This window comes from Rana temporaria, chromosome 12 (assembly GCF_905171775.1).
Source record: "Rana temporaria chromosome 12, aRanTem1.1, whole genome shotgun sequence".
Classification (NCBI taxonomy): domain Eukaryota; kingdom Metazoa; phylum Chordata; class Amphibia; order Anura; family Ranidae; genus Rana; species Rana temporaria.
The window spans coordinates 5,644,701-5,716,789 of record NC_053500.1 but is presented as its reverse complement, the minus strand read 5'-3'; positions in this window follow the sequence as shown (position 1 = coordinate 5,716,789).

Sequence of the window (72,089 nt, the reverse complement as noted above, 5' to 3'; positions counted from 1 at the left end):
GGTGTCATAGGGCCCCATTGGTGGTGTCATAGGGCCCCATTGGTGCTGTCATTGGGCTAATAACAAACCTTGCAAAAGAATAACAATGTGTGTTCTGAAATCTGATTGGTGGTCACTACCCCTTGTACATCACCACCGCACTCACTATGTACAGGGGGGGGGGGGTGAAATCAGCAGGCAGAAAGTAAAGTGAAACTTGCTGAGTAAGGGCCCGGGGCCGTGTGCTGAGTTGTCGCCGTTCTATCTATGAGCCACACATTTCTTATCATCTGGGCCCATCCGTCAGATCTTCTCCTGGCCGATTCCTGTCCTAGCTGCTGAGAACTTCATCCTCAATCATCGCTGTGCCGTCTGAGAACTTCTTCATGGCCCCCACGGGACAAGCAGGGGGCCATAGAGAAAGTGAAAGCCCTGCTGCCTTTATAACCCACCCCATGGCCCCTAGAACAAGCAGGGGGCCACAGAAAAAGTGAAAGCCCTTCCTTCATAACCCACCCCATGGCCCCCACCGGACAAGCAGGGGGCCACAGAGAAAGTGCAAGCTTTGCCTTCATAACCCACCCCATGGCCCCTCCCTCGGACAAGCAGGGGGCCACAGAGAAAGTGAAAGCTTTGCCTTCATAACCCACCCCATGGCCCCTCCCTCGGACAAGCAGGGGGCCACAGAGAAAGTGCAAGCTTTGCCTTCATAACCCACCCCATGGCCCCTCCCTCGGACAAGCAGGGGGCCACAGAGAAAGTGAAAGCCCTAGGGGGGCCCTATGATGGTGGAGCTGTGTGATTTGAGGGCTCTGTGATGGGGGGTTGTGTGACTGGGGGGGCCTATGATAGAGGGGCCGTGTAACTTTACATTTTAGACTGGGGGGGCCTCCAGACTGCGCTTAGTGCAGCAAATGAAATAAAAAAGTTGAGAACACTTTTCCGGAACGATCGCCCCCTAGAAGATGATGGCGGCGGGGCCCCACCACCCGTTCTAAGCGGAGTTTGACTTTAACACCGACATGCGGAAGGGAATTTGCACAGAGGGGTTGGCGTCATTCCACCGTTGGCTCTATGAGAGGACGGCGAGATGTTTGGCATTTTTATAATCACTGCGCTACAATCCTGAGAGCGGGGTCACCGTTCACACCTCCGGGTGAGATCTGACAGGACGGCGGAGCGGAGGGGCCCCATACCGGACATACCCCTAGAGGGAAACCATATAGGAGGAGGAGGGGCCCATACCGGACATACCCCTAGAGGGAAACCATATAGGAGGAGATGGGGCCCCATACCGGACATACCCCTAGAGGGAAACCATATAGGAGGAGGAGGGGCCCCATACTGGACATACCCCTAGAGGGAAACCATATAGGAGGAGGAGGGGCCCCATACCGGACATACCCCTAGAGGGAAACCATATAGGAGGAGGAGGGGCCCCATACTGGACACACCCCTAGAGGGAAACCGTATAGGAGGAGGAGGGGCCCCATACCGGACATACCCCTAGAGGGAAACCATATAGGAGGAGGAGGGGCCCATACCGGACATACCCCTAGAGGGAAACCATATAGGAGGAGATGGGGCCCCATACCGGACATACCCCTAGAGGGAAACCATATAGGAGGAGGAGGGGCCCCATACTGGACATACCCCTAGAGGGAAACCATATAGGAGGAGGAGGGGCCCCATACCGGACATACCCCTAGAGGGAAACCGTATAGGAGGAGGAGGGGCCCCATACCGGACATACCCCTAGAGGGAAACCATATAGGAGGAGGAGGGGCCCCATACTGGACACACCCCTAGAGGGAAACCGTATAGGAGGAGGAGGGGCCCCATACCGGACATACCCCTAGAGGGAAACCGTATAGGAGGCGGAGGGGCCCCATACCGGACATACCCCTAGAGGGAAACCATATAGGAGGAGGAGGGGCCCCATACCGGACATACCCCTAGAGGGAAACCATATAGGAGGAGGAGGGGCCCCATACCGGACATACCCCTAGAGGGAAACCATATAGGAGGAGGAGGGGCCCCATACCGGACATACCCCTAGAGGGAAACCGTATAGGAGGAGGAGGGGCCCCATACCGGACACACCCCTAGAGGGAAACCATATAGGAGGAGGAGGGGCCCCATACCGGACATACCCCTAGAGGGAAACTATATAGGAGGAGGAGGGGCCCCATACCGGACATACCCCTAGAGGGAAACTATATAGGAGGAGGAGGGGCCCCATACCGGACATACCCCTAGAGGGAAGCCGTATAGGAGGAGGAGGGGCCCCATACCGGACATACCCCTAGAGGGAAACCATATAGGAGGAGGAGGGGCCCCATACCGGACATACCCCTAGAGGGAAACCATATAGGAGGAGGAGGGGCCCCATACCAGACATACCCCTAGAAGGAAACCATATAGGAGGAGGAGGGGCCCCATACCGGACATACCCCTAGAGGGAAACCATATAGGAGGAGGAGGGGCCCCATACCGGACATACCCCTAGAGGGAAACCATATAGGAGGAGGAGGGGCCCCATACCGGACATACCCCTAGAGGGAAACCGTATAGGAGGAGGAGGACCCCAAACAGTGAAGGACCCCCACCTTTGTCCATCAATGGTGCTGTTCATACACCAGTGCTAATGCTGCAATGCATGGGAAAAAACCTGAAGAAGGGAGTCCCTTTCCCCCGAAATGCATTAGCTGTATTTGATATGCCTTACAAGATTTTCAACCAATTTTATCCAAAGTGTTTCAGGGAAAGGACTCCCCCTTCTTCAAGGCTTGGACAAGGATTATGATGGTGATACCATCCGGATGAAAAGCTACTGTGATGTCATCAGGATGAAAAGCTACTGTGATGTCATCCGGATGAAAAGCTACTGTGATGTCATCAGGATGAAAGGCTACTGTGATGTCATCAGGATGAAAGGCTACTGTGATGTCATCGGGATGAAAGGCTACTGTGATGTCATCAGGATGAAAAGCTACTGTGATGTCATCAGGATGAAAGGCTACAGAGAGCCCGAAATTGAGGCTGCAGGAAAACGGCCAAGTCCCCTCTTCTGCACAATGCATATGGCGGCACACACGGCATGCAAAGTGAGGCTTGCAGCAGATGTTTTTAAAGATTTTCCCTGCCCGGCAACCAGCGGCCTGTCTGCAGAGGTGACACACACGCACCATTGTCCCCCCTGATTTACATACGCTGAACTTTGCATACGTCAATGAAGCAAGTGGGCTTATTTCCTGTGTTCAAAAAGTTGACATTGAGTCAAAAGGATGTGGGGGGGGGGCGGGGAGCACTGGGAAAAACAAATTGCAGAGATACAATTCTTCAGTGACGGCTGCATTCGTTTTCCTTTTTTTGTTTGTTTGTTTTTTAGTTTAAAGGTGTTCTCCACCCGAAATAATATTTTTTGTTATGGGCGGAGCTTGGTGGGCTGAGGGAAAAAAAACTCCCTGCATCCTTTCCAAAAAAATGCACCGGTGATGGAGGACTTTGTGATTGGGGGGCTCTGTGATAGGTCGATGGTATGACTGGGGGGGGGGGCTCTGCGATGAAGGGGGGCTCTGCGATGGGGGGGGGGAGACTGTGTGACTGGGGAGGCTCTGTGATGGGGGAGGCCCTGTGATGGTGGGATCATGTGACTCGGGGGGCTCTGTGATGGGGGGACGGTATGAATGGGGGGCTCTGTGATGGGGGGACGGTATGACTGGGGGGCTCTGTGGTGGGGGGACGGTATGACTGGGGGGCTCTGTGATGGGGGGACGGTATGACTGGGAGGCTCTGTGATGGGGGGACCGTGTGACAGGGGGCTCTGTGATGGGGGGACGGTATGACTGGGGGGCTCTGTGATGGGGGGATGGCGTGACTGGGCGGCTCTGTAATGGGGGACTGTGTGACTGGGGTGATGGCTGTAATCGGGAACTGTGCGTTGGTGGGGAGGGGCTATGTGATGGGGAGACTCTGATGTGATGGGGGGCTGTCATGTAGAGGGGGCCTCTTATGTAGAGGAGACTCTGAGATGAAGGGGTGACTTTGACTTGAACGGGGGCTCTGATGTAATGGGGGACCTCTGATCTGATGGGGGACCTCTGATGTAATGGGGGGCTCTAATGTGATGGGAGACCTTTAATATAATGGGGGACCTCTGATATGATGGGGGGACCTCTGATGTGATGGGGGGGACCTCTGATGTGATGGGGGGGACCTCTGATGTGATGGGGGGGACCTCTGATGTTATTGGGGGGACCTCTGATGTAATGGTGGGACCCTGATGTGATGGGGGGACCTCTGATGTAATGGGGGGCTCTAATGTCATAGGAGACCTTTAATGTAATGGGGGACCTCTGATGTGATGGGGGACCTCTGATATGATGGGGGGACCTCTAATGTGATGTGGGGGACCTCTGATGTGATGGGGGGACCTCTGATGTGATGGGGGGACCTCTGATGTGATGGGGGACCTCTGATGTGATGGGGGACCTCTGATGTGATGGGGGACCTCTGATCTGATGGGGGACCTCTGATGTAATGGGGGGCTCTAATGTGATGGGAGACCTTTAATATAATGGGGGACCTCTGATATGATGGGGGGGACCTCTGATGTGATGGGGGGGACCTCTGATGTGATGGGGGGACCTCTGATGTAATGAGGGGACCTCTGATGTAATGGGGGACCTCTGATATGATGGGGGACCTCTGATGTGATGGGGGACCTCTGATATGATGGGGGGACCTCTGATGTGATGGGGGGACCTCTGATGTGATGGGGGGACCTCTGATGTGATGGGGGACCTCTGATGTGATGGGGGACCTCTGATGTAATGAGGGGACCTCTGATATGATGGGGGATCTCTGATGTGATGGGGGGACCTCTGATGTAATGGGGATCTCTGATGTAATGGGGGGACCTCTGATGTAATGAGGGGACCTCTGATGTAATGGGGGACCTCTGATGTGATGGGGGACCTCTGATGTAATGGGGGATCTCTGATGTAATGGGGGACCTCTTATGTAATGGGGGACCTCTGATATGATGGGGGATCTCTGATGTAATGAGGGGACCTCTGATGTAATGGGGGACCTCTGATGTAATGGGGGGACCTCTGATGTAATGGGGGGACCTCTGATGTAATGGGGGACCTCTGATGTAATGGGGGACCTCTGATGTAATGGGGGGACCTCTGATGTAATGAGGGGACCTCTGATGTAATGGGGGATCTCTGATGTAATGGGGGACCTCTTATGTAATGGGGGACCTCTGATATGATGGGGGATCTCTGATGTAATGGGGGGACCTCTGATGTAATGAGGGGACCTCTGATGTAATGGGGGATCTCTGATGTAATGGGGGACCTCTTATGTAATGGGGGACCTCTGATATGATGGGGGATCTCTGATGTAATGGGGGGGCCTCTGATGTAATGAGGCAACCTCTGATGTAATAGTGGGACCCCTGATGTTATGGGAGGACCTCTGATGAAATAGTGGGACCCCTAATGTTATGGGGGGACCTCTGATGTAATGGGGTGACCTCTGATGTTATGGGAGTACCTCGGACATGATGGGGGACCTCTGATGTGATTCATGCTGCCATTGCCAAGTAATGAGAGGTGGAAAATCAGCTGTTTTTTTATTGATCGCTGACTCGGCTTGGAGTCGCTGGATGCTGTTGTGGAGCAGAAGACTGTGGGGAAGAAATTATCCCACAAGGAACTATCTAGGGAGCTGCCGAGGGTCCAAAAACCTCCACTGTTGTCCACCAGTCAGACCCGACTTGTAGAATTGCATTGAGGATAAGGAGGAGCGGCGCAGAAAACGATGTGCGCAGCACAATTGTCAGAAATTGGAACGTTTGTCGGTCAGGTGGGGGTGGGGGTAGGGGGGGCAGGGAGGCAGCCGGCCCCCCTCTCCCGGGAGGTGAAGTGTTAATAGGCTGACAAGCTCTGGGCTGTGGAAACAGTGAGCTCAACAATAAGCGCGCCGGCTGCCAGCGAATGCGCAGCGCTTGTGGGGCACGGCAGCCGAAAGTTCTGGTCCCCTGCCAGCCCCGTGTACCGCCCTGCCCCTCACATCCACATTTGGCTGTGGGGCCCGGAGAGCTGCAGCAACCAGATAGCTGGAGGAGAAGAAAACTGCTGGCTCATCGCCCCCCCCCCCACACCTTTAACCCCCTCAGCTACATGGGGGTGGGGGGGGGCACACTGGCCAACATCTGATTGGCACGGATGAGCATGTTCCTCGTCTGGTAGGTGGGTGATAGTGCTGCTGGGTAGAGGTGAACTTCAATGCGTAAAGGATAAAGCGCATTTTCCCCACCAGAGATGATGGTGAGGAGGACCTGCCCCCCCCCCCCGATCTCCGATCACGATCGTCAATTCACCCAACAGATGAACAACTTCTTGGTGCGCGGCTAGGCACACCAAGTGCAAACTTCTATCTCGCTTGAAGTTTACAATCCTCATTTGTAAAAAACATTAGATACAGCCAACGTGTTTCGGAAAAAGGGTTCGCTTCTTCAGGGCTTGGACAATGATTGGTGATACCACCAGGATGAAAAGCTATAGGCAGCCTGAAATTGAGGCTGGATGAAAGCTGCCTGAGCCCAGAAGATGGGAGCCCCCCCTCCCCAACCAGGTTGGCTGAATTTTATGCTCCTAACAGATACATTTTACTAACAGGTTTCAAGAAATTACTCCCCTTCTTCAGGGCTTGGACAAGGATTGGTGATACCACCTGGATGAAATGCTGTAGTCTAAAATCAAGGCTGGATGAAAGCTGCCTGGGCCCTAAAGATGGGAGTCATTCTGCCCCATCCTGAACCAGATTGGCTGTATTTGATGTTCCTAACAGAAAACGGTTTTAAACCAATTTTACCAACAGGTTTCGAGAAATGACTCCCCTTCTTCAGGGTAAGGACAATGATTGGTGATACCACCAGGATGAAAAGCTATAGAGAGTCTGAAATTGAGGCTGGATGAAAGCTGCCTGAGCCCAGGAGATGGGAGTCCCCCCCCATTCCCCCCATTCCCAACCAGGTTGGCTGTATTTTATGTTCCTAACAGATACATTTTACTAACAGGTTTCAAGAAATGACTCCCCTTCTTCAGGGCTTGGACAAGGATTGGCGATACCACCTGGATGAAATGCTATAGTCTTAAATTGAGGCTGGATGAAAAGGTGCCTGAGCCCTAAAGATGGGAGTCGTTCCGCCCAGGGGCGGACTGATAACTCATGGGGCCCCCGGGCAATAGAAGACTATGGGGCCCCCGGGCTTACAGATGGCCACCACGCCAGGAGGCAGTGCAGAGGCGGGGCAGCTAAAATCTCTGGATTTTCACATCAAAAGCATGTCAGTTTCGGTCATATCAGGGACAGATGTAAAAAAAAAAACACAGATTTTTACATACTGTCCCTGGTTTTACTGAGCCTGGCAACCCTGATGGGGCCCCCTAGTGGCATGGGGCCCTCGGGCAGTGCCCGATTGACTCAATGGTTAGTCCGCCCCTGGTTCCGCCCCATCCTGAACCAGATTGGCTGTATTTGATGTTCCTAACAGATAAAGGTTTTAAACCAATTTTACCAACAGGTTTCGAGAAATAACCCCCCTTCTTCAGGGAAAGGACAATGATTGGTGATACACCACGAGGATGAAAAGCTATAGATAGCCTAAAATTGAGGCTGGAAAAATAGTTATAATTTCCCCCTCGAAACATGTTGGCTTGAAATTAGATTTTCCTCACAAATAAAGATTTTTAACTAATTGAACCAACGCGTTTTAAGAAAAGACACCTCTTCTTCAGGGCTTGGATAATGATTGGTGATGTCATCAGGATGAAAAGCTATAGAAAGCCTGAAATAGAGGCTGATTGAAACCTGCCTGAGTCCTGAAGATGGGAGTCCCCCCCCCCCCCATTCTGAACCAGGTTGGCTGTAATTGATATTCCTAACAGATAAAGGTTTTAAGGTAATTTTACTAACAGGTTTCGAGAAACGACTCCCTTTCTTCAGGGGTTGAACAATGATTGGTGATACCATCAGGATGAAAAGCTAAAGATGAAACAGGTCCAAGCCCTGAAGAAGTCAGTCCTTTCCTCCGAAATGCGTTGGTTGTATCTTATGTTCCTAACAAATATTTGAAACCAGTTTCATCCAAAGGGTTTTGAGGAAAGGACTCCCCTTTCTTCAGAGCTTGGACAATGATTGGTGATACCATCCAGATGAAAAGCTATAGATGAAACAGGTCCAAGCCCTGAAGAAGGGAGTCCTTTCCTCTGAAACGCGTTGGATGTATTTGATATTCCCAACAAAGAAAGATTTTAAACCAAATTTGATGCAAAGCGTTTCAGGGAAAGGACTCCCCCCTTCTTCAGACCTCGTACAATGATTCTTCCCCCCCCCCTCGCTGTATGTATAGCAAGCAACCTGCTGGCCCCTCCCGCCAGCCATGATCTGCCTGCATCGCATAGAGAAGTGTAGAGAGTACCCAGCGATGATGTCACAGCTGTAATTAAAGGGGAAAGGCGTCAGTAGCCTATTGATGGGGGGGGGGGCATCTTAAAAAACAACAAAGTGTCAAGCAAAGATGCTAATTGCACGGCCTGAGGGAGGTTACTGAAAGTTGCCTTTGCAGTAATTAAAATATGGAACAGCAAACAGGCGAAACAGTCGAGGAACCGTTTTAGCTGCGGCCCCGAAGCCGAACATTTTAACCCTTTCCTGCAGAGTGTAAAGAAAAAAGAAAAAGACGCCGTCCCTTTAAATGAGAAATATGTTATGAACCCCGCAGAACATTCCTTCTACTCGCTGTTGTGACAACAATGGGGTTGGCCGGGCGGGCGGGCGAGGGTTAAGCCAAGTGGTGGTTTTGCCCCTCCCTCAATATAAACTTTATGTGTACACAGGATGAGCGATGGCCTATAGAAAAGGGAGCCGGGCGGGCGGCCGTTGCCGGGGCAAGTTGGGACTTGACTCTCGGCCTCGGCCAACAATGGCTTCGCCTTCAAAGCGGAGGAACGGCCAACCTGCCAGAACATCGGTGACCTTGACAAGAAAACCTGCAATGCTTAGCTCACAGTTTTACATCCTTGCTGTACCATATTTCCCTTACTATATTGCCAATGCAGATTCTCAGATGCCCCCCCCCCTCTTGTCCCCGATAAAATCTTCCATTGTTTTCCTCCCGTGCCAAATACACATTATTGAGAGTCCAAAAAAGATTGTATTGGTTCCGCAGTGGGCAAAAGGAAGAAAACAATAGGCAGCCGACGCGTTTTGGGGGCCAAAGCATCCTTTCTTCATCAGGGCTCTTCTCACTCAATTTGCGTCTGATTTTGACAGATGTACCTTTAGTTCCAGGGATGAATCGAGCCCGTCAAATGTGGGGGTGCATTAAAAAATGTCAGGGGAGCAGAGGAAGGGAGGTCAGCAGGGCAGTGTACAGGGGGTCAGCAGGGCAGTGTACAGGGGGTCAGTAGGGCAGTGTACAGGGGGTCAGCGGAGCAGTGTACAGTGGGTCAGCAGGGCAGTGTACAGGGGATCAGTAGGGCAGTGTACAGGGGGCCAGCAGGGCAGTGTACAGGGGGCCAGCAGGGCAGTGTACAGGGGGTCAGCAGGCAGTGTACAGGGGGTCAGCAGGGCAGTGTACAGGGGGTCAGCAGGGCAGTGTACAGGGGGTCAGCAGGGCAGTGTACAGGGGGTCAGCAGGGCAGTGTACAGGGGGTCAGCAGGGCAGTGTACAGGGGGTCAGCAGGGCAGTGTACAGGGGGTCAGCAGGCAGTGTACAGGGGGTCAGCAGGGCAGTGTACAGGGGGTCAGCAGGGCAGTGTACAGGGGATCAGCAGGGCAGTGTACAGGGGATCAGTAGGGCAGTGTACAGGGGATCAGTAGGGCAGTGTACAGGGGGTCAGCAGGGCAGTGTACAGAGGGTTAGCAGGGCAGTGTACAGGGGGTCAGCAGGGCAGTGTTACAGGGGGTCAGCAGGGCAGTGTACAGGGGGTCAGCAGGGCAGTGTACAGGGCGTCAGCAGGGCATTGTACAGGGGGTCAGCAGGGCAGTGTTCAGGGGGTCAGCAGAGCAGTGTACAGGGGGTCAGCAGAGCAATGTACAGGGGGTCAGTAGGGCAGTGTACAGGGGGTCAGCAGGGCAGTGTACAGAGGGTCAGCAGGGCAGTGTACAGGGGGTCAGCAGGGCAGTGTACAGAGGGTCAGCAGGGCAGTGTACAGAGGGTCAGCAGGGCAGTGGACAAGTGGTCAGCGGGGCAGTGTACAGGGGGTCAGCAGGGCAGTGTACAGGAGGTCAGCAGGGCAGTGTACAGGGGGTCAGCAGAGCAATGTACAGGGGGTCAGCAGAGCAATGTACAGGGGGTCAGCAGGGCAGTGTACAGGGGGTCAGCAGGGCAGTGTACAGGGGGTCAGCAGGGCAGTGTACAGGGGGTCAGCAGGGCAGTGTACAGGGGGTCAGCAGGGCAGTGTACAGGGGGTCAGCAGGGCAGTGTACAGGGGGTCAGCAGGGCAGTGTACAGGGGGTCAGCAGGGCAGTGTACAGGGGGTCAGCAGGGCAGTGTACAGGGGGTCAGCAGGGCAGTGTACAGGGGGTCAGCAGGGCAGTGTACAGGGGGTCAGCAGGGCAGTGTACAGAGGGTCAGCGGGGCAGTGTACAGGGGGTCAGCAGGGCAGTGTACAGGGGGTCAGCAGGGCAGTGTACAGGGGGTCAGCAGGGCAGTGTACAGGGGGTCAGCAGGGCAGTGTACAGGGGGCCAGCAGGGCAGTGTACAGGGGGTCAGCAGGCAGTGTACAGGGGGTCAGCAGGGCAGTGTACAGGGGGTCAGCAGGGCAGTGTACAGGGGGTCAGCAGGGCAGTGTACAGGGGGTCAGCAGGGCAGTGTACAGGGGGTCAGCAGGGCAGTGTACAGGGGGTCAGCAGGGCAGTGTACAGGGGGTCAGCAGGCAGTGTACAGGGGGTCAGCAGGGCAGTGTACAGGGGGTCAGCAGGGCAGTGTACAGGGGATCAGCAGGGCAGTGTACAGGGGATCAGTAGGGCAGTGTACAGGGGATCAGTAGGGCAGTGTACAGGGGGTCAGCAGGGCAGTGTACAGAGGGTTAGCAGGGCAGTGTACAGGGGGTCAGCAGGGCAGTGTTACAGGGGGTCAGCAGGGCAGTGTACAGGGGGTCAGCAGGGCAGTGTACAGGGCGTCAGCAGGGCATTGTACAGGGGGTCAGCAGGGCAGTGTTCAGGGGGTCAGCAGAGCAGTGTACAGGGGGTCAGCAGAGCAATGTACAGGGGGTCAGTAGGGCAGTGTACAGGGGGTCAGCAGGGCAGTGTACAGAGGGTCAGCAGGGCAGTGTACAGGGGGTCAGCAGGGCAGTGTACAGAGGGTCAGCAGGGCAGTGTACAGAGGGTCAGCAGGGCAGTGGACAAGTGGTCAGCGGGGCAGTGTACAGGGGGTCAGCAGGGCAGTGTACAGGAGGTCAGCAGGGCAGTGTACAGGGGGTCAGCAGAGCAATGTACAGGGGGTCAGCAGAGCAATGTACAGGGGGTCAGCAGGGCAGTGTACAGGGGGTCAGCAGGGCAGTGTACAGGGGGTCAGCAGGGCAGTGTACAGGGGGTCAGCAGGGCAGTGTACAGGGGGTCAGCAGGGCAGTGTACAGGGGGTCAGCAGGGCAGTGTACAGGGGGTCAGCAGGGCAGTGTACAGGGGGTCAGCAGGGCAGTGTACAGGGGGTCAGCAGGGCAGTGTACAGGGGGTCAGCAGGGCAGTGTACAGGGGGTCAGCAGGGCAGTGTACAGGGGGTCAGCAGGGCAGTGTACAGAGGGTCAGCGGGGCAGTGTACAGGGGGTCAGCAGGGCAGTGTACAGGGGGTCAGCAGGGCAGTGTACAGGGGGTCAGCAGGGCAGTGTACAGAGGGTCAGCAGGGCAGTGTACAGGGGGTCAGCAGGGCAGTGTACAGAGGGTCAGCATGGCAGTGTACAGAGGGTCAGCAGGGAAGTGTACAGGGGTCAGCAGGGCAGTGGACAAGTGGTCAGCGGGGCAGTGTACAGGGGGTCAGCAGGGCAGTGTACAGGGGGTCAGCAGAGCAATGTACAGGGGGTCAGTAGGGCAGTGTACAGGGGGTCAGCAGGGAAGTGTACAGGGGGTCAGCAGGGAAGTGTACAGGGGTCAGCAGGGCAGTGTACAGGGGGTCAGCAGAGCAGTGTACAGGGGGTCAGCAGGGAAGTGTACAGGGGGTCAGCAGGGCAGTGTACAGGGGGTCAGCAGGGCAGTGTACAAAGGGGTCAGCAGGGCAGTGTACAGGGGGTCAGCAGGGCAGTGTACAGGGGGTCAGCAGGGCAGTGTACAGGGGGTCAGCAGGGCAGTGTACAGGGGTCAGCAGCGCAGTGTACAGGGGGTCAGCAGAGCAGTGTACAGGGGGTCAGCAGCGCAGTGTACAGGGGTCAGCAGCGCAGTGTACAGGGGTCAGCAGCGCAGTGTACAGGGGGTCAGCAGGGCAGTGTACAGGGGTCAGCAGCGCAGTGTACAGGGGTCAGCAGCGCAGTGTACAGGGGGTCAGCAGCGCAGTGTACAGGGGTCAGCAGCGCAGTGTACAGGGGTCAGCAGGGCAGTGTTCAGAGGTTCAGTGGGGCATTGTACAGAGGTTCAGTGGGGCAGTGTACAGAGGTTCAGGGGGTCAGCGGGGCAGTGTTCAGGGGTCAGCAGGGAAGGGTTTAGGGGTCAGTGGGGCAGTGTACAGGGGGTCAGTAGGGCAGTGTTCAGGGGTTCAGTGGGGCAGTGTTCAGGGGTTCAGTGGGGCAGTGTACAGGGGGATTAGCAAGGCAATCTACAGGGGGGGGTCAGCAAGCCACTCTACAGGGGGTCAACAAGGCAGTCTACAGGGGGCAGCGAGGCAGTCTACATGGGGGGGGGGGTCAGCAAGCCAGTCTATAGGGGTTCAACAGGGCAGTGTACAAAGGGGTCAAAAAGGCAATCTACATGGGATCAGCAGGGCAACACATGGGGGGGGGGGGGTCCACAGGGGAATGCACAAGAGGTCAACAGGGCAGTGGGGGGTGCTAGTGAAATCTGGGGGGCACAGCCCACCCCACCACCCCTCTAGATAAGACCAAGTTTCAGATAACTGAAAAGGCCCTGAAGAAGGGGGGTGCTCTGGCCCCCAAAATGCATTGTCTGAATATTATTTTATCCTGCTGTCCCTTGTGGATAGAATAACGTAGAGGAGGGCATTGGCTAGGGGGTCCTGTGATCTCTATGAGAGGTAAGGAATATCTGGGACACATTACTGAGCATGGACACATATATATATATTTATGGTGTAGAGGTACCTGCACTGCAGGCTGCACATCACTTTCCAGCAGTCGAGGGGGAAAGGTGGGGGAGGTGTCTGGACATCTGTCAACCGAGAAGTAAACACGATTCTCCCCAGCGGGGTCCCGGGTGATGAGAAGTGGAGGCCTCTGTGCAGGAAATGTAGCCCCCCTTCAATCCCCCGGGGGGAAGGGCCCAGACCACAGAGCCCGCCGAGCTTCCACCCAGGTGTCCTCTGGCGGCAAAACTTCCCTGCAAGAGAAGAGAAAGTCTCCGACAACCTCAGAACGACAACTCTCTGTTGTCACATCAATGGCGGCCCGTGTCCCCCAAAAGTCTCCGACAACCTCAGAACTACAACTCTCTGTTGTCACATCAATGGCGGCCCGTGTCCCCCAAAAGTCTCCGACAACCTCAGAACTACAACTCTCTGTTGTCACATCAATGGCGGCCCGTGTCCCCCAAAAGTCTCCGACAACCTCAGAACTACAACTCTCTGTTGTCACATCAATGGCGGCCCGTGTCCCCCAAAAGTCTCCGACAACCTCAGAACTACAACTCTCTGTTGTCACATCAATGGCGGCCCGTGTCCCCCAAAAGTCTCCGACAACCTCAGAACTACAACTCTCTGTTGTCACATCAATGGCGGCCCGTGTCCCCCAAAAGCGGGATTTTCATGATTGGACCCTCCTGTGACCCCCCTACATAAAGTCCAACTCCGGCCAATACTGGTATTTCCAAGATTGGACCCTTCCTGTGACCCCCCTACTTATAGGGGGGGTCGCAGGAGGGTCCAATCATGGAAATCCAGGTATTAAGTGGAGTTGGACTTTATGTAGGGGAGTCACAGGAAGGGTCCAATTATGGAAATAGTCCAAATCTGGCCAAAACTAGGATCTACATGATTGGACCCTCCCGTGACCCCCCTACATAAAGTCCAACTTCCCCCAATAATGGGATTTCCATGATTGGACCCTCCTGTGACCCCCCTACATATAGTCCAACTTCCCCCAATAATGGGATTTCCATGGCCAAAACGTTTTACCTCCATTTTGGATAGATTGGGGAAGGGTTAGAGTCTCCGTCAGGTTTCTGTCTGTGTCCCCATTGGGGAGAATTTCCATCACTTCCTGTCATGACAGGAAGTGAGGGAAGAACCTCTACAATGGGGGGGGGGGGGGACACAGACACATTATAGTACAATAGGGAAGGAATAAAACACATGGCAGTGGTTGGACTGCTCTCTGTGCCTTCCTGTTCTGGTGACGCCCGCCACCCTTATTTCTTTTCTGGGTGTCACCGAGACAGGAAGTGAGGGGAGAACATTTTTTAGCGGGAAAAGGGGGGGGGGCAAAAACAGACACATCTTAGTACAATGAGGAAAACCCCAGGCAAAGGTTTGCTTGCTGTCTGTGCCTTCTTCCTATTCCGGTGACACCAGTCACCCTTATTCCACGTGTAGGTGTCACCGGGACAGGAAGTGAGAGAAAAACCTTTCCAGTGGGGGCACGGGCAAAAACACATCGTAGTACTTTAAGGAAGTAATAATACTTCTGACAATGATCTAATTGTTTCCCCCCCGCCTTCCTGCCCCGGTGACACCAGCCACCATTATTTCTTGTATGGGTGTCACTGAGACAGGAAGTGGAATGAGAACCTCTCAGAGGGGGACACAGACACAAAAGACACATTTCCAGTGAGGAAGGAAGAAAGCTTCTGACAACAATGGTCTGATTGCTTCCCCTGCCCTCCTAACACCCCCCCCCCCCGTGACACGGTGACACCAGTCACCATTATACCTTGTATGGGTGTCACTGAGACAGGAAGTGATGGGAATGGGCCTAAAAAGGGGGGGGCACAGGCTTTTTTTAGGCCCATTTCAGGACAGTGAGGAAGGAGCAAAGCTTTGGTTGCGGTCTGTGGCGGTGACACCCGTCAATCTCTACGTTGTCACGGGGGACAGGAAGTGAATGACAATCTAAGGAATGGGGTCACAGACAAAATCAGAAGTATTTACACCTCTCCACTCTTAAAATGTTTTTTTTACATTTGGAGATGGAAACGGTGGAAATTTAAAGGACGACTTCCTTCTGGAAGGGAAATCCTCGGATTCATGGGACGCGGCCTCTAGTAACGCCGCCGGATCAGTAATAGATTATCTTTGGCATCCCTAGAAGTAAGAGCGCGAGGAATAGGGATCAGGGTGGGGGATGGGGGGGGGGGGGGTACGAGGGAAGGTGACATATGGGCAATTACCGGAGATTATCTATACATTCCCCCAGCCGCCCTAATCCCCGGCTGCTGATTGGCCAGATGCCATTACCTCATTATAATTGGAGGTGACAGTTGTTGGATCTCTCCTCCGCCCTCCGATGGGATTATCCGGCCGCCGAGACCAACTAATACAATCACAGGGATATCATGGAATGTGAGGCTTCCAAGAGTCCCTATCATTCCCGGCAAGCATGTTGTAAGTGAAAGAATTGTAATGTATGGGCGGGTCATGCATTGGATGCGGAGGGGGGGGGGGACCTGCAACAATGACACACTGACACTTGGGGGTCCCAGAACAATGACACACTGACACTTGGGGGTCCCAGAACAATGACACCCTGACACTTGGGGGTCTCAGAACAATGACACCCTGACACTTGGGGGTCCAGAACAATGACACCCTGACACTTGGGGCCCCAGAACAATGACACACTGACACTTGGGGGTCCAGAACAATGACACACTGACACTTGGGGGTCCAGAACAATGACACCCTGACACTTGGGGGTCCAGAACAATGACACACTGACACTTGGGGGTCCAGAACAATGACACCCTGACACTTGGGGGTCCCAGAACAATGACACCCTGACACTTGGGGGTCCAGAACAATGACACCCTGACACTTGGGGGTCCAGAACAATGACACCCTGACACTTGGGGGCCCCAGAACAATGACACCCTGACACTTGGGGGTCCAGAACAATGACACCCTGACACTTGGGGGCCCCAGAACAATGACACACTGACACTTGGGGGTCCCAGAACAATGACACACTGACACTTGGGGTCCCAGAACAATGACACACTGACACTTGGGGTCCCAGAACAATGACACACTGACACTTGGGGGTCCAGAACAATGACACACTGACACTTGGGGGTCCCAGAACAATGACACCCCGACACTTGGGGGTCCAGAACAATGACACCCTGACACTTGGGGGTCCAGAACAATGACACACTGACACTTGGGGGTCCAGAACAATGACACACTGACACTTGGGGGTCCAGAACAATGACACCCTGACACTTGGGGGTCCAGAACAATGACACCCTGACACTTGGGGGTCCAGAACAATGACACACTGACACTTGGGGTCCCAGAACAATGACACACTGACACTTGGGGGTCCAGAACAATGACACACTGACACTTGGGGTCCCAGAACAATGACACGCTGACACTTGGGGGTCCAGAACAATGACACACTGACACTTGGGGTCCCAGAACAATGACACACTGACACTTGGGGGTCCAGAACAATGACACACTGACACTTGGGGGTCCAGAACAATGACACGCTGACACTTGGGGATCCCAGAACAATGACACACTGACACTTGGGGGTTCCAGAACAATGACACGCTGACACTTGGGGGTCCAGAACAATGACACACTGACACTTGGGGTCCCAGAACAATGACACACTGACACTTGGGGGTCCCAGAACAATGACACGCTGACACTTGGGGATCCCAGAACAATGACACACTGACACTTGGGGATCCCAGAACAATGACACACTGACACTTGGGGGTCCCAGAACAATGACACGCTGACACTTGGGGGTCCAGAACAATGACACACTGACACTTGGGGGTCCAGAACAATGACACCCTGACACTTGGGGGTCCAGAACAATGACACCCTGACACTTGGGGTCCCAGAACAATGACACCCTGACACTTGGGGGCCCCAGAACAATGACACACTGACACTTGGGGCCCCAGAACAATGACACCCTGACACTTGGGGGTCCCAGAACAATGACACACTGACACTTGGGGGCCCCAGAACAATGACACACTGACACTTGGGGAACAGAACAATGACACACTGACACTTGGGGGTTCCAGAACAATGACACGCTGACACTTGGGGGTCCAGAACAATGACACACTGACACTTGGGGTCCCAGAACAATGACACACTGACACTTGGGGGTCCCAGAACAATGACACACTGACACTTGGGGAACAGAACAATGACACACTGACACTTGGGGGTCCCAGAACAATGACACACTGACACTTGGGGGTCCCAGAACAATGACACGCTGACACTTGGGGCCCCAGAACAATGACACCCTGACACTTGGGGGTCCAGAACAATGACACACTGACACTTGGGGTCCCAGAACAATGACACGCTGACACTTGGGGCCCCAGAACAATGACACACTGACACTTGGGGGGGTCCAGAACAATGACACGCTGACACTTGGGGCCCCAGAACAATGACACACTGACACTTGGGGCCCCAGAACAATGACACACTGACACTTGGGACCCCAGAACAATGACACCCTGACACTTGGGACCCCAGAACAATGACACCCTGACACTTGGGACCCCAGAACAATGACACCCTGACACTTGGGGGTCCCAGAACAATGACACACTGACACTTGGGGGTCCAGAACAATGACACACTGACACTTGGGGGTCCAGAACAATGACACCCTGACACTTGGGGTCCAGAACAATGACACACTGACACTTGGGGGTCCAGAACAATGACACACTGACACTTGGGGTCCAGAACAATGACACCCTGACACTTGGGGGCCCAGAACAATGACACACTGACACTTGGGGGTCCCAGAACAATGACACCCTGACACTTGGGGGTCCCAGAACAATGACACACTGACACTTGGGGGTCCCAGAACAATGACACCCTGACACTTGGGGTCCCAGAACAATGACACACTGACACTTGGGGGTCCAGAACAATGACACCCTGACACTTGGGGGCCCAGAACAATGACACACTGACACTTGGGGGTCCCAGAACAATGACACCCTGACACTTGGGGGTCCCAGAACAATGACACACTGACACTTGGGGGTCCCAGAACAATGACACCCTGACACTTGGGGTCCCAGAACAATGACACACTGACACTTGGGGGTCCAGAACAATGACACACTGACACTTGGGGGTCCAGAACAATGACACTCTGACACTTGGGGGTCCAGAACAATGACACACTGACACTTGGGGGTCCCAGAACAATGACACACTGACACTTGGGACCCCAGAACAATGATACACTGACACTTGGGGGTCCAGAACAATGACACCCTGACACTTGGGGGTCCCAGAACAATGACACCCTGACACTTGGGGGTCCCCAGAACAATGACACGCTGACACTTGGGGGTCCCAGAACAATGACACCCTGACACTTGGGGTCCCGGAACAATGACACACTGACACTTGGGGGTCCAGAACAATGACACCCTGACACTTGGGGGACCCAGAACAATGACACACTGACACTTGGGGTCCAGAACAATGACACACTGACACTTGGGGGTCCAGAACAATGACACACTGACACTTGGGGGTCCAGAACAATGACACACTGACACTTGGGGTCCAGAACAATGACACACTGACACTTGGGGGTCCAGAACAATGACACACTGACTCTTGGGGACCCCAGAACAATGACACACTGACACTTGGGGGCCCCAGAACAATGACACACTGACACTTGGGGCCCCAAAACAATGACACACTGACACTTGGGGACCCCAGAACAATGACACACTGACACTTGGGGGCCCAGAACAATGACACACTGACACTTGGGGGTCCAGAACAATGACACACTGACACTTGGGGGTCCAGAACAATGACACACTGACACTTGGGGGATCCAGAACAATGACACCCTGACACTTGGGGCCCCAAAACAATCACACACTGACACTTGGGGGATCCAGAACAATGACACACTGACACTTGGGGCCCCAAAACAATGACACACCGACACTTGGGGGTCCAGAACAATGACACACTGACACTTGGGGGTCCCAGAACAATGACACACTGACACTTGGGACCCCAGAACAATGATACACTGACACTTGGGGGTCCAGAACAATGACACCCTGACACTTGGGGGTCCCAGAACAATGACACCCTGACACTTGGGGGACCAGAACAATGACACGCTGACACTTGGGGGTCCCAGAACAATGACACCCTGACACTTGGGGGTCCAGAACAATGACACACTGACACTTGGGGTCCAGAACAATGACACACTGACACTTGGGGGTCCAGAACAATGACACACTGACACTTGGGGGTCCAGAACAATGACACACTGACACTTTGGGCCCCAAAACAATGACACACTGACACTTGGGGGTCCAGAACAATGACACACTGACACTTGGGGGTCCCAGAACAATGACACACTGACACTTGGGGTCCCAGAACAATGACACACTGACACTTGGGGGTCCAGAACAATGACACACTGACACTTGGGGGTCCCAGAACAATGACACACTGACACTTGGGGTCCCAGAACAATGACACACTGACACTTGGGGGTCCCAGAACAATGACACACTGACACTTGGGGTCCCAGAACAATGACACACTGACACTTGGGGGTCCCAGAACAATGACACACTGACACTTGGGGTCCCAGAACAATGACACCCTGACACTTGGGGGTCCAGAACAATGACATACTGACACTTGGGGGTCCCAGAACAATGACACCCTGACACTTGGGGTCCCAGAACAATGACACCCTGACACTTGGGGGTCCCAGAACAATGACACCCTGACACTTGGGGGTCCCAGAACAATGACACCCTGACACTTGGGGGTCTCAGAACAATGACACCCTGATACTTGGGGGGTCCAGAACAATGACACACTGACACTTGGGGCCCCAGAACAATGACACCCTGACACTTGGGGGTCCAGAACAATGACACACTGACACTTGGGGGTCCCAGAACAATGACACACTGACACTTGGGGTCCCAGAACAATGACACCCTGACACTTGGGGGTCCAGAACAATGACACCCTGACACTTGGGGTCCCAGAACAATGACACACTGACACTTGGGGGTCCCAGAACAATGACACACTGACACTTGGGGGCCCCAGAACAATGACACACTGACACTTGGGGGTCCAGAACAATGACACACTGACACTTGGGGAACAGAACAATGACACACTGACACTTGGGGCCCCGGAACAATGACACACTGACACTTGGGGGTCCAGAACAATGACACCCTGACACTTGGGGGTCTCAGAACAATGACACCCTGATACTTGGGGGGTCCAGAACAATGACACACTGACACTTGGGGCCCCAGAACAATGACACACTGACACTTGGGGGGTCCAGAACAATGACACCCTGACACTTGGGGACCCCAGAACAATGACACACTGACACTTGGGGGTCCCAGAACAATGACACCCTGACACTTGGGGGTCCAGAACAATGACACCCTGACACTTGGGGGTCCAGAACAATGACACCCTGACACTTGGGGGTCCAGAACAATGACACACTGACACTTGGGGCCCCAAAACAATGACACACTGACACTTGGGGGTCCAGAACAATGACACACTGACACTTGGGGTTCCAGAACAATGACACACTGACACTTGGGGATCCCAGAACAATGACACACTGACACTTGGGGGTCCCAGAACAATGACACACTGACACTTTGGGCCCCAAAACAATGACACACTGACACTTGGGGGTCCAGAACAATGACACACTGACACTTGGGGGTCCCAGAACAATGACACACTGACACTTGGGGTCCCAGAACAATGACACACTGACACTTGGGGGTCCCAGAACAATGACACACTGACACTTGGGGTCCCAGAACAATGACACCCTGACACTTGGGGGTCCAGAACAATGACACCCTGACACTTGGGGTCCCAGAACAATGACACACTGACACTTGGGGGTCCCAGAACAATGACACACTGACACTTGGGGGCCCCAGAACAATGACACACTGACACTTGGGGGTCCAGAACAATGACACACTGACACTTGGGGAACAGAACAATGACACACTGACACTTGGGGCCCCGGAACAATGACACACTGACACTTGGGGGTCCAGAACAATGACACCCTGACACTTGGGGGTCTCAGAACAATGACACCCTGATACTTGGGGGGTCCAGAACAATGACACACTGACACTTGGGGCCCCGGAACAATGACACACTGACACTTGGGGGGTCCAGAACAATGACACACTGACACTTGGGGTCCCAGAACAATGACACCCTGACACTTGGGGGTCCAGAACAATGACACCCTGACACTTGGGGTCCCAGAACAATGACACCCTGACACTTGGGGTCCCAGAACAATGACACCTAGACACTTGGGGGTCCCAGAACAATGACACCCTGACACTTGGGGGTCCCAGAACAATGACACCCTGACACTTGGGGGTCTCAGAACAATGACACCCTGATACTTGGGGGGTCCAGAACAATGACACACTGACACTTGGGGCCCCAGAACAATGACACCCTGACACTTGGGGGTCCAGAACAATGACACACTGACACTTGGGGGTCCCAGAACAATGACACACTGACACTTGGGGTCCCAGAACAATGACACCCTGACACTTGGGGGTCCAGAACAATGACACCCTGACACTTGGGGTCCCAGAACAATGACACACTGACACTTGGGGGTCCCAGAACAATGACACACTGACACTTGGGGGCCCCAGAACAATGACACACTGACACTTGGGGGTCCAGAACAATGACACACTGACACTTGGGGAACAGAACAATGACACACTGACACTTGGGGCCCCGGAACAATGACACACTGACACTTGGGGGTCCAGAACAATGACACCCTGACACTTGGGGGTCTCAGAACAATGACACCCTGATACTTGGGGGGTCCAGAACAATGACACACTGACACTTGGGGCCCCGGAACAATGACACACTGACACTTGGGGGGTCCAGAACAATGACACACTGACACTTGGGGCCCCAGAACAATGACACACTGACACTTGGGGGACCCAGAACAATGACACCCTGACACTTGGGGGTCCAGAACAATGACACACTGACACTTGGGGTCCCAGAACAATGACACACTGACACTTGGGGGTCCAGAACAATGACACACTGACACTTGGGGGTCCCAGAACAATGACACACTGACACTTGGGGGTCCAGAACAATGACACCCTGACACTTGGGTGGCCCAGAACAATGACACACTGACACTTGGGTCCCAGAACAATGACACACTGACACTTGGGGATCCAGAACAATGACACCCTGACACTTGGGGACCCCAGAACAATGACACCCTGACACTTGGGGGTCCCAGAACAATGACACCCTGACACTTGGGGGTCCAGAACAATGACACCCTGACACTTGGGGACCCCAGAACAATGACACCCTGACACTTGGGGATCCCAGAACAATGACACACTGACACTTGGGGGTCCAGAACAATGACACCCTGACACTTGGGGATCCCAGAACAATGACACACTGACACTTGGGGATCCCAGAACAATGACACACTGACACTTGGGGGTCCAGAACAATGACACACTGACACTTGGGGGTCCAGAACAATGATACACTGACACTTGGGGATCCCAGAACAATGACACACTGACACTTGGGGGTCCAGAACAATGACACCCTGACACTTGGGGGTCCCAGAACAATGATACACTGACACTTGGGACCCCAGAACAATGACACACTGACACTTGGGGGTCCAGAACAATGACACACTGACACTTGGGGGTCCCAGAACAATGACACACTGACACTTGGGGGTTCAAGAACAATGACACACTGACACTTGGGGGTTCAGAACAATGACACACTGACACTTGGGGGTCCAGAACAATGACACACTGACACTTGGGGCCCCAGACACTTGGGGGCCCAGAACAATGACACACTGACACTTGGGGGTTCAAGAACAATGACACACTGACACTTGGGGCCCCAGACACTTGGGACCCCAGAACAATGACACACTGACACTTGGGGGTCCCAGAACAATGACACCCTGACACTTGGGGGCCCAGAACAATGACACACTGACACTTGGGGATCCCAGAACAATGACACACTGACACTTGGGGGTCTCAGAACAATGACACACTGACACTTGGGGGTCCAGAACAATGACACCCCGACACTTGGGGGATCCAGAACAATGACACACTGACACTTGGGGGTCCCAGAACAATGACACACTGACACTTGGGGCCCCAGACACTTGGGACCCCAGAACAATGACACACTGACACTTGGGGGTCCCAGAACAATGACACACTGACACTTGGGGGGTCCAGAACAATGACACACTGACACTTGGGGGTCAATAACAATGACACACTGACACTTGGGGATCCCAGAACAATGACACACTGACACTTGGGGGACCCAGAACAACAATAAAATAAAAATGACCTAAAACTGGACTTTCTCACCAGATCGGTGGAGTTGCGCACTAAACCTCACATAAGAAGAAACCAAATGTTGATTCTTCGGCTTCCTCAAACATAAATCTCTCACCAAACAAAGGCGGAGCCTCTCTGGCGTTGTGTCCTTGGTGGTCAGATGTGCAAATATTACTTCTCACTTTGTACCCGGAGAGGAGTTCCCGACAATTCTGTATATCTGATTGGTAGATGGGGTCAGAGATCTGCCCACCTTCACAATAGTCCCACCATAGAGGGCGCAGGAGTGCCGCCCCCTCTCTCCTGGCACCGCTCTATCAGCAATAGATAGATTAATGCATTGCACGAAACTATCTATGGTTGTCACTGCCGCCCCCTATTCATGTGCCCTTGTCAGACGCCGGCCATCTGAATTACAGCGGGGGGGGGGGAAGCGCTTTATTGGAGCCGTCGGCTCTAATAGGCTTCCAAATTGGTAAAGAGTGGGCGCAATGCTGTGTATTCGCTGTTTACTTAGTGTTGTGTTAGGGAAACAGATAAAATCTCTTTTGATGGGCACAGTAGTGCCAATTGATGGGTACAGTGGCGGCAATGGATGGGTACAGTGGCTGCGTTTGATTGCACAGTAGCGGCAATTGGTGGGCACAGTGGCGGCAATGGACAGGACAGGAGACAACACCATTGCTTGCAAAAAAAAATTCAAAGACGGACAATCCCACAAAGTGATGTCATCCTGACACCTGGAAGTCCTTATCATAGGCTTTTCTACCCCTACCCGGTACAAATCTCACCCACAATCCACCCCGGCCCACAGGTGAAGTTCCAATTCCAAGATAGAAAACAGGAAAAGAAATGGGTACCTTTGGCATGTTGATGGTGCTCTATACCAGGGTTGGCGCAGTGACGATCATTTCTGGAGCCCCTTTGTCCCTCTGTAGAGGCAGATGATTGGTCAGCTCTGTGCTCCATCTCTCTCTCCATCTCTCTCTCTCTCTCCATCTCTCTCCATCTCTCTCCATCCCTCTCTCTCCATCCCTCTCTATCTCCCTCCATCCCCCTCTATCTCCCTCCATATCTCTCTCTCCATCTCTCTCCATCCCTCTCTCTCCATCTCCCTCCATCTCTCTCCATCTCCCTCCATCCCCCTCTATCTCCCTCCATCTCTCTCTCTCCATCTCTCTCCATCCCTCTCTCTCCATCTCCCTCCATCTCTCTCCATCTCCCTCCATCCCCCTCTATCTCCCTCCATATCTCTCTCTCCATCTCTCTCCATCCCTCTCTCTCCATCTCCCTCCATCTCTCTCTCTCCATCTCCCTCCATCTCTCTCCATCTCCCTCCATCCCCCTCTATCTCCCTCCATCTCTCTCTCTCCATCTCTCTCCATCCCTCTCTCTCCATCTCCCTCCATCTCTCTCCATCTCCCTCCATCCCCCTCTATCTCCCTCCATCTCTCTCTCTCCATCTCTCTCCATCTCTCTCTCTCCATCTCCCTCCATCTCTCTCTCCATCTCCCTCTCCCTCCATCTCTCTCTCTCTCCATCTCCCTCCATCTCTCTCTCCCTCCATCTCTCTCTCCCTCCATCTCTCTCTCCCTCCATCTCTCTCTCCATCTCTCTCCCTCCATCTCTCTCTCTCTCAATCTCCCTCCATCTCTCTCTCCCTCCATCTCTCTCTCCCTCCATCTCTCTCTCCCTCCATCTCTCTCTCCCTCCATCTCTCTCTCTCTCTCTCCATCTCCCTCCATCTCTCTCTCTCCATCTCTCTCCATCTCCCTCCATCCCCCTCTATCTCCCTCCATCTCTCTCTCTCCATCTCTCTCCATCCCTCTCTCTCCATCTCCCTCCATCTCTCTCTCTCCATCTCCCTCCATCTCTCTCCATCTCCCTCCATCCCCCTCTATCTCCCTCCATCTCTCTCTCTCCATCTCTCTCCATCCCTCTCTCTCCATCTCTCTCCATCCCTCTCTCTCCATCTCCCTCCATCTCTCTCTCTCTCCATCTCCCTCCATCTCTCTCCATCCCTATCTCTCCCTCTCCCTCCATCTCTCTCTCTCTCCATCTCCCCCTCTCCATCTCTCTCCCTCCATCTCTCTCTCCATCTCTCTCTCCCTCCATCTCTCTCTCCCTCCATCTCTCTCTCTCTCTCTCTCCATCTCCCTCCATCTCTTTCTGCCTCTCCTTCTCTCTCTCTCTCCATCTCTATCTCCCTCCATCTCTCTCTTCCTCTCCATCCCTCGCTCTCTCCATCTCTCTCTTCCTCCCCATCCCTCTCTCTCTCCATGTCTCCCCCCTCTCTCCCTCTCCCCCCATCTCTTTCTCTCTCTCTATCTCTCTCCATCCCTCTCTCTGTCTCCCCCTCTCTCTCTCTCCCTCTCCCCCCATCTCTCTCTCTCCATCTCTCTCTCTTCCTCTCCATCCCTCTCTCTCTCTCTCCCCCTCTCTCTCTCTCTCTCCATCTCTCTTTCTCCCCCCCCCATCTCTCTCTCTCTCCATTTCTCTCCCCCCATCTCTCTCTCTCTCCATCTCCCCCCCCCCCAATCTCTCTCCCCCATCTCCCTCTCTCTCCCCCATCTCTCTCTCTCCATCTCCCTCTCTCACTCCATCTCTCTCCATTCTCTCTCTCTCACACCCCCTCCCCCCTAGTGGGGGGAGGGGGTGAGAGAGAAGGGGAGAGAGAGGAAAGTGGGGAATGAGAGAGAAGGGGAGAGAGAGGAGGGTGATAGAGGAGAGTAGGGGATAGGGTGAGAGAGGAGAGTGGGGGGTAGGGGGTGTGAGAGAGAGAGAAGGGGGACAGAGAGGGGGGTGAGATAGGGGGTGAGAGAGGGGGTTAGAGAGAAGATGAGAGAGAAGGGGAGAGAGAGGGGAGGGAGAGGGGGTGGGAGAGGAAGGGAAAAAAGGGGGTGAGAGAGAGAAGGGGAGAGATAGGGGAGAGAGAGGAGAGTGGGGGGAGAGAGAGAGAGAGAGAGAGAGAGAGAGTAGGAGAGAGAGAAGGGGAGAGAGAGGGGGTGAGAGAGGGGGTGAGAGAGGGGGTGAGAAAGAAGGGGAGAGAGGGGGTGAGAGAGGATGTGAGGGGTGAGAGAGAAGGGGAGAGAGAAGGGGTGAGATAGGGGGTTAGAGAGAAGGTGAAAGAGAGGGGGTGAGAGGGGAGAGAGAGGGGGTGAGAGAATAAGGGAAAGAGGGGGGTGAGAAAGAGAAGGGAAGAACTAGGGGAGAGAGAGGAGAGTGGAGGGTGAGAGAGGAGAGTGGGGGGTGAGAAAGAAGGGGAGAGAGGGGTGAGAGAGAGAGGGGGTAAGACAGGGGGTGAGAGAGGGGGTTAGAGAGAAGGGGAGAGAGAGGGGGTGAGAGGGGAGAGAGGGGATGAGAAAATAAGGGAAAGTAGGGGGTGAGAGAGAGAAGGGGGGAGATAGGGGAGAGAGAGGAGAGTGGGGGGTTAGAGAGAAGGAGAGAGAGGGGGTGAAAAAGAAGGGGAGAATGAGGGTGAGAAAGAAGGTGAGAGAGGGTGGGAGAGAGGGTGTGAGAGGGGGTGAGAGAGGAGCGTGAAGGGTGAGAGAGAAGGGGAGAGAGAGAGAGGGCTGGAGAGAGGAGAGTGGGGGGGGGTGAGAGAGGAAGGGAAAGAGGGGGTGGGAGAGAGATAGGGGAGAGAGAGGAGAGTGGGGGGTGAGAGAGATATGGGGGAGAGAGAGGGGGTGAGAGAGAAGGGGAGAGATAGGAGGTGAGAGAGAGAGGTGGTGAGAAAGAAGGGGAGAGAGAGGGTGTGAGGGGTGAGAGAGAGGGGGTGAGAGAGAGAAGTGGAGAGAGAGGGGGTGAGATAAAGAGTGAGGGGTGAGAGAGAAGGAGAGAGATAGGGGAGAGAGGGGGTGAGAGAGGAGAGTGAGGGGAGAGAGGGTGTGAGAAAGAAGGGGAGAGAGGGTGTGAGGGGTGAGAGAGAAAGGGAAAGAGGAGGTGAGAGAGAGAAGGGGAGAGAGGAGAGTGAGGGGTGAGAGAGAAGGGGAGAGAGGAGAGTGAGGGGTGAGAGAGAAGGGGAGAGAGAGGGGGAGAGAGAAGGGGAGAGAGAAGGGGTGAGAGAGAATGAGAGAGAGGGGGTGAGAGAGAATGAGAGAGAGGGGGTGAGAGAGAATGAGAGAGAGGGGGTGAGAGAGAGAAGTGGAGAGAGAGGAGGTGAGATAAAGAAGAGTGAGATGGCAGAGGAGAGTGAGGGGTGAGAGAGAAGGGGAGAGAGAGGGGAGAGAGAGGAGAGTGGGGGGAGAGAGAGGAGAGTGGGGGGTGAGAGAGAGAAGTGGAGAGAGAGGGGGTGTGAGATAAAGGAGAGTGAGGGGGGATGGCAGAGGAGAGTGGGGGGGGGGGTGAGAGAGAGAAGGGGGTGTTCAGTATGCCCGCTGCTCACAATCGTGGCCCCAGGCCCCTCTCCCTGAGGATCTGCACATTGGATGCCCGGGGTGAGTAGGGTGTGCCCAGGTCTTATGTTTTCAGTAGATTGTGCTTTTTGAATCCATTATAAGTCGGAATTTGATTGGCCACTTAGCCCACTGCAGTCACATTCAGCAGGCCTCTCACAGTGCCTCTGAACAGGACTGTAGCCTCTTGTTCTAGGGGCTGTGCTCGGGAACCTGGGATAGGGATGCAAATTTCGGAGAGCCCCTTTACGTATCTGTGTTGTCACATGGAAGAATTTCTTTGGGATTTCTCAGGGGTGACCCATAATCCCGCACTTCCTGGCCCCCCGGGTCCCCCCCTCCCCCTCCTGGCAGACCTGAGGGCCGCGGTGCCAGAGCTCCAGGGGAAGACCCGGCGGCGGGCTGGGAACTCGAAGATCTCCCAGAATCCAATTATAACTCCTCCAGATCCCGCCAACGTCAGCGATGTAAATTAAATCGCGGATATAAACAGACCTCTCTGTACGCCGCCGCCGACCCTTTATTGCCGCCTGATTTAGTTGTTATTTACAGCGGCGCAGAGCGCGGCCGGGCCGTCCTCCAATCACGGCGTTCCGGGACAGGAAGTGGCGCTTGTTCTGTTCTCCCCGGAGAAGGAAAAGGGACTTCAAGGACAACTCCATCCCGAGAAACACGGGAAATCGCACAAGTGATCGCGCCCATCCGAAGTCGCACACCCCAATCGCAATAAAAACGCGGCCAAAACGCATATGCGTTTTTTTTTACCGCGTTTTCAGGGTGAAAAGTAGCCTAAGAATCCAGGGCTTGTGTGGTTTCAAGAATAGAATTCGAAGGCTCGCCGTAAAAACGCAGAAATAAAACGCGATTTTGCAGTTTTCCTTTTTTTCGGTACAAAACCCGACCCCAAAAATTTATCGCAGGTGCTGCGTTTTTTCTGCGTTTTTCCTGCGTTTTTTTTACATGTTTTTCTATTGCTTTCAAATTGCATGGTGCGTTTTTTTTCTAACAGACCAAACGCTCCAAAAATGCAGCAAAACACCGCAAAACGGAAGTGCGACGCACCCCCCCCCCCCCCCCCCAATGTGAACGCATTCATAGAATTTAAAGGGAAGCATTTAATATAAACATAAATATTGGTGAATTTGGAATAAACAATATAAATATTATAAATATTGGTGAATTCTGATAAAATAATATAAATATTGGTGAATTTGGAATAAAAAATATAAATAATATAAATATTGGTGAATTCTGATAAAATAATATAAATATTGGTGAATTTGGAATAAAAAATATAAATATTGGTGAATTTGGAATAAAAAATATAAATAATATAAATATTGGTGAATTCTGATAAAATAATATAAATAATATAAATATTGGTGAATTTGGAATAAAAAATATAAATAATATAAATAATGGCGAATTTTGATAAAATAATATAAATATTGGTGAATTTTGATAATATAAATATTAGTGAATTCTGATAAATGATATATATATTATAAATATTGGCGAATTCTAATTAAATAATATAAATATTAGTGAATCTGATGACATAATATAAATATTATAAATATTGGTGAATTCTAATAACATAATATAAATATTAGTGAATTTTGATAAAATAATATAAATATTGGTGAATTTGGATAAAATAATAGAAATATAATTATCATGGAATTATGATAAAATAATATAAATAAAATAAATATGGGTGAATTCTGATAAAATACAAAAAAATAAAATAATGGTGAATTCTGATAAAATAATATAAATATTGGTGAATTCTGATAAAATAATATAAATAATATAAAGATTGGTGAATTTGGAATAAAAAATATAAAAACAATATAAATATTGGTGAATTCTGATAAAATAATATAAATAATATAAATATTGGCGAATTCTGATAAAATAATATAAATAACAAAAATATTGGTGAATTTGGAATAAATAATATAAATATTGGTGAATTCTGATAAAACAATATAAATATTGGTGAATTTGGAATAAAAAATATAAATAATATAAATATTGGTGAATTCTGATAAAATAATATAAATAATATAAATATTGGCGAATGCTGATAAAATATAATAAACAAAAATATTGGTGAATTTTGAATAAATAATATTAATATAGGTGAATTCTGATAAAATAATATAAATATTGGGGAATTTGGAATAAAAAATATAAATAATATAAATATTGGTGAATTCTGATAAAATAATATAAATAATATACATATTGGTGAATTAAATAATAAAATAATATAAATATTAGTGAATTCCGATAACATAATAAAAATAATATAAATATTGGTGAGTTCTGATAAAATAATAAAATAAATGATATAAAATGATATAATTCACAGCTTCTCTTTTCTTCCTGTCGGAGAGGGCAGCGTCACTCGGGGGGGGGGGGGGGGGGGCAATGTGCAGACAATGAATGTTCCTACTGATCAGACGCTCTTTGCTGTCTCATATTTCAGGCTGGGCTGTCGCCCACACGGAGAGACTGGCAGACGAAAAGCAGGGCACCCATAATGCAAACACAGAGCGCTGGCACAGCGGAGGAAGAAAGGCGAGCCAGTGATCTGCGCTCCGTAACCACAACATGGCGCGCGGGAAAACAGGCGTCCTATTTATAGAGGATTAAATCACGCGCCCCGTTCCCGGAGTTAAAGGGGCGTCCTGACACCGCATACCGACAGTGCCCCGAAAATGACCATTCATCGTTCCCTGCCCCCTAGGAGCTTACAATCTAGGGGCCCCCATCTCACACACTGTGGAGAATTTTCTTAGCAGCGTACGAATGTGGATGTAATTCGTGAAGCGCCACCACAGCAAGGTGGTGAAAGTGGTGTACTGCAATCTGTATTATATCCAGGATTCACAGTGACTTGTGCAATGTCTCTGGGGTAGATTCAGTAAGCAATTGCGTCTGCGTATCCATAGATACGCAGCGTAATTGCTTAGTTGCGCCGGCGTATCGACTTTTCTGTATTCAGAAAGCTCGTTACGCCGGCTGCAGCCTAAGATATGACTGGTATAAGGCTCTTATGCCGTCGTATCGCAGGCTGCATTCTTACGATGGCCGCTAGGTGGCGTTCCCGTAGTGGTCAGCGTAGAGTATGCAAATTGCATACTCACGCCGATTCACAACTGTACGCGCGCCCTGCGTTCGCAGTTTACGTTCGTCGGGTTCCACGTAAGGCTGCCCATGCTATTAGCAGGGGCAGCCAATGCTAAGTATACCCGTCGTTCCCGCGTCGCGGTTTTTAAAAATTACGTCGTTTGCGTAAGTGAATCGTGAATGGCGCTGGACGCCATTTACGTTCACGTTGAAGCAAATGACGTCCTTTGCGACGTCATTTACCGCAATGCACGTGGAGAAAGTTTCCCGACGGAGCATGCGCACTACGTTCGGCGCGGGAACGCGCCTAATTTAAATGATCCACGCCCCCTACGGGATCATTTAAATTACGCGCGCTTACGCCGGGCAGTTTTCCGGAGCGCACACGCAAATTACGGAGCTAGTGCTTTGTGAATGAAGCGTAGCGCAGGTAATTTACGGAGGCGTAGCGTAAAAATGGTACGCTGCGCCTCCGTAAGAGGGCGCAATTCCTACCTGAATCCACCCCTCTGCTATCTATTGTGTCTCCTCGGCCCACCCATGTTAAGTGCATGGATTGGAGGGGTAACACTCTGCTTTTCTCTCCGGAAAGACGGCGCCATCTTTGTTCAGGCATCATCCAGGGTTCACCGTCTACTTGCTGGACCGAGATGCCAACCAGACGGGCGCACTTTGTTTCATTCCGGGTGGAAAATCGGACAATTTTTTAGTACCAGAATTTCTGAATTACAAAATTTACGAATTTAAACCATTTGAATCGTTTTTGATTTGTTTTTTACAATTTCCAAAGAGAATAAAAATAGAAGAGAAAATAAAGGAAATGAATAGAAAATAAAAGAATAGAGTAAAACGGAACACAATAGAATAGAAAATAAGATAAAACAGAAAAAAAATATAACCATCTTCTGAAATTCGAATTTCAAATAGAATACATTTGAATTTGAATACAATAGGAAATAATAGAATAGAAACTAATAGAACAAAAATGAGGGAATAGAATACAAATAAAAAGAATATAACCATCTTCAAAAAATTGTATTTAAAATATAATACATTTTAATACAATATAAGTAGAATAGAATAGAAGTTGAATAAAGTAAAATTGAATTAAAAAGAATAGAAAATAAAATGATAGAATTATTGTACGTGTTTTATGAATGTATTTGTGTGAACTTTATAATGGTTTGTAATTTTAAAAATGTTTTTGTAAAGTCTGTAAAAGTTTTTTTATGTGAAAAATAATAAAAATAATAAAAAATAAATAAATAAAAATAAAATAAAATGATAGGATAAAAAAAAGAACAAAATAGAAAAGAATAGAAAGGAATAAAATAGAAAAAATAATAAAATTGATTTTTTTCATAGAATAAATTTGAATACAATAGAAGAAAAGAATAGAATAGAATAGAATAAAAAAAAAAGAAGTAGAATAGAATAGAAAAAAAATAATAGAATTTGAATAAAGTAAAATTGAATTAAAAAGAATAAAATAGAAAACAAAATAAAATTATAGAATTATTGTATTATTGTACATGTTTTATGAATGTATTTATGTGAACGTTATAATGGTTTGTAATTTTAAAAATATTTTTGTAAAGTCTGTAAAAGTTTTTTATGTGAAAAATAATAAAAATAAAAAATAAATAAATAAAAATAAAATAAAATGATAGAATAAAAAAGAACAAAATAGAAAAGAATAGAAAAAACAGTAAGAATATAACCATCTTCTGAAACTTGAATAGAATAGAAAGGAATAAAATAGAAAAAATAATCAAATAGATTTTTTTTCATAGAATAAATTTGAATACAATAGAAGAAGTAGAAAAAAAAAGAAAAGAATAGAATTAAAAAAACAGAAAGAATATAACCATCTTCTGAAATTTGAATAGAAAAGAATAGAATAGAAAGGAATAAAATAGAACAAATAATAATAAAAAGAAATTCATAGAATAAATTTGAATACAATAGAAGTAGAAAAGAACAGAAAATAATAAAAAAAAGAAGTAGAATAGAATAGAAAAAAATAGAATAGAATTTGAATAAAGTAAAATTGAATTAAAAAGAATAGAATAGAAAATAAAATGATAGAATAAAAAAGAACAAAATAGAAAAGAATAGAAAAAAAACAGAAAGAATATAACCATCTTCTGAAATTTGAATAGAAAAGAATAGAATAGAAAGGAATAAAATAGAAAAAATAATAAAATAGATTGTTTTTCTCATAGAATAAATTTGAATACAATAGAATAAGTAGGAAAAGACAGAAAAGAATAGAATAAAAAAAATAGACTGGAATAAAACAGAAAGAGTAAAACCATTTCCCCAAAATTCAAATAGAATGAATTCAAATTTGAATAGAATATAAAATAACATAATATAAATGACTAGAATATAAAAGAAAAGAACACAATAGAAAAAAAACAACAGAATAGAATAGAAAGAATATAACCATCTTCTGAAATTTGAATAGAAAAGAATAGAATAGAAAGGAATAAAATAGAAAAAATAATAATTAAAAAAATTCATAGAATTAATTTGAATACAATGGAAGAAGTAGAAAAGAACAGAAAAGAATTAAAAAAATTAGAAAAAATATCATTTTTTTTCATAGAATAAATTTGAATTCAAAAGTAGAAAAGAACAGAAAATAATAGAAAAAAAAAAAAAAAAAAGTAGAATAGAATAGAAAAAAATAGAATAGAATTTGAATAAAGTCAAATTGAATTAAAAGAATAGAATAGAAAGGAATAAAATAGAAAAAATAATAAAATTGATTTTTTTTTCATAGAATAAATCTGAATACAATAGAAGAAGTAGAAAAGGACAGAAAAGAATAGAATTAAAAAAAATAAAACAGAAAGAGTAAAACCATTTCCCCAAAATTCAAATTTGAATAGAATAGAAAATAACATAATAGAAATGACTAGAATATAAAAGAAAAGAACACAATAGAAAAAAAACAGAATAGAATAGAATAAAATAGAAAGAATATAACCATCTACTGAAATTTTAATTTTGAATAGAATAAATTTGAATGGGAAAGAATAGAATAGAAAATAAAATGATAGAATAAAAAAGAATAGAACAAATAGAAAATAGAATAGAAAGAATATAATATACCTGTTTTCTGAAATTTGAACAGAATAAATTTGAATCTGAATAGAATAGAAAAGGAAAGAATAGAAAATAAAAAAAATTGAATATAAAAAACAATAGAATAGAAAGAATGTAACTAACTATCATTCAAAATTTGAATAGAATACATTTGATTTTCGATGGAATTCGAATCGATTGACATTCAGAACATTTTAATCGCTTGGAATTCGGAAAAATCGAATTCAAATAAAAAAATGAATTAAACTAATTAAAAATTGTTTCCGTTCTCCGCATATCGAATGCCAACCCGGAGATGGCGCAATCATTGAGAGTCCCGGTGCCTGAGCAGTTCCTGGCGGTGTTCACAAATGTCGGACACAAAGCAGCCCCCTGCTGCAGCCTCTTCAGAGACAGAGAGAGGGAGAGAGAGAGGCTGCAGCAGGGGGCTGGTTTGTGTCAGACATTTGTGAACACCGACAAGATAAATTAGGATGATTCGTGTTTATTTTTTTATTTTTAGTCTTCTATGGGAAAAGTATTTTTCCATGATGACCCCGGCTTTTATTTTAATCGCACTCTGGGACGGGAGGAAAGGGGGGGACGGGGAGAGGCGCGCTGTCCTCGTGGGATCAGTTAAATGAAGAGACGGATTTATCCCGAAGGATCTGCTCCTCTGTGACCCCGCCCCCCCTTGGGTTTAATTGGCCAGGATGGACTTTCCAGGACGCTCGTCGGCCATCATTTCCTCCCGAGACGTCTAGCGAGGTCGGTGAGATGCGATTTGGACTCGCCTCATAGCGAGCGGCGAGGAAACCTCACAATTCTCCCCAATGAGGCGCAAAGTCTCTCTATGAGGCGGAGAAGAGCGGTGACAGTCGCAACGAGCGGCGCTCCATAAAGACGACACTCGTCAGTCGCTTTGTGGTGTACATCTGTCACCGTCCCGTCAGCGCCTGCGCACCGCGCTACAAGGGAGCCGCAAATCTGACAACCGTCCGTCCTGATCCTCATTATTCCGGGATGAGCCGATTACACAAACCAGATTGACTCTCCCCAGACGCGGGGGAGGGGAGGGGGGGTCCATGGGGGCCGTACCATGATGGATTCTTAGTGACACCTGTAAGAACGCCCCCCAGAGAGGATCAAAGCCGGAGTCACCCCCCCCCCCATTATATCATGACAGGTGCACTTTACCAGAGCGTGGATTGGGCATCGGCAATTGTATTATTGTATCAATGTAGCATTGTATCGTATCATTGTATCATATCGTTGCATCGTTGTAGCATTGTATCGTATCATTGTATCGTATCATTGTATCATATCATTGTATCATATCATTGTATCGTTGTAGCATTGTATCGTATCATTGTATCGTATCATTGTAGCATTGTATCGTATCACTGTAGCTTTGTATCGTATCATTGTATCATATCATTGTATCATATCATTGTATCGTATCATTGTATCGTATCGTTGTAGCATTGTATTGTTGTAGCATTGTATCATATCATTGTATCGTTGTAGCATTGTATCGTATCATTTTATTGTATCATTGTAGCATTGTATCATTGTAGCATTGTATTGTATCATTGTATCATTGTAGCATTGTATCATTGTAGCATTGTATTGTATCATTGTATCATTGTAGCATTGTATCATTGTAGCATTGTATTGTATCATTGTAGCATTGTATTGTATCATTGTATCATTGTAGCATTGTATCGTATCACTGTAGCATTGTATCATATCATTGTATCGTTGTATCATTGTATCGTATCGTTGTAGCATTGTATCGTATCATTGTATCGTTGTAGCATTGTATTGTATCATTGTATCATTGTAGCATTGTATCGTATCACTGTAGCATTGTATCATATCATTGTATCATTGTAGCATTGTATCGTATCACTGTAGCATTGTATCATATCATTGTATCGTTGTAGCATTGTATCGTATCATTGTATCGTATCATTGTAGCATTGTAGCATTGTATCGTATCATTGTATCGTTGTAGCATTGTATTGTATCATTGTAGCATTGTATCATATCATTGTATCTTATCGTTGTAGCATTGTATCGTATCATTGTATCGTTGTAGCATTGTATTGTATCATTGTAGCATTGTATCATATCATTGTATCTTATCGTTGTAGCATTGTATCATATCATTGTATCAATAGACGTCCTTGCAGGGAGCGTGCTGTGATCACCCGAGTGATCACAGCACGCGCTGATGACAGCTGATCACGTGATGTAAACAGAAGCTCGGTAATCGGCAATCGCCGGCTTCTGTGCAAGGGACATCGGTCCTGAAGAGGAAGAGGCACATCCGCCTCATCTGTGCCAACAGTGCCACAAATCAGTAACCACCAGTGCAAAACAGTGCCACCTATCAATGCCCACCAGTGGTGCCAATCAGTGCCACCTAGCAGTGCTGCCTATCAGTGCCACCTACCAGTGCCCATCATTGCCACCTATTAGTGCCACTTCTCAGTGCCCAACAGTGCCACCTATCAATGCCCTTCAGTACCACCCATCAGTGGCCACTAGTCCTGCCTATCAGTGCCCACCAGTGCCGCCTTATCAGTGCCCATCAATGCAGCCTATCGGTGCCCATCATTGAAGCCTATCGGTGCCCATCAGTGCAGCCTGTCGGTGCCCATCAGTGCAGCCTGTCGGTGCCCATCAGTGCAGCCTCATCAGCGAACATCAATGAAAAATAAAATTTTCCCCGTTTGCAAACTTTATTGGGAAAAAAAAATTCCAAATAAAAAGGTGACCGGCGGGTAAAAACTCTGCAGGCAGCAGACGCCCCGATCTGCGCCCACCCTCCCGACAAACGCCGGCGGCTAATAAGCACCTCCGGCCTCCACGCCGCGCGCTCCATCCACATTGCGGCGGTTGGGGGGGGAGCGTTTGTTTTATTCATGGCTTTTGTTCATTCTTCTCCGGAGAACGTAAAAGTCTCCCCGGGTCTCATAAATAATTCACCAGCCCTGGGCGTTGAGAGGCTACGGCAGGAGAGCGCGGCCTCCCTCCCACGGACGAGCGCCGCGTGACGCACTTATTTTATTAAAGCGCGTGACATTTACCGCCCAGGCAATCCTATGTGGGGGGAGGGGGGGAGAAAAAATAAAAGAATATTTAAATGACGCGTTTCATAATAATAATGAAGGATAAAAAACGTTTATTGATTTGACGCCAGGCAGAGTGGGCGGAGCCGAGCGGAACCGACTCCATGATTGCCGCACGGCATCCTGGGAAGGAATGGAAAGAAGAGAGACACCCGTCATATCCAAGACTACAAGATCATGACGGGTCCCCATCTGTACTCATCCCGTATTATACAGCGTACAGCGCTATGGAACATGCTGGCGCTATACAGATCCAAACTTTCTAAACAAAGGGCCAGTGTGCGGCCCTCCAGACTTCACGAGGGCCGGACTGTGGCCAGTGGGAATTGAGACGGTACCAACATCAGTGGGGAAAAATAATGCCCCATTGGGAGGAATTCAGTGCCCCATCGTTGGCGTCATTGAGAGAAACCGGGCCCCATTATTGATGTTATTGTGAGGTATCCCCCCCCCATTGTTGGTGTCGTTGGGAGGAATTGTGCCCCATTGTTTGTGTCATTTGGGCCCCATTGTTGTAGCGTCATTGAGAGAAACTGTGCCCCATTATGGGTGTTATTGTGAGGTATCCCCCCACCCATCGTTGGTGTCATCGGGAGCAATTGTGCTCCATAGATAATGTCATCAAGAGGAATTCTGCCCCATCATTGGGAGCAATTGTGCCCCATCATTAGTGTCATCAGGAGCAATTGTGCCCCATCGTTGGTGTCATTTGGGCCCCATTGTTAGCATCATTGAGAGAAACTGTGCCCCATTATGGGTGTTATTGTGAGGAATCCCCCCCCCCCCCCAATCGTTGGTGTCATCGGGAAAATTGTGCTCCATAGATAATGTCATCAAGAGGAATTCTGCCCCATCATTGGCGTCATTGAGAGAAACTGTGCCCCATTATTGGTGTTATTGTGAGGTATCCCCCCCCCCCCATCGTTGGTGTCATTGGGTAGAATTGTGCCCCATCATTAGTGTCATCAGGAGCAATTGTGCCCCATTGTTGGTGTCATTTGGGCCCCATTGTTGGCGTCATTGAGTGAAACTGTGCCCCATTATGGGTGTTATTGTGAGGTATCCCCCCCCCCCATCGTTGGTGTCATTGGGAGCAATTGTGCTCCATAGATAATGTCATCAAGAGGAAATCTGCCCCATCATTGGGAGCAATTGTGCCCCATCACTGGTGTCATTGAGAGAAACTGTGCCCTATTGTGGTGTAATTTTGAGGAATAATGCCCCATCGGTGTCATCAAGAGGAAATCTGCCCCATTATTGGTGTCATTGAGAGGAATTGTGCCCCATTATTGGTGTCACTGTGAAGAATTTTCCGCCAGCAATGGTGTCATTGGGAAGAATTGTGCCCCATCATTGGTGTCATTGAAAGAAACTGTGCCCCATTGTTGGTGTCCTTTCAAAGGAATTCTGCCCCATCATTGGCTTCCCATTGTTGGTATCATTGAAAGAAATTGCGCCCCATTATTGGTGTCATTCTGAAGAACCCCCCCCCCCATCATTGGTGTCTTCGGGAGGAATTGTGCCCCATTGTTGGTGCAGTTTTGAGGAATTGCATCCCATTGTTGGTGTCATCAAGAGGAATTGTGCCCCATCGTTGGTGTCATTGGGTTCCTATTGCTGGTGTCATTTAGCGAAACTGTGCCCCATTATTGGTGTTATTGCAAAGAATCCCCACCCCCATTGTTGGTGCCATTGAGAGAAACTGTGCCCCATTGTCAGTGACATTTTGAGGAATTGCACCCCATCATTGGCGTCATCAAGAGGAATTTTACCCCATCATTAGTTTCATTGGGAGGAATTGTGTCCCATTGCTGGTGTAATTGAAAGAAACTGTGCCCCATTATTGGTGTCCTTTCAAAGGAATTCTACCCCATCAATGGTGTCTTTGGGAGGAATTGTGCCCCATTGTAGGTGCCATTTTGAGGAATTGCATCCCATTGTTGGTGTCATCAAGAGGAATTGTGCCCCATTGTTGGTGTCATCAAGAGGAATTGTGCCCCATTGCTGGTGTCATTGAAAGAAACTGTGCCCCATTATTGGTGTCCTTTCAAAGGAATTCTACCCCATCAATGGTGTCATTGGGTTCCCATTGTTGGTATCATTGAAAGAAATTGCGCCCCATTATTGGTGTCATTCTGAAGAATCCCCCCCCCCATCATTGGTGTCTTTGGGAGGAATTGTGCCCCATTGTTGGTGCCATTTTGAGGAATTGCATCCCATTGTTGGTGTCATCAAGAGGAATTGTGCCCCATCGTTGGTGTCATTGGGTTCCCATTGCTGGTGTCATTGAGAGAAACTGTGCCCCATTATTGGTGTCATTGTGAAGAACTTTCCCCCATCGTTGGTGTCAGTGAATGAAATGTTGTCCCATGGGCCAGATAAAAGCAAGCAAAGGGGCCGCATCGGGCCCCTGGGCCCCCAGTTTGGAGACCCCTGACATAGATCATATGTCAGCCGTAAAAACAACGATCTTCTCGTTGTGAACAAAAAAAAAAGTTTGATCCTGCCAAAAATCCCGTTATGGAGATGAAGGGGATGTTCGGCAATCCTAACACACTTCCTGCCCTGGGGTGACAACGCTCTGTGCACTGTGTGCAGAACCCGGGAGCGTTGTCACCCGAGGACAGGAAGTGAGTCACTGGCAGGCAGGGGCGGGGCAAGGGGTGGGCAGGAGGGACAGGCGCCCCCGGCACGGCGAAGCAAAAATTGGAAAACCATTGGGTTGGGGGCACAATTCTGGTTCCTTGCCCTGGGCGCTGTCCTGGGATCACCAGCTGAAAAACAAAAAGGAAAAAAGAAAACAAAAGCAGCCGTCACATCTAACCGCAATAACAGTCCATTGTAAGTGAAGCCGTTGATTTGGGTAGAACCCTTGATACTAAGATAGACGTAAAAAAAATAAAAAAAAAACGCGTCTGGATCCACGCCAAAATGGACGTCGCTCATTGGGAAATGTCAGCGCTGTGCGGCATTGTTCGCGGTCCCGCCCCCCCCGGAGGATTCTGGGTAAGCCGTGTTGTCCTGCCCGTGCTTGATTGTCCTTTGATGGATATAAATAGCGCTCCTTTCTGCATTGTTCCCGTCCCCCGTCCCTCGCCCGTGCTCTTGGCCGCGGCGTGCGTGTTGTGATGTTAAGCGTAATAAACAATGCGCCGATTGTTGCCGGGGAAAAAAAAAGGCAGAGGGGGCGGGGCCGAGGATTCCACCCGTACGCGGCGCGCCGAGCGGCACAAAACCCCCGGCTGGAAGATTTTTCTTTTATTTATTTTTTTCTCTCCGTAAATTTTTAAGCCGACATTAAAATCTGCTGATATTTTCCCGCCAGTTTGCCCCATCAAACGTCGCCAGTTTGCCCCATCAATCGCCGCCAGTTTGCCCCATCAATAGTCGTCAGTTTGCCCCATCAATAGCCGCCAGTTTGCCCCATCAATAGCCGCCAGTTTTCCCCATCAATAGCCGCCAGTTTGCCCCATCAATAGCCGCCAGTTTTCCCCATCAATAGCCGCCAGTTTGCCCCATCAATAGCCGCCAGTTTGCCCCATCAATAGCCGCCAGTTTTCCCCATCAATAGCCGCCAGTTTGCCCCATCAATAGCCGCCAGTTTGCCCCATCAATAGCCGCCAGTTTGCCCCATCAATAGCCGCCAGTTTTCCCCATCAATAGCCGCCAGTTTGCCCCATCAATAGCCACCAGTTTGCCCCATCAATCGCCGCCAGTTTGCCCCATCAATCGCCGCCAGTTTGCCCCATCAATCGCCGCCAGTTTTCCCCATCAATAGCCGTCAGTTTGCCCCAAACGCCGCCAGTTTGCCCCATCAATAGCCGCCAATTTGCCCCATCAATCGCCGCCAGTTTGCCCCATCAATAGCCAACAGTTTGCCCCATCAATAGCCAACAGTTTGCCCCGTCAATCGCCGCCAGTTTGCCCCATCAATAGCCGCCAGTTTGCTCCAAACGCCGCCAGTTTGCCCCATCAATAGCCGCCAGTTTGCTCCAAACGCCGCTAGTTTGCCCCATCAATAGCCGTCAGTTTTCCCCATCAATAGCCGCCAGTTTGCTCCATCAATCGCCGCCAGTTTGCCCCATCAATCGCCGCCAGTTTGCCCCATCAATCGCCGCCAGTTTGCCCCATTAAAAGCCGCCAGTTTTCCCCATCAATAGCCGCCAGTTTTCCCCATCAAAAGCCGCCAGTTTGCCCCATCAATAGCCTCCAGTTTGCCCCATCAATAGCCGCCAGTTTGCCCCATCAATAGCCGCCAGTTTGCCCCATCAATAGCCGCCAGTTTGCCCCATCAATCGCCGCCAGTTTGCCCCATCAATAGCCGTCAGTTTTCCCCATCAATAGCCGCCAGTTTGTCCCATCAAATACTGCCAGTTTGCCCCCTCAATCGCCGCCAGTTTGCCCCATCAATCGCCGCCAGTTTGCCCCATCAATCGCCGCCAGTTTGCCCCATCAATCGCCGCCAGTTTGCCCCATCAATCGCCGTCAGTTTGCCCCAAACGCCGCCAGTTTGCCCCATCAATAGCCGCCAGTTTGCCCCATCAATCGCCGCCAGTTTTCCCCATCAATCGCCGCCAGTTTTCCCCATCAATCGCCGCCAGTTTTCCCCATCAATAGCCGCCAGTTTGCCCCATCAATCGCCGCCAGTTTTCCCCATCAATAGCCGCCAGTTTTCCCCATCAATAGCCGCCAGTTTTCCCCATCAATAGCCGCCAGTTTTCCCCATCAATAGCCGCCAGTTTGCCCCATCAATAGCCGCCAGTTTGCCCCATCAATAGCCGCCAGTTTTCCCCATCAATAGCCGCCAGTTTGCCCCATCAATAGCCGTCAGTTTTCCCCATCAAAAGCCTCCAGTTTTCCCCATCAAATGCCGCCAGTTTTCCCCATCAATAGCCGCCAGTTTGCCCCATCAATAGCTGCCAGTTTTCCCCATCAATAGCCGCCAGTTTGCCCCATCAATAGCTGCCAGTTTTCCCCATCAATAGCCGCCAGTTTGCCCCATCAAATGCCGCCAGTTTTCTTTTTGTTAAAAAAAAAAGCCGCCAGCTTGCCCCATCAATGGCCGCTTGTTTGCCCCATCAAACGCCGCCAGTTTGCCCCAAATACCGCCAGTTTGCCCCATCAAATACTGCCAGTTTTCCCCTCAAAACCCTCCAGTTTGCCCCATCAATAGCCGCCAGTTTGCTCCAATAATAGCCCCCAGTTTTCCCCATCAATAGCCGCCAGTTTGCCCCATCAATAGCCGCCAGTTTGCCCCATCAATAGCCGCCAGTTTTCCCCATCAATAGCCGCCAGTTTGCCCCATCAATAGCCACCAGTTTGCCCCATCAATAGCCGCCACTTTGCCCCATCAATAGCCTCCAGTTTTCCCCATCAATCGCCGCCAGTTTGCCCCATCAATCGCCGCCCGTTTGCCCCATCAATAGCAGCCAGTTTGCCTCATCAATAGCCGCCAGTTTTCTCCATCAATGGCCGCCAGTTTGCCCCATCAATAGCCGCAAGTTTGCCCCCATCAAACGACGCCAGTTTGCCCCATCAATCGCCGCCAGTTTTCCCCATCAATCGCCGCCAGTTTTCCCCATCAATAGCCGCCAGTTTTCCTCATCATAAGCCGCCAGTTTTCTCCATCAATTGCAACCAGTTTGCCCCATCAAATGCCGCCAGTTTGCCCCATCAATATCCGCCAGTTTGCCCCATCAATATCCGCCAGTTTGCCCCATCAATAGCCCCCAGTTTTCCCCATCAATAGCCGCCAGTTTTCTCCATCAATGGCCGCCAGTTTGCCCCATCAATAGCCGGCAGTTTGCCCCATCAATAGCCACCAGTTTGCCCCATCAATAGCCGCAAGTTTGCCCCATCAATAGCCGCAAGTTTGCCCCATCAATAGCCGCAAGTTTGCCCCATCAATAGCCACCAGTTTGCCCCATCAATAGCCGCAAGTTTGCCCCATCAAACGACGCCAGTTTGCCCCCTCAATAGCCGCCAGTTTTCCTCATCATAAGCCGCCAGTTTTCTCCATCAATTGCAACCAGTTTGCCCCATCAAATGCCGCCAGTTTGCCCCATCAATATCCGCCAGTTTGCCCCATCAATAGCCCCCAGTTTTCCCCATCAATAGCCGCCAGTTTTCTCCATCAATGGCCGCCAGTTTGCCCCATCAATAGCCGCCAGTTTGCCCCATCAATAGCCACCAGTTTGCCCCATCAATAGCCGCAAGTTTGCCCCATCAAACAACGCCAGTTTGCCCCCTCAATAGCCGCCAGTTTTCCTCATCATAAGCCGCCAGTTTTCTCCATCAATTGCAACCAGTTTGCCCCATCAAATGCCGCCAGTTTGCCCCATCAATATCCGCCAGTTTGCCCCATCAATAGCCGCCAGTTTGCCCCATCAATAGCCCCCAGTTTTCCCCATCAATAGCCCCCAGTTTTCTCCATCAATAGCCGCCAGATTGCCCCATCAATAGCCGCCAGATTGCCCCATCAATCGCCGCCAGTTTGCCCCATCAATCGCCGCCAGTTTGCCCCATCAATAGCCGCCAGTTTTCCCCATCAAATGCCGCCAGTTTGCCCCATCAAACTACGCCAGTTTGCCCCATCAAACTACGCCAGTTTGCCCCATCAAACTACGCCAGTTTGCCCACTCAATAGCCGCCAGTTTTCCTCATCACAAGCCGCCAGTTTTCTCCATCAATTGCAACCAGTTTTCCCCATCAATAGCCGCCACATTGCCCCATCAATAGCCACCAGTTTGCCCCATCAATCGCCGCCAGTTTTCCCCATCAATCGCCACCAGTTTTCCCCATCAATCGCCACCAGTTTTCCCATCAATAGCCTCCAGTTTCCCCCATCAATAGCCGCCAGTTTGCCCCATCAATAGCCTCCAGTTTGCCCCATCAATAGCCTCCAGTTTGCCCCATCAATAGCCTCCAGTTTGCCCCATCAATAGCCTCCAGTTTCCCCCATCAATAGCCGCCAGTTTGCCCCATCAATAGCCGCCACTTTGCCCCATCAATCGCCGCCAGTTTTCCCCATCAATCGCCGCCAGTTTGCCCCAAACGCCGCCAGTTTGCCCCATCAATAGCCGCCAGTTTGCCCCATCAATCGCCGCCAGTTTTCCCCATCAATCGCCGCCAGTTTTCCCCATCAATCGCCGCCAGTTTTCCCCATCAATAGCCGCCAGTTTGCCCCATCAATCGCCGCCAGTTTTCCCCATCAATAGCCACCAGTTTTCCCCATCAATAGCCGCCAGTTTGCCCCATCAATAGCCGCCAGTTTTCCCCATCAATAGCCGCCAGTTTTCCCCATCAATAGCCGCCAGTTTTCCCCATCAATAGCCGCCAGTTTGCCCCATCAATAGCCGCCAGTTTTCCCCATCAATAGCCGCCAGTTTTCCCCATCAATAGCCGCCAGTTTTCCCCATCAATAGCCTTCAGTTTGCCCCATCAATAGCCGCCAGTTTGCCCCATCAATAGCCGCCAGTTTTCCCCATCAATAGCCGCCAGTTTGCCCCATCAATAGCCGTCAGTTTTCCCCATCAAAAGCCTCCAGTTTTCCCCATCAAATGCCGCCAGTTTTCCCCATCAATAGCCGCCAGTTTGCCCCATCAATAGCTGCCAGTTTTCCCCATCAATAGCCGCCAGTTTGCCCCATCAATAGCTGCCAGTTTTCCCCATCAATAGCCGCCAGTTTGCCCCATCAAATGCCGCCAGTTTTCTTTTTGTTAAAAAAAAAAGCCGCCAGCTTGCCCCATCAATGGCCGCTTGTTTGCCCCATCAAACGCCGCCAGTTTGCCCCAAATACCGCCAGTTTGCCCCATCAAATACTGCCAGTTTTCCCCTCAAAACCCTCCAGTTTGCCCCATCAATAGCCGCCAGTTTGCTCCAATAATAGCCCCCAGTTTTCCCCATCAATAGCCGCCAGTTTGCCCCATCAATAGCCGCCAGTTTGCCCCATCAATAGCCGCCAGTTTTCCCCATCAATAGCCGCCAGTTTGCCCCATCAATAGCCACCAGTTTGCCCCATCAATAGCCGCCACTTTGCCCCATCAATAGCCTCCAGTTTTCCCCATCAATCGCCGCCAGTTTGCCCCATCAATCGCCGCCCGTTTGCCCCATCAATAGCAGCCAGTTTGCCTCATCAATAGCCGCCAGTTTTCTCCATCAATGGCCGCCAGTTTGCCCCATCAATAGCCGCAAGTTTGCCCCCATCAAACGACGCCAGTTTGCCCCATCAATCGCCGCCAGTTTTCCCCATCAATCGCCGCCAGTTTTCCCCATCAATAGCCGCCAGTTTTCCTCATCATAAGCCGCCAGTTTTCTCCATCAATTGCAACCAGTTTGCCCCATCAAATGCCGCCAGTTTGCCCCATCAATATCCGCCAGTTTGCCCCATCAATATCCGCCAGTTTGCCCCATCAATAGCCCCCAGTTTTCCCCATCAATAGCCGCCAGTTTTCTCCATCAATGGCCGCCAGTTTGCCCCATCAATAGCCGGCAGTTTGCCCCATCAATAGCCACCAGTTTGCCCCATCAATAGCCGCAAGTTTGCCCCATCAATAGCCGCAAGTTTGCCCCATCAATAGCCACCAGTTTGCCCCATCAATAGCCGCAAGTTTGCCCCATCAAACGACGCCAGTTTGCCCCCTCAATAGCCGCCAGTTTTCCTCATCATAAGCCGCCAGTTTTCTCCATCAATTGCAACCAGTTTGCCCCATCAAATGCCGCCAGTTTGCCCCATCAATATCCACCAGTTTGCCCCATCAATAGCCCCCAGTTTTCCCCATCAATAGCCGCCAGTTTTCTCCATCAATGGCCGCCAGTTTGCCCCATCAATAGCCGCCAGTTTGCCCCATCAATAGCCACCAGTTTGCCCCATCAATAGCCGCAAGTTTGCCCCATCAAACAACGCCAGTTTGCCCCCTCAATAGCCGCCAGTTTTCCTCATCATAAGCCGCCAGTTTTCTCCATCAATTGCAACCAGTTTGCCCCATCAAATGCCGCCAGTTTGCCCCATCAATATCCGCCAGTTTGCCCCATCAATAGCCGCCAGTTTGCCCCATCAATAGCCCCCAGTTTTCTCCATCAATAGCCGCCAGATTGCCCCATCAATAGCCGCCAGATTGCCCCATCAATCGCCGCCAGTTTGCCCCATCAATCGCCGCCAGTTTGCCCCATCAATAGCCGCCAGTTTTCCCCATCAAATGCCGCCAGTTTGCCCCATCAAACTACGCCAGTTTGCCCCATCAAACTACGCCAGTTTGCCCCATCAAACTACGCCAGTTTGCCCACTCAATAGCCGCCAGTTTTCCTCATCACAAGCCGCCAGTTTTCTCCATCAATTGCAACCAGTTTGCCCCATCAAATGCCGCCAGTTTGCCCCATCAATAGTCGCCAGTTTGCCCCATCAATAGCCCCCAGTTTGCTCCATCAATAGCCCCCAGTTTTCCCCATCAATAGCCGCCAGTTTGCCCCATCAATAGCCGCCAGTTTGCCCCATCAATAGCCGCCAGTTTGCCCCATCAAACGCCCATGTGTGTGTGTAAGGTAGGCGTCCCAATACTTTTGGTGATGTAGTGTATATACACTCAGGAAGAACTCGCCGCCCTCTGAATATTTCGGTTAGTCCGGCGCCCCCCGGTGGTTCTTCTCTAGGAGGATCGGCACCTGCCAGATGTGAGGGGGGAGGGGAGGACTCCCAATTCAAATGAAATGCAAAGCGCCCTTCCTGACCTGGAAATTTGTATATGGGGGGGGGGGGGGGGCAGACGGCGAGGTGACGGGACCCATTTAAAGGGGAACTCCCCATCTAGATGAAAACTCACCAATCTGATTAACATGCTGATCGAGGCAAAATCACCCCCCATTGTCTTCAATGCAAAATCGCCCCCCATTGTCTTCAATGCAAAATCGCCCCCCATTGTCTTCAATGCAAAATCGCCCCCCATTGTCTTCAATGCAAAATCGCCCCCCATTGTCTTCGATGCAAAATCGCCCCCCATTGTCTTCAATGCAAAATCGCCCCCCATTGTCTTCGATGCAAAATCGCCCCCCCATTGTCTTCAATGCAAAATCGCCCCCCATTGTCTTCAATGCAAAATCGCCCCCCATTGTCTTCGATGCAAAATCGCCCCCCATTGTCTTCAATGCAAAATCGCCCCCCATTGTCTTCAATGCAAAATCGCCCCCCATTGTCTTCAATGCAATCAGGCACCATCCGGGGTCTCCATCTACTTTCTGGACTGAGACGGGGGGGGGGGGGGGGCTCAGAGGTGACACAATCCTGGTGTGCGCATTTCTTGGCCGTGTTCACAAATGTCCGACACAGATCTGCCCCTGCTGCCACAAACTTGTAACCCGCTACATCGTTACAAAGGACCATACGAGGGATCACTGGGGGAGGGGAGACTTAGGAAATGCTTTCTTCTGCCTGCAGAAAAACTGATGACATCCTCTCAGTCTAGGCAAAGTCACTAACCATGTAACTGGTTATTGGTTGTGTTCACAAAAGTCGGACACAGATCTGCCCCTGCGGCGGCCTCTCAGCTTGTGACTTTCTACAAAGTTACAATGTACAGTCTGATCCCCGGGGGAGAGGAGACTGGAGCTCCCCCCCCCCCCAAATATAGTGTTGCTGTAGATTGTGACATGTCAGGAATTATTCAGGCAAACGTGGAAAGTTACTGACAGGTCCACTTTAAATGATTTTTGTTATTAGAAAAAATTTAAGCAATGCAGCAAAAATACAAATAATAATAATAAAAAAATAATGTAATAACAAAATTTTTTAACGATCATAATAATAATAATAATAATATATAATAATGTAACAATTAGAATATACTAGAAATAATAATAATAATTTAACCACAAAATAATAATAATAATTATACTATTACTACTAAAAATAATAATGTAACGATAATAAAAATTATTATTATAATTATAATTTTTATCACATAATAATAATAACGATAATAAATTATTATCATGTTTATTATATAAAAATAATATGTAATAAAATAATAATAATAATAATAATAATTTAACCACAACAATACTACTACTAATAAAAATAATAATGATGTAACAATAATATTATTTTTATTACATATAAAAATACTATTACTACTACTACTAATAATAATAATAATAGTAATATAATGATAATAATAATTATCATTTTTATTAAATAAAAATAATAATAATCATAATAATAATAATATGTAATAAAAATAATAGTTTAACCAGGACAACAATAGTAATAATACTACTACTAATAAAAATAATAATAATAACGATATTAATAATTTGTATTACATAAAATAATAATAATAATGTAACAATAATAATAATCATTTTTATTATATAATTTTTTTATAATAGTATGAAATAAAAATACTACTACTACTAATAATAATAATTATAAAAATAATAATAACAATGTAACAATAATAATATAACAATAATAATATTTATTATCATTTTTATAATATAATAATAATAATAATAATAATATGTTGCATTATTAATATTACTATTATAATTATTATACTAGAGAACTTCTGGGTGCACGAGAGTCACAGGCACCATATCCCTTAACACTAATAATAATGTAATGATAAAAATTATTATAATTAGGTATTTTTTACATAAAATAATAATATAAAAATAAAAATAATAATATGTAATAAAAATACTACTACAACTACTAATATTAACTGATAATAATAATTAATATAATTTTCATTATATTATAATAATAATAATAATAATAATAATAATAATAATAATAATAATAATAATAATAATAATATCATTTTTATTGTATAATAATAATAATAATAATAATAATATGTGATAAAAATACTACTACTAATAATGTAACAATAATAATAATAATAATAATAATAATAATAATATTTTATATTATTGTTATTTATATAAATATAATAATAATAATAATAATAATAATAATAATAATAATAATAATAATATGTTGCATTATTAATATAACTTTTATAATTATTACACTAGAGAATTACTGGGTGCCTGAGAATCCCAGGTACCATATTCTTTAACAATAATAATAATGTAACGATAATAATAATAATTGTTATAATTATATATTTTTTTACATAAAATAATAATAATGTAATAATAGAATGATAATAATAATTACTATCATTTTTATTGTATAATAATAATAATAATAATAATAAATATGTGATAAAAATACTACTACTAATAATGTAACAATAATAATAATAGTATGTCGATAATAATATTTTATATTATTATTATTATTATATAATAATAATAATAATAATAATAATATGTTGCATTATTAATATACTAGAGAATTTCTGGGTGCCTGAGAGTCACAGCACCATATCCCTTGATAATGAAGACATGTATAAGAACGAAAAAAAATTTGGAGAGAGAGGAAGGGGTTAACCGGCAGCGGTATTGGATTTCCAGGATAATTAGCCGCCATTTTCTCCTTATTCCCGTGTCGCCCCCCCCCCCCCCCAGACGGGGGAATCCTCGGGGTCAGCCCCTGGCAGGCGGCGTTGTTTGGTTCCCCCGGAGCACATCTGGTATTTTTATCACAGGCCCATACAAGGAGCGCTCCATACGGCAAATCCCATTTAATAAGCAGAATAAAGGTCAGACCGCAGCGCGTTTCAGTCCTCGCTCTCTCTTTACACGGCCCCATTAAGAGGTGTTTATATTGATCGAGTGAAGATCGGAGCTAATCTCCAGCAAATGTCCCCGCTGCTTAAAGGGGCACTCCGCCTCTAAGACATTCCCGACACGTAGCAGCAGCGTTTTCTGAAGGGCTACACCTTTAAGCATTAAAAAGCCACCCTTGGGCTCTTTGCCTAGGTTGACATGATGTCATCAGTCTCCTCTCCTTCCATTGATCAGACTGTACACTGTAACTTTGTTGAAGATCACAATTTTGAGAGATCGCAGCAGGGGCTGATCTGTGCCAAACGTTTTGCGAACATGGCCGAGAACTGCACAGGCACCAGGATTTTCATGACGGTGTCCTCATTTCGGGGTCAGGAAGTAGATGGTGACCCTGGATGATGTCTGAACAAAGATGGCGCCATCCTTCCAGATGGAGGGGCACACGAAGGCATTGCCAGGGGGGGAGTACTGAGATCTCTGAGAGGTAATAATTATAAGTGTTACACTGACAATATAATTAGCATGCAAAATGAAAAAAGCCCAATTAAAATGGAGACAATGTAACGATACGAAGACCAGAAAATGATCACAATGGAACAAAAACATCTTTGTGTTGTAGGACTCGCTCACAGCAGCAGGGGGCGTGTTCAGGTGCGTGGGGTGGGACCGTGAGCATTACTAAAACACATCGCCGGGCTCACTGTATTCCCACTATACCTTGTGCTATAGTGCGTTGCAATGCGTCATCCGAATGTGCAACACAAAATCGCATGTCCCATTCATGTGTATTGAAGCAAATGTACCTGAAAATAACTGCCACCTTCTCCAGCCTGAAAATAACCGGCCACATTCTCTGCCCACAATCTCCAGCCTGCAAAATACCGGCCACCTTCTCCAGCCTGAAAATAACCGGCCACATTCTCCAGTCTGAAAAAAACTGGCCACATTCTCCAGCCTGAAAATAACTGGCCACATGCTCCAGCCTGAAAATAACTGCCACGTTCTGCAGCCTGAAAATAACCGGCCATATTTTCCAGACTGAAAATAACTGCGACATTCTCCAGCCTGAAAATAACTGGCCACATTCTCAAGCCTGAAAATAACTGGCCACATTCTCAAGCCTGAAAATAACTGGCCACATTTTCCAGACTAGAAATAACTGCCACGTTCTGCAGCCTGAAAATAACCGGCCACATTTTCCAGACTGAAAGTAACTGGCCACATTCTCCAGCCTGAAAATAACTGCCACGTTCTGCAGCCTGAAAATAACCAGCCACATTTTCCAGACTGAAAATAACTGCAACATTCTCCAGCCTGAAAATAACTGGCCACATTCTCCAGCCTGAAAATAACTGGCCACATTCTCCAGCCTGAAAATAACTGGCCACATTCTCCAGCCTGAAAATAACTGGCCACATTCTCCAGCCTGAAAATAACTGGCCACATTCTCCAGTCTGAAAATAACTGGCCACATTCTCCAGCCTGAAAATAACTGGCCACATTCTCCAGCCTGAAAATAACCGCTCACATTCTCCAGCCTGAAAATAACTAGCCACATTTTCCAGCCTCAAAAAATAACAAGCTACATTCCCAAGTCTGAAAATAACTGGCCACATTCTCCAGTCTGAAAATAACCGGCCACATTCTCCAGTCTGAAAATAACCGGCCACATTCTCCAGTCTGAAAATAACTGGCCACATTCTCCAGCCTGAAAATAACTGGCCACATTCTCCAGCCTGAAAATAACTGCCACGTTCTGCAGCCTGAAAATAACCGGCCATATTTTCCGGATTGAAAATAACTGCGACATTCTCCAGCCTGAAAATAACTGGCCACATTCTCCAGCCTGAAAATAACTGGCCACATTCTCCAGCCTGAAAATAACTGGTCACATTCCCCAGCCTGAAAATAACCGGCCACATTCTCAAGCCTGAAAAAAACCGGCCACATTCTCCAGCCTGAAAATAACCGGCCACATTCTCCAGCCTGAAAATAACTGGCCACCTTCTTCAGCCTGAAAATAACTGGCCACATTCCCCAGTCTGAAAATAACCGCTCACATTCTCCAGCCTGAAAATAACCGCTCACATTTTCCAGCCTCAAAAAATAACAAGCTACATTCCCAAGTCTGAAAATAACTGGCCACATTTTCTAACCTGAAAGTAACTGGCCACATTCTCCAGCCTGAAAATAACTGGCCACATTCTCCGCCCACAGTCTCCAGCCTTTAAAATACCGCCCACATTCTTCAACCTGAAAAAAGCTGGCCTCATTCTCCAGCCTGGCAATAACTGGCTACATTCTCAAGCCTGAAAATAACCGGCCAGATTCTCCAACCTGAAAATAACCGGCCACTTTCTCCACCCACAATCTCCAGCCTGAAAAATACCGGTCACATTCTCCAGACTGAAAATAACCGACCACATTCTCCGCCCACAATCTCCAGCCTGAAAATAACCGGCCACATTTAGTTAAGGAATTCATCATAAAACAAAAAATCTGTGACATTTAAGAAGAAAAAACAGGTGAAAACTAATTTTCAACACAATTGTGCCAACAAGCCAATGAGGAAGTATATTACTACCCAACTGGATTGAAGACATCATAAGGCTCCTCCCCCCCCCATTCATTGAAATAAGGAACGCCTCTTTCTTTTTCCTCGCACTCCGCTCTTACATAGGTTAGCAGAACGAGGGAGGGGGAGGGTCTGAATGGACTCCTCCTCTTTACTTTCCTGAGGTTGTTTTAAAACAAGATAAAAAAAAATCAAAAATGGCATTAAAAAAAAATCTGACCCTAACAAAAAAAAAAAAAAAAAAAAAAGAGGGTTATCCAGGCTGGAGTCTAAGCAGATTAAAATGCCCCGGACGATGTCACTGATGACGAAACGTGTAGGGAGGGAGTTGTGTCGTCATTGCGTACCGGGATGCGGCGGCCATTTTTTGGGTTGGAAACAAATGGCTTTCTCTGCATTGATGCCTTGTATAGGTGAGTGTTACTCTTTTAAATGAAATAAAAGATTTTTTTTGGAATGTACCACACGGGCGAGGACGGCACGATGGGCTGAAGATAATTAGGTCTGTCTGGAAGTAATTAAAAGAGAGACGCACACATGACAGAGCGATCAATGTGCGATCCTTCATGGCGCGGCGCTGCCGATATTTCACCGGGTAACGGTATTTATGGTGCCTCTGGAATCTTCCCCCGCCATCGCCTTCTACACCGCGACATGGCGGGGAATCTGCCTGCCGGCGAGCGGAGAAGTGAAAGGGGGGGCTAGATCCTCGGTCAGGTCTTTTATTGCTGTCCCCAGTGGGATGACTCCTCACTTTGCTGGCTGCTCCCCATCAGCAGTCCTCCCCCCCCCCTGAGGAGTCTGTTCATGGAGGACAATTATCGAAGGTTTGTCACCAGGATCGGCCGCTCCGGCACAGGAAGGCCATTTGTGTTCCGGCTTCCCGCCCCTTTATTATTCAAATGAGGCTCAGCGGGGACGGAGGAGGAGAAGAAGAGAGAAAAGAGAAGAGAGGGGAGAGGAGAGAGGGGAGAGGGGAGAAGACCAGAGGAGAGGGGAGAAGAGAGGAGAGGAGAGAAGAGAAAAGAGGAGAAGAGAGGAGAGAAGACCAGAGGAGAGGGGAGAAGAGAAGAGAAAAGAGGAGAAGAGAGGAGAGGAGAGAAGACCAGAGGAGAGGGGAGAAGAGAAGAGAAGAGAAGAGGAGAGGAGAGGAGAGGAGAGAGAAGAGAGGGGAGAGGAGAGAGGGGAGAGGGGAGAAGACCAGAGGAGAGGGGAGAAGAGAGGAGAGGAGAGAAGAGAAAAGAGGAGAAGAGAGGAGAGAAGACCAGAGGAGAGGGGAGAAGAGAAGAGAAAAGAGGAGAAGAGAGGAGAGGAGAGAAGACCAGAGGAGAGGGGAGAAGAGGAGAGGAGAGGAGAGAGAAGAGAGGGGAGAGGAGAGAGGGGAGAGGGGAGAAGACCAGAGGAGAGGGGAGAAGAGAGGAGAGGAGAGAAGAGAAAAGAGGAGAAGAGAGGAGAGAAGACCAGAGGAGAGGGGAGAAGAGAAGAGAAAAGAGGAGAAGAGAGGAGAGGAGAGAAGACCAGAGGAGAGGGGAGAAGAGAAGAGAAGAGAAGAGGAGAGGAGAGGAGAGGAGAGAGAAGAGAGGGGAGAGGAGAGAGGGGAGAGGGGAGAAGACCAGAGGAGAGGGGAGAAGAGAGGAGAGGAGAGAAGAGAAAAGAGGAGAAGAGAGGAGAGAAGACCAGAGGAGAGGGGAGAAGAGAAGAGAAAAGAGGAGAAGAGAGGAGAGGAGAGAAGACCAGAGGAGAGGGGAGAAGAGGAGAGGAGAGGAGAGAGAAGAGAGGGGAGAGGAGAGAGGGGAGAGGGGAGAAGACCAGAGGAGAGGGGAGAAGAGAGGAGAGGAGAGAAGAGAAAAGAGGAGAAGAGAGGAGAGAAGACCAGAGGAGAGGGGAGAAGAGAGGAGAGGAGAGAAGAGAAAAGAGGAGAAGAGAGGAGAGAAGACCAGAGGAGAGGGGAGAAGAGAAGAGAAGAGAAGAGAGGAGGGGAGGGGAGAGAAGAGACCGCTGCTTACTTTACATCTGTGTTTTATCCCACCTTATCTACAGCTTGTATGAGAAAGAGAATGGGGGGGGGAGGGGAGAGACGAGTGGGGATAGATAGAAAGAGAGGAGAGAGAAGGAGAGGGGGGGAGAGAGGAGAGGAGAGAGTAGGGTGGGGGGAAGAGAGCGGAATGGAAAAGAAAGTGGGGGAGAAAGAGAGGAGAGAATGAGAGGGGGGGAGAGGGGAATGGAGAAGTGAGTGGGGGGAGAGAACGAGAGCGAAATTGGGGGAGAAAGAGAGAGGAGAAGAAAAAAAGAGAGTGGGGGAGAAGAAGAGAGGAGAGAGAATGGGGGGAGGAGAGAGAATGGGGGGAGGAGAGAGTGGAGGAGAAAGTGAGAGGAGGGAGGCGAGAAAAGAAGGAGAGAAGAGAAGGGGAAGAAAAGAGAGAGAAAGAGAGGAAACAAGGGAGACAGAGGGGGGAGAAGGAGAGAAGAGAGGGGAGGAGAAAAATAGAGATAACGGAAAAGGAGGATTGAGAGATGAGTGGGGGGGGGGGGAGAGAGAGGAGGGAGAAGAGAGTGGGGGAGTGAGAGAGAGATGGTGAGAAGAACAGAAGGGGGGAGAAGGAGAGAGAGAAAAAGAGGGAGACAGAGGAGAGGGAAAAAGAAGGTGAAAGGAGAGGAGAGGAAGGAGAAAGTGGAGGGAGAAATAGAGAGGAGAGAAGAGAAGGGGGAAGAAGTAGAGAGAGAGAGAGAGAGAAAGAAAGAAAGAAAAAAGAGAGGGAGAAGGAGAGAAGAGGAGACAGGAGGGGAGAGGAGACAGGAGGGTAGAGGAGACAGGAGGGGAGAGGTGAGGAGACAGATGAGAAGAGAAGAGGAGACAGGAGAGGAGAGGAGAGGAGACAGGTGAGAAGGATCACAGAGGATAGGGGAGAGGGGACAGGAGAGAAGAGGGGACAGGAGAGGAGAGGAGACAGGAGAGGAGAGGAGACAGGAGAGAAGAGGAGACAGGAGAGAAGAGGGGACATGGGAGGAGAGGAGACAGGAGAGAAGAGGAGACAGGAGAGAAGAGTAGACAGGTGAGAAGAGAAGGATCACATAGAAGAGGGGTCAGGTGAGGAGAGTGGACAGGAGAGAAGGGGAGACAGTAGAGGATAGGGGAAAGGGGACAGGACAGGAGAGGAGACAAGAGAGAGGAGAGGACAGGTGAGAAGAGGAGGATCACAAAGGAGAGGGGACAGGAGAGAAGAGGGGACAGGAGAGGAGAGAAGGGGAGACAGGAGAGTATAGGGGAAAGGGGACAGGAGAGGAGACATGAGAGAGGAAGGGACAGGTGAGAAGAGGAGGATCACAGAGGAGAGGGGAGAGGGGACAGAAGAGAAGAGGGGACAGGAGAGAAGGGGAGACAGGAGAGGATAGGGGAAAGGGGACATGAGAGGAGAGGAGACAAGACAAGAGAGAGGAGAGGACAGGTGAGAAGGAGGAGGATCACAGAGGAGAGGGGAGAGGGGACAGAAGAGAAGAGGGGACAGGAGAGAAGGGGAGACAAGAGAAGGGGAGACAGGAGAGGAGGGAAGGGGAGACAGGAGAGGAGGGAAGGGGAGACAGGAGAGGAGAGAAGAGGAGACAGGAGAGGAGAGAAGGGGAGACAGGAGAGGAGAGAAGGGGAGACAGGAGAGGAGAGAAGGGGAGACAGGAGAGGAGAGAAGGGGAGACAGGAGAGGAGAGAAGGGGAGACAGGAGAGGAGAGGGGAAAGGGGACAGGAGAGGAGACAAGACATGAGAGGGACAGGTGAGAAAAGGAGGATCACAGAGGAGAGGAGGATCTAGTACAGAGAGATGAAAAGGAGGGAGGAGATAGAATTGTGAATGATGTGATTGGCTTCTGGGGGGGGAGCTATTTGCGGACACATCGCCCGCCTGGCATTGGCCCAGCACTGTTGTCGTCTCCCAACGGTTGGCGGGTGACGTCACGGCGCTCAGGATAATGGCATCCAACGAACAGACGGGTGTAAACAGCGGGCGGGCGATGTGACTGTGCGGGGCTCTTCTCCTTATCACACTGACTCATCACATCCACACCTTGGATAAACTCGGCACATTCACCGCACATTCCACAGATCTGCTTCCCTCCACTCAGCGCGCCTCTCCGATCCTCGCCCGGCGCACCGCCGCCACATGCCCCCGGGATGGAGGGATTCTATGAATACAAAACTTCTATACTCTCCATAGAATAAGTTCGGCCTGAACATTTGTTTGCCCCGGTGGGAGGGGGGTGGGGGGGTAAGGTCGATAGAGCATTCCCCCCCCCCCTCCTGAACCATAACAAGCCACATGCCCTCAACATGAGAGCGCCCCCCCCCCCAAAGCACCTTTGTCCCCATGTTGATGGGGATAAGGGCCTCTTCCCCACAACCCTGGGTGGTGGTTGTTGGGGTCTGCAGGCAGGGGGGCTTATCAAAATTTGGATTCCCCCTTTAACAAGGGGGCCACCATATCCCGGCCCCCCACCCTATGCGGATGAGTAGGGGTACATTGCATGCGCCCCCCATGTTGAGGGCATGTGGCCTAGTGTGGTTCAAAAAGGGGGGGCACTCGTTCGCCCCCTCCTTTTCCTAAACTGCTGTGCTGCCTGCTCGGATAAGGGCCTGGTATGGATTGGGGGGACCCCACGTTGTTTAAAACATTTTTTACGTGGGGTTCCCCATGTGGATTGAGGGGGAACCGGAGAACCCCCCCCCCCATTTTTGTATTGCTGGCAGTTAAAATTTAAAAAATTTAAAAACATTTTTTTAAAAAAAATCGCAATAAGCGTTTATCGGTTGGTTTGCACAAAATGTATAGCGTTTACAAAATAGGGGATAGTTTTATTGCATTTTTATTAATTATTATTTTTTTTACTACTAATGGCGGCGATCAGCGATTTTTTTCGTGTAATGGCGGACACTTCGGACAATTTTGACACATTTTTGGGACCATTGTCATTTTCACAGCAAAAAGTGCTATAAAAAATACATTGATTACTCTGAAAATGACAATTGCAGTTTAGAAGTTAACCACGAGGGGGCGCAGTAGAGGTTATGTGTGACCTCATCTGTGTTTCTAACTGTAGGGGGGTGTGGCTGTAGGTGTGACGTCATCGATTGTGTATCCCTATAAAAGGGAACACACCACACGATCAATGACGCCGCCACAGTGAAGAACGGGGAAGCTGTGTTTACACACGGCTCTCCCCGTTATTTAACTCCGGGGACCGATCGCGGGACTCCAGTGGCGATCGGGTCCGCGGGTCCCGGTGCTTCGGAGCGGGTCACTGGCGCGCACCCGCGACCCACAGCTGGGCACTAGCAGAGGACGTACAGGTACGTGCTTGTGCCCAGCCGTGCCATTCTGCCGACGTAAATGTGCAGGAGGCGGTCCTTAAGTGGTTAAGCACGTCCTATAAAAACTTTTTTTTTTGCGTTGGTACATGACCCCCCCAGGGCAGTACCCGGACCCTCATACTCCTTTTTGTTGGCCAATAACCTGCATATACGCCTTCAAAATGGGCACTTTTGATTTTTTCAAGTCCGGGTCCCATAGACTTTAATAGAGTTTGCGGCTCGGGTGTGCAAACGTTTTCCCTGTTCTGGAATTCTAGCGCGAACCAAAACAGGGTTTGTCCGCGGTTTGGCTGTTGCACTCCCCGTAAAAAAACAAAACCACATTTTGAACAGGAAGATCGTGACATCATGGCGGCGGCAGGTGGCAACGCATCAAATTCCAAATTGTATTCGTTTTGGATAGAGCGACCCTCGCAATATTCCCGAACCCGTCTCCTTATTGTATCAGCCCCTCCCCCCCCCTCCTCGCAATGTTATCCTCTCTGCGACATAAATACGGCAGATATTTACGCCGATAACATGTTTCATTTTACGCCTTCTGTTCGGTGAAACCTGAAACCGCCTATTATTCCCGCTCCCCCTTGTCAGCCCCCCGCCCGACGCGGACTGCAATTAGCAGCCGAGCGCAGCTAATTATCAGGCAGGGAGAGAGAAACCAGCTATTTAGACGTCCGGGAGGCTCGCCCCCTCGCCGTTCGCCTTTGTGCAGGCGTCTGCACTCACCCGTGTAATTAGCGATGTAACACCCGAGAGGCGAACGACCCCCTCGCTTCCCCCCCCTCCTTCTGGGGAACCAAAAAACACAGTCTGGCGTTTCTTTGACTTTTATCAATGGGAAATAAAGACCGTTAAGGGTTGTTCCTGACACCCTCACAAACTACGCGCAGGTTTCAGGGTCTCGTCACCTAAAATGTTATATATAGGTGGATCCTGGTGGGAGGAGTCAACTAGACATGTGCAGAATGGAAAAGGGGCAAGGGGGATTTCAGAATCTGTGTCATCATGTCAAAGGCCTCTTACCCACAATCCTGGCCGGTGGTCGTGGGGGTCTACGGACAAGGGGCATATCAGAATCTGTGTCTCCATAATAACGGGGACAAGGACCTCTTCCCCACAACCCTGGCCGCTGGTTGTGGGGGTCTGCCGGCAAGGGGCTTATCAGAATCTGTGTCCCCATGTTGATGGGGACAAGGACCCTGGCTGGTGGTTGTGGGGGTCTGTGGGCAAGGGAATTATCAGAATCTGTGTCCCCATGTTGATGGGGACAAGGACCCTGACTGGTGATTGTGGGGGTCTGCGGGCAAGGGAATTATCAGAATCTGTGTCCCCATGTTGATGGGGACAAAGGCATCTTCCCCACAACCCTGGCCAGTGATTGTGGGGGTCTGCGGGTAAAAGGCTTATCAGAATCTGTGTCTCCATGTTGATAGGGGCAAGGGCCTCTTCCCTACAACCCTGGCCGGTGATTGTGGGGGTCTGCGGGTAAGAGGCTTATCAGAATCTGTGTCCCCATGTTGATGGGGACAAAGGCCTCTTCCCTACAACCCTGGCCAGTGATTGTGGGGGTTTGCGGGTAAGAGGCTTATCGGAATCTGTGTCTCCATGTTGATGGGGACAAGGGCCTCTTCCCTACAACCCTGGCCGGTGATTGTGGGGGTTTGCGGGTAAGAGGTTTATCAGTATGCAAATTAGTAGTTACGGCGATCCACGATGGTTTTTCGCGTTCTCTACGTCGCTGCTAGTCTAGTTTCCCGTCGCAAAGTTAGTCGTCGTTTTTGGTGCCCTAACTTTACACAGCACGCGTATGTGCTATATAAAGTATGGTCGTCGTTCCCGCGTCGAAATTTGAAATGTTTTCCTTCTTGCGTAAGACGTCCGGGAATACGGAAGTACGCTACGCACGTCGCCGTTCGAAAAAATGACGTCACTTCGCGCAAAGCACGGCGGGAATTTCGAAACGGAGCATGCGCAGTAAGTCCGGCGCGGGAGCGCGCCTAATTTAAATGGCACACGCCCGAACGTAATTTGTAAAGAACGAAAATCCGAAAGAACGGAAAACGATTCAAACTACGAGTTCAACGAATCGATTACATTCGGATAATTCTGTTTTTCGTATTTTCTATTATAAGGAAATTATTAATTTTTATTAAAATTTTTATTTATTATTATAAATTATTACATAAAAGGAATTGGACTTTATTTTCAAATTTGTCTAAAATAACTGTTCACATCTTTGCGTTCCGAATTTGCGAGCAGAATCGGCGCAATCCTGCCCCCGCAACGGCAAAGCAACAGCGGCAAATCACGGGATGCCCATGCGTTCCCGGTGCGTCGCCCCTTTGATCGATTTTAAAACCCCCCCCAAACGCGGCACGATGTACCCACGATTGTCACTCAACGATCAATCGCTTTTGGGGCGCTGTTAAAATCAACGGTAAAAACGCGCGAACAGATGCCCGCCCCCCCCCCAAAAGAAATACAGGGGCTTCTTTTGGGGTGACGGGAGTCCCGCAATTCTATTTGCACGTTTTTATCGCGATTGTTGGCCCCCATACGCGGAGATGTGATTGGAGCCTGAGGCCCAGATTCACAAACGAGATACGACGGCGTATCTCCAGATACGCCGTCGTATCTCTGAGTTGCGCCATCGTATCTATGCGCCTGATTCTTAGAATCAGTTACGCATAGATTTCTATTAGATCCGACCGCCGTAAGTCTCTTACGCCGTCGGATCTTAACTGCATATTTACGCTGGCCGCTAGGGGCGTGTACGCTGATTTACGCGGCAAAATATGTAAATCAGCTAGATACGCGAATTCACAAACGTACGCCCGGCCGACGCAGTACAGAAACGCTGTTTACGTTAGGCTTTTCCCGGCATAAAGTTACCCCTGCTATATGGTGGCGTACCAATGTTAAGTATGGCCGTCGTTCCCGCGACGAAATTTGAAAATGTTACGTCGTTTGAGTAATTTGTCCGTGAATGGGGCTGGACGTAATTTACTTTCACGTTGAAACCAATACATCCTTGCAGCGTACTTTGGAGCAATGCACACTGGGATATGTCCACGGACGGCGCATGCGCCGTTCGTGAAAAACGTCAATCATGTCGGGTCACAAGTTATTTACATAAAACACGCCCCCCTGTTCCACATTTGAATTAGGCGGGCTTACGCCGGCCGATTTACGCTACGCCGCCGCAACTTACGGAGCAAGTGCTTTGAGAATACTGCACTTGTCGTCTAAGTTGCGGAGGCGTAACGTAAATCGGATACGTTACGCCCGCACAAATATATGCCGATCTACGAGAATCTGGCCCTTAGTGAACATAAGGAATACGAATGCATCCGAAGTTACGGATTATCCGAAGTAACGCATGGCGATCATAACGAATAATCGAATAATCCGATAAACGGAAAACAAATGTTTTTATTTTTTTCGGTGGTGCACATGTCTAACAACCAATGTCTCTTCAGCTGTCAGCGGGATTCCCCAATGACAGAATACATCCGAATCTCTGAATAACCAGAAATTTAGATTCCGAGTGAAAGGAATCGCACAAGTCTAGAGTCAGCCCGCGCGTCGGAAATGCTCCAACCAATCAGATCTCTGTGCCGAAATTCTCGCCCCCGTCGTTTGTTCCAACCAGCCTTTGCGTTCTCTTCAGCTTGGGTCTAAATTCAGCAGGTCTCTCGCAGTGCCTCTGGGAGGGGGTGGCTTCTTTAAAGGTAATTCCAGGCGATCTTTGAGAATTCAGGGCGGAGCTTCGAACCCGGGAACCCTCCGCCTGGTGTTTTCCCAGGCCCGGAGCCATTTGGGGGAGGGGATGAGGGGACATCCAAGGTTTTCCTCTGTAGTACATTCTGACATTTCCCTCCGAACCCCGCGCTCTCTCCTAATAAGGTGAAGCCGCGGCCCGTCGTTCACCTGCAGGCAGCGGGGATCACATGAATGGAGCTGGCAGCGGGCAGACATCTGGCAGAGACTGGCACCGAGCGCCGGGAGGAATTAAAGAATAATCATTTCATTAAATCCAAACTAAAAATGACGCGGAACCTTTGGATGTCGGCCCAGGACTCCTCCACGGGGGAGGGGAAGACCCCGCAGGAAATAAACACAGCCGGTGAATATAGCCGCTGATGTCACCCAGGGGGGCCCCCAGGGGGTCTCCAAATGCTACACCGAGCCGGGATCAGCTAAAGGGCACCTGTCATCAGCAAGAAGAAACCCAACATTAGTGTGATTCCACAAAGGGACACTTGGGGCCCCAGAACAATGACACACTGACACTTGGGACCCCAGAACAATGACACCCTGACACTTGGGGGCCCAGAACAATGACACACTGACACTTGGGACCCCAGAACAATGACACCCCGACACTTGGGGGACCCAGAACAATGACACACTGACACTTGGGGGTCCAGAACAATGACACACTGACATTTGGGGGCCCAGAACAATGACACACTGACACTTGGGGGTCCCAGAACAATGACACCCTGACACTTGGGGTCCCGGAACAATGACACACTGACACTTGGGGGTCCAGAACAATGACACCCTGACACTTGGGGTCCCAGAACAATGACACCCTGACACTTGGGGGCCCAGAACAATGACACACTGACACTTGGGGCCCAGAACAATGACACACTGACACTTGGGACCCCAGAACAATGACACACTGACACTTGGGGGTCCCAGAACAATGACACACTGACATTTGGGGATCCCAGAACAATGACACACTGACACTTGGGGGTCCAGAACAATGACACACTGACACTTGGGGGTCCAGAACAATGACACACTGACACTTGGGGATCCAGAACAATGACACCCTGACACTTGGGACCCCAGAACAATGACACACTGACACTTGGGGGGTCCAGAACAATGACACACTGACACTTGGGGGTCCCAGAACAATGACACACTGACACTTGGGGATCCAGAACAATGACACACTGACACTTGGGGGATCCAGAACAATGACACACTGACACTTGGGACCCCAGAACAATGACACCCTGACACTTGGGGGTCCAGAACAATGACACCCTGACACTTGGGGGCCCAGAACAATGACACACTGACACTTGGGACCCCAGAACAATGACACACTGACACTTGGGGGTCCCAGAACAATGACACACTGACATTTGGGGATCCCAGAACAATGACACACTGACACTTGGGGGTCCAGAACAATGACACACTGACACTTGGGGGTCCCAGAACAATGACACACTGACACTTGGGACCCCAGAACAATGACACGCTGACACTTGGGGGTCCCAGAACAATGACACACTGACACTTGGGGGTCCCAGAACAATGACACCCTGACACTTGGGGTCCAGAACAATGACACCCTGACACTTGGGGGTCCCAGAACAATGACACACTGACACTTGGGGACCCAGAACAATGACACCCTGACACTTGGGGTCCAGAACAATGACACCCTGACACTTGGGGGTCCAGAACAATGACACACTGACACTCGGGGCCCCAGAACAATGACGCACTGACACTTGGGGTCCCAGAACAATGACACACTGACACTTGGGGGTCCCAGAACAATGACACACTGACATTTGGGGGTCCCAGAACAATGACACACTGACACTTGGGGGTCCAGAACAATGACACACTGACACTTGGGGGTCCAAAACAATGACACCCTGACACTTGGGGGTCCCAGAACAATGACACACTGACACTTGGGGGTCCAAAACAATGACACACTGACACTTGGGGGTCCAGAACAATGACACCCTGACACTTGGGGGTCCAGAACAATGACACACTGACACTTGGGGTCCAGAACAATGACACCCTGACACTTGGGGGTCCCAGAACAATGACACACTGATACTTGGGGGTCCCAGAACAATGACACACTGACACTTGGGGGTCCCAGAACAATGACACCCTGACACTTGGGGGTCCAGAACAATGACACACTGACACTTGGGGGTCCAGAACAATGACACACTGACACTTGGGGGTCCCAGAACAATGACACCCTGACACTTGGGGGTCCAGAACAATGACACACCGACACTTGGGGGTCCCAGAACAATGACACCCTGACACTTGGGGGTCCAGAACAATGACACACTGACACTTGGGGTCCAGAACAATGACACCCTGACACTTGGGGGCCCAGAACAATGACACCCTGACACTTGGGGGTCCAGAACAATGACACACCGACACTTGGGGGTCCCAGAACAATGACACACTGACACTTGGGGTCCAGAACAATGACACACTGACACTTGGGGTCCAGAACAATGACACCCTGACACTTGGGGGCCCAGAACAATGACACCCTGACACTTGGGGGTCCAGAACAATGACACACCGACACTTGGGGGTCCCAGAACAATGACACCCTGACACTTGGGGGTCCCAGAACAATGACACACTGACACTTGGGGTCCAGAACAATGACACCCTGACACTTGGGGGTCCAGAACAATGACACACTGACACTTGGGGGTCCAGAACAATGACACCCTGACACTTGGGGGTCCAGAACAATGACACCCTGACACTTGGGGGTTCCAGAACAATGACACACTGACACTTGGAGGTCCAGAACAATGACACACTGACACTTGGGGGTCCAGAACAATGACACACTGACACTTGGGGGACCCCAGAACAATGACACACTGACACTTGGGGGTCCCAGAACAATGACACACTGACACTTGGGGCCCCAGAACAATGACACCCTGACACTTGGGGGTCCAGAACAATGACACACTGACACTTGGGGGGTCCAGAACAATGACACACTGACACTAGGGGGTCCCAGAACAATGACACCCTGACACTTGGGGGTCCCAGAACAATGACACCCTGACACTTGGGGGTCCAGAACAATGACACACTGACACTTGGGGCCCCAGAACAATGACACACTGACACTTAGGGGTCCAGAACAATGACACACTGACACTTGGGGGTCCCAGAACAATGACACCCTGACACTTGGGGGCCCAGAACAATGACACACTGACACTTGGGGGCCCAGAACAATGACACACTGACACTTGGGGGACCCCAGAACAATGACACACTGACACTTGGGGGTCCAGAACAATGACACCCTGACACTTGGGGGTCCAGAACAATGACACACTGACACTTGGGGGTCCAGAACAATGACACCCTGACACTTGGGGGTCCCAGAACAATGACACACTGACACTTGGGGGACCCAGAACAATGACACCCTGACACTTGGGGGACCCCAGAACAATGACACACTGACACTTGGGGCCCCAGAACAATGACACCCTGACACTTGGGGGACCCCAGAACAATGACACCCTGACACTTGGGGCCCCAGAACAATGACACCCTGACACTTGGGACCCCAGAACAATGACACCCTGACACTTGGGACCCCAGAACAATGACACCCTGACACTTGGGGGACCCCAGAACAATGACACCCTGACACTTGGGGCCCCAGAACAATGACACCCTGACACTTGGGACCCCAGAACAATGACACCCTGACACTTGGGACCCCAGAACAATGACACCCTGACACTTGGGGGACCCCAGAACAATGACACACTGACACTTGGGGGACCCAGAACAATGACACACTGACACTTGGGGCCCCAGAACAATGACACACTGACACTTGGGACCCCAGAACAATGACACCCTGACACTTGGGGCCCCAGAACAATGACACCCTGACACTTGGGACCCCAGAACAATGACACACTTGGGGGTCCAGAACAATGACACCCTGACACTTGGGGGTCCAGAACAATGACACACTGACACTTGGGGTCCCATAACAATGACACACTGACACTTGGGGACCCCAGAACAATGACACACTGACACTTGGGGGTCCAGAACAATGACACACTGACACTTGGGGGTCCAGAACAATGACACACTGACACTCGGGGGTCCAGAACAATGACACACTGACACTTGGGGGTCCCAGAACAATGACACCCTGACACTTGGGGGTCCCAGAACAATGACACACTGACACTTGGGGGTCCCAGAACAATGACACACTGACACTTGGGACCCCAGAACAATGACACGCTGACACTTGGGGGTCCCAGAACAATGACACCCTGATACTTGGGGGCCCCAGAACAATGACACGCTGACACTTGGGGGTCCAGAACAATGACACCCTGACACTTGGGGGCCCCAGAACAATGACACACTGACACTTGGGGGTCCAGAACAATGACACACTGACACTTGGGGACCCAGAACAATGACACACTGACACTTGGGGGTCCCAGAACAATGACACACTGACACTTGGGGATCCCAGAACAATGACACACTGACACTTGGGGGTCCAGAACAATGACACACTGACACTTGGGGGACCCAGAACAATGACACACTGACACTCGGGGTCCAGAACAATGACACACTGACACTTGGGGGTCCCAGAACAATGACACCCTGACACTTGGGGTCCCAGAACAATGACACCCTGACACTTGGGGGTCCAGAACAATGACACCCTGACACTTGGGGGTCCAGAACAATGACACCCTGACACTTTGGGTTCCCAGAACAATGACACACTGACACTTGGGGTCCAGAACAATGACACCCTGACACTTGGGGGTCCCAGAACAATGACACCCTGACACTTGGGGTCCCATAACAATGACACACTGACACTTGGGGACCCCAGAACAATGACACACTGACACTTTGGGTTCCCAGAACAATGACACACTGACACTTGGGGTCCAGAACAATGACACCCTGACACTTGGGGGGTCCAGAACAATGACACACTGACACTAGGGGGTCCCAGAACAATGACACCCTGACACTTGGGGGTCCCAGAACAATGACACCCTGACACTTGGGGGTCCAGAACAATGACACACTGACACTTGGGGGTCCCAGAACAATGACACACTGACACTTGGGGCCCCAGAACAATGACACACTGACACTTGGGGGCCCAGAACAATGACACACTGACACTTGGGGGACCCCAGAACAATGACACACTGACACTTGGGGGCCCAGAACAATGACACACTGACACTTGGGGGACCCCAGAACAATGACACACTGACACTTGGGGGTCCAGAACAATGACACCCTGACACTTGGGGATCCAGAACAATGACACACTGACACTTGGGGGCCCAGAACAATGACACACTGACACTTGGGGGACCCCAGAACAATGACACACTGACACTTGGGGGTCCAGAACAATGACACCCTGACACTTGGGGGTCCAGAACAATGACACACTGACACTTGGGGGTCCAGAACAATGACACCCTGACACTTGGGGGTCCCAGAACAATGACACACTGACACTTGGGGGACCCAGAACAATGACACCCTGACACTTGGGGGACCCCAGAACAATGACACACTGACACTTGGGGGTCCAGAACAATGACACACTGACACTTGGGGGTCCCAGAACAATGACACACTGACACTTGGGGGACCCCAGAACAATGACACACTGACACTTGGGGCCCCAGAACAATGACACCCTGACACTTGGGGCCCCAGAACAATGACACCCTGACACTTGGGACCCCAGAACAATGACACCCTGATACTTGGGACCCCAGAACAATGACACCCTGACACTTGGGGCCCCAGAACAATGACACCCTGACACTTGGGACCCCAGAACAATGACACCCTGATACTTGGGACCCCAGAACAATGACACCCTGACACTTGGGGGACCCCAGAACAATGACACCCTGACACTTGGGGGTACAGAACAATGACACACTGACACTTGGGACCCCAGAACAATGACACACTGACACTTGGGGGACCCCAGAACAATGACACCCTGACACTTGGGGCCCCAGAACAATGACACCCTGACACTTGGGACCCCAGAACAATGACACACTTGGGGGTCCCAGAACAATGACACACTGACACTTGGGGGTCCCAGAACAATGACACCCTGACACTTGGGGGTCCAGAACAATACACACTGACACTTGGGGGTCCAGAACAATGACACCCTGACACTTGGGGGTCCAGAACAATGACACACTGACACTTGGGGGTCCCAGAACAATGACACCCTGACTCTTGGGGGTCCCAGAACAATGACACCCTGACACTTGGGGGTCCAGAACAATGACACACTGACACTCGGGGTCCAGAACAATGACACCCTGACACTTGGGGGTCCCAGAACAATGACACACTGACACTTGGGGGTCCCAGAACAATGACACCCTGACACTTGGGGGTCCCAGAACAATGACACCCTGACACTTGGGGGTCCAGAACAATGACACACTGACACTTGGGGGTCCCAGAACAATGACACACTGACACTTGGGGCCCCAGAACAATGACACACTGACACTTGGGGGCCCAGAACAATGACACACTGACACTTGGGGGCCCAGAACAATGACACCCTGACACTTGGGGGTCCAGAACAATGACACCCTGACACTTGGGGGTCCAGAACAATGACACACTGACACTCGGGGTCCAGAACAATGACACACTGACACTTGGGGGTCCCAGAACAATGACACACTGACACTTGGGGGTCCCAGAACAATGACACCCTGACACTTGGGGGACCCCAGAACAATGACACCCTGACACTTGGGGACCCAGAACAATGACACACTGACACTTGGGGGTCCCAGAACAATGACACACTGACACTTGGGGGTCCCAGAACAATGACACACTGACACTTGGGGGTCCCAGAACAATGGTTTTCGGTGGCTCGGTGGGCACACACGCCATTCTACACCTATCACATATCTGATCACAAGACTCCAGCGCCGGCGTCTATGCAAAGTAAGCCACGAATATAACAGCAATGGAGGCGACTTCCTGTGGCCCCTCCCCCCGGGGGGGGGATTTCACTTTTTATTCTTATCACTTTCATCAGTTACTCATCTTTTTCTATATCTGTATACCACGGCGCCATCTGTATACTGCGCTGCCCCCTGCTGGTCCTCAGTAACGTCACACCCACAGCGACCAGACCTCATCATTTATTTACAGCATTTTTTTTTTTCATGGTTAAAATAAAAAAATAAATAAAAAAAAATACAAAAAGTATCTTTTATTATGGGGGTTATTTTTGTTGGGGGAGGGGGGAATGTAGGGGAGTTTTGTTTATTACATTTTTTTTTTTCATTTGTTTTGAGTATTTGATTGGGGCTGCGACACCTTGCAGATTCAGAAAATGGTGTCACTGCTTTTTTGTAGGGGGGAGGGGCTGTGACACCTTGCTGCAGATTCAAAAAAATGGTGTCACCGTCTTCAAAAAAGGTTCAAAGACCAGGAAGGGGGAGGGGCTGTGACACCTTGCGGCAGATTCAGAAAATGGTGTCACGGTTTTCAAGGAGGCTGCAAATATAAGCCAGGAGGAGGGGCAGTGACACTTTGCTGCAGATTCAAAAAAAAAGTTGTCACACTTTTCAAAGAAAAGCCTAAAAACTGGGCAGGGGGAGGGGCTGTGACACGGTGACACATTATTCAGAAAACGGTGTCACAGCCTTCAATGAGCCGGCAAACATGGGTCTGGAGGAGGGGCAGTGACACCTTGCTGCAGATTTAGAAAATGGTGTCGCGGTTTTCAAGTAACTGCAAATATGGGCCGGGGAGGGAGGGGCAGCGACACCCTGTTGCAGATTCGGGAAAATAGAGTCACAGTCCTCACCGTGGGTGCAAACACCGGCAGGGGGAGGGGCTGCGACACCTTGCAGCAGGTTCAGAGAATGGTGTCACACAGTTTTAAAGGAGACTGAACATACGGGGCTGGAGGAGGGGCTGCGACACCTTGCTGCAGTTTTAGAAAATGATGTCACAGTCTTCAAGTAGACTGCAAATATGAGCCAGGAGGAGGGGCTGCGACACCTTGGTGCAGATTCAAAAAAAAGTTGTCACACTTTTCAAAGAAAGCCTAAACACTGGCAAGGGGAGGGGCAGTGACACATTATTGTAGATTCAGAAAATGTTGTCACGGTTTTAAAGGAGACTGCACTTATGGGCCCGGGAGGAGGGGCTGTGACACCTTGCTGCAGATTCAGAAAATAGTGTCACAGTCCTCACCGTGTGTTCAAACACTGGCAGGGGGAGGGGCAGCGACACCTTGGTGCAGATTTGGAAAATGGTGTCACAATCTTTAAGGAGACTGCAAATATGGGCCAGGGGGCGGAGCTGTGACACCTTGCTGCAGAGTAGAGTCACAGGGCCAGATTCCCGTAGATCTGCAAAGGCGTAACGTATTGCATTTACGTTACGCCGCCGCAAGTTTTAAGGGCAAGTGCTTGATTCACAAAGCACTTGCCTGTAAAGTTGCGGCGGCGTAGCGTAAATCCCCCGGCGCAAGCCCGCCTAATTCAAATGATCCGGGTAGGGGGCGTGGATCATTTAAATTAGGCGCGTTCCCGCGCCGAAACGTACTGCGCATGCGCCGTCCCTAAAATTTCCCGACGTGCATTGCGCTAAATGACATCGCAAGGACGTATTGGTTTCGACGTGAACGTAAATGGCGTCCAGCCCCATTCACGGACGAGTTACGCAAACAACGTAAAATTTTCAAATTTCGACGCGGGAACGACGGCCATACTCATACTTAACATTGAGTACGCCACCTAGGGGGCTTGTTTATCTTTACGCCGCGTATCTCTTACGAAAACGGCGTAAATTTACTGCGACGGGCAAGCGTGCGTTCGTGAATCGGCGTAACGTCTCATTTGCATATTCTACGCCGACCGCAATGGAAGCGCCACCTAGCGGTCAGCGTAAAAATTGCACCCTAAGATACAACGGCGCAGGCCGTCGTATCTTAGGCATGTTTAAGTGTATCTCAGTTTGAGAATACACCTAAACATACGACGGGCTTAGATTCGGAGTTACGTCGGCGTATCTGCTGATACGCCGGCGCAACTCTTTGAGAATCTGGCCCACAGTCCTCACTGTGAGGGCAAACACTGGCAGGGGGGCGGGGCTGTAACACCTTGCTGCAGATTCAGAAAACGGTAGAACTTATAACGGCTTTAAAAGAGAATTATTCCCCCCGCCCCGACAGGGTTCCCCCTTTAAATTGGGGGATGGGACGCGGGACGGCGTGCGGTGAACTCTGCCCCAGGCTCGGCGGCGGGGCGTCTTTGTTCTCTCACACGGCCGGTCCGGGTTCTCAGGGTGGGGAAGGGCCCGGCGCAGTTGTTTTCTTTCTTTCTGGTGTGGGAACGCGCGGCTCGTCTCTAGGAGTTGTTTTATGAACAATGCGCCCCGTTTGATGTCCAGGCCGCGGCGTCTACTCTTCCCACGGGGTTATCGCTCGCCGGCCAGAGCCCAACGCACAACAAGCAGCCGATCTGGTGGCAGGAGGTCACGTTCAGCGCGCCAAAGCGATCCGCAGATCCGAAGATACAGACAGTGACACTCAAATACAAGAGATATGGAGGGAGCCATAGTGGGGCACAGGGGGGGAGGGGAGGGGCCAAGCCCAACCAATAGAGAAAGTGGTGGTATAACATGGAGCCTCCTGTCTACCATTTGTATCAGTTATATGACAGGTCCACTTTAAATGCAGGAATTTGTGAAGATCTCGGTCAGAAAGCCAGGCCTAGAGGTAGGCAGAAGAGGAGGCCACCTTGGACAGGGCAAAGGGGTAAGAAGAAGAGGTGGCCACCTTGGACAGGGCAAAGGGGTAAGAAGAAGAGGTGGCCACCTTGGACAGGGCAAAGGGGTAAGAAGAAGAGGTGGCCACCTTGGACAGGGCCAAGAGGTAGGTAGAAGAGGTGGCCACCTTGGACAGGGCAAATGGGTAAGTAGAAGAGGA